Raw genomic sequence first — 72,089 nt, forward strand, 5'->3', positions numbered from 1 at the left:
CCAAAATCACAGTGATGTGAAATTGATTAACTTAAAATTTGATACAATAATATTATGATGATGCGTTGGTAAGAAGGCGACAACGCATGCGGGTTTGACGTCCTCTCTAAGTTTAGAGTTAAAATTCTGTGCGCACTTTATAATATTATCGTCCCGGGCTAAACGCCATTTCTATAAACGATTCTTCAGCGTGGAGGTCGTGTATACTATATACAGACAAGGAGCAATTACATTACAACCGAAATCGAAAAAATTATAAATTATGAAATAATAACGAGAGAGAAAAATAAAAAATATTATTACGATAAATCGTCTACGTCGGTGGATAATGACATTATATTATTATGTTGGGCTGCAGCGCGGGGGACACCCTACGATAATAATGTATATTATGACCGCGACGGCAGACGTCTGCTGGCAGACGGGTAGAAAATCGTTATGAACTCACCCCGCGGAGATAATGGGCACCGTTTAAGTGTGTTTTTTTTATTTAGTCGTTATTATTATTATTTTCGATAACGGACTCGGAGACGGAAATTAGACGTCGACCATTATAATATTACAGGTATATGTACCAGCTATAGCCGCCCTCGGAATTATTATGCAGTCCTTAAACAGCCCGAAAATTACTTACTTCGCCGGATGACGTCATTATGCGTGGAGACAGACATTAACCAGAACAACGGAATTATATTATAATTACCTATATAGTGTTATCGTTGACTTCTTCTATCGTTTTTTTCCACCGTTCATTACTGCTCCGACGACCGGTGGTCGAAAAATGTAAGTATAATATTTGTTATTATATTATGACATATGAACCGAATAGTAATTACTTATAGAGGTACCTATCTGATAATAAGAGAAACCAAAATATCGGTCAATATTATTTAACTATTATATAATATTATATGTCTACTACACAAGTCCACAATTATATTTCGATAGGTATGAAAATATCCAATAAAAATTCACGTACTAAATTAAGATATTACAAAGACAAATATATTACCATTTTTCTTTTTATCGCATCTTCAAGTAATTATTTCAATAAAAAAAATCAATACGACATTTATAGAAACGATATAATATAATGTTTATGTTTTATCCGAGTTTATGCAAATAGAGTTAATGAATTATTAATAGGTTATGTAAAAGTAAGAGGCAACGATAATATACATACATAGTTATAAATGTTTTCAATGATTTCATTGATTTTAAAACGAAGCTCAAATTAGATACCAAATTGATCTAACACAGTCGTGTAAAAAAAAATAAAACATTTTTTAAAAACATTTCGACCAAAAGACATCAGTTTTTGACGTTACAGGTCGACCTTACTACACATAGAGAATTTTATTTTATCATATTGATTCTGAATGGATCAGCGTGGTTTTCAAACTATTATAAAGAAAACACTTTCAAGAGCTCGCGGCGCTCCGGTTGAAAACCACTTGTATAACATTGATAACATTGATTCGTATCCTATCAATTATACAAAATACAGAGCGTATAGGTACTCGACAAATTTAAAACTCTTGAAATTTAAAAAAAAAAAATGCTCACTGAGCCTCCTGATAATTTATTTGCACCGCTCCCTGCCGTCATACGATTTTGATTGCAATCATGTCTTATGGACAGTATAATATGCGATGGCGTAATAATAAAATAGCTGGTTCGAATCATCGAGGGGATATTATAATACGTCATACTATACCTATACTCGTACAACGACATTATCATTCAAGACTGGTTAGCTGATATTATCGTTCGGTCGTTTTGATTGCGAAAAATATTTTCCATTGAAATACGCACACTCCGATGGAGCAGCCGAGCAGCCCCCCCAAGACCCCGGAGCCGATAAAACGACAATAAAATATTATCGTATTTTCAAACGACGATAATATAATATAACGGCGAAAACCCGCAGGGAAAGGTGGTGGACTTCGGATACAGTAGTGCATGATATAATATAATAATAATATTAGTGGTATATACGAGCTGGTTTAAAAAATATATATTATGCGCATAACATTATAATGATATTGAACACCGTTGCACATTATATTATTATTATTATTACTAGGTATTGAAATATCGTAAAAACATAAAAGATTACACGCACGTTTGTGTCTCTGAAAACATCATAATATATACATATACATATACGTATACATATACGTATACATATACATATACATATACATATACATATACGATTATTATTTTGTACGACATATTATAAAATACGGTGTCGGGTGTATTACGGGCATTGACGATATTATAATAATATTATGAACTTACCTCCATCATATATGTTATACATATACCTATACCTATATACCGTCCGGGTAGGTGTCACTTTATTTGTTATAAGCCATTGTCATTGTTATAACAGTTAATAATACATGCGCCGCTGCGTGTCGTTGTCACGATAATATATTGATATGCCCATTCTTTTGTTCGCGAAATAATAATTACGTTTATAATATAAACTAACCGTGAATAATTTTACAATATCGTGTTCGGTTAAAACGCGTTGTTGTCCCGCGAACGCGACATTATTATTATTTATTACAATATAAAAAATGTTTGTTTACGCGGACACTGCAAACTGTATAAAAAACGAGATTTGATAGTATCGATAAATAAGATGCAATTAGCGACTGGTTAATTTCGAAACCGTTATGGAGACGCATAATCGAGAGTACCTATATTATGTATACCTAGCTGAATATGACGACGTCCGATATATTGCCGAATTCCGTCGTTCAAAGGAATTTTTACAGTTTTGTCTGGTGTGGTGTGCGCGGGAAAAAAATTACTACCTATAATACTATAGTCAAACAAATTATAGTAAATATAACTATTTAATATGTAAAATAACTAAAATTATTTACTTATTATTACTATATAAATATAGTTATTAGTCATGGTTAGGTTTACTATATTTTATTGTTAATGTAGTTTTCAATGTTTGAATTAACTAAAAAATATAGTTAAAATACCATATTTCAGTTCGAATAACTATAATATTTTAGTAAATCTGATTAATCTTATAACTATCCCTATAGCAATTATAATGTACATTCAATCCTACTATTTTTATAGTACAAACAACTGTTTTGTTTTTTCCGTGTACAATATTATAATACCTAAATAACTATGGCCAAAGGCGCAGGGCAAGTTAATGAAAATAATCAACTCAAGTTAAGTTAAATGCACACAAGACGATAAGTTAGAAGTTAACAGTTATACATTTGATGTAATATTTTGCAAACAAACCATAATGTTTCATTGCATTACACACAAGTACATTGATAAACTGTCTGCACACCTTCTTTAAGCTGATTGCTCAAATTCAAGGTATTAAGTTCTTAATAGTTAAAGTATAAATACTAATTACTAATATACTGTATACATAATTAGAATAATATTAAAGATAAAATAACAAATACAATGAAAGTTTAATCAAATACAATATAAACTGGTAATTCATATTATTATAACCGTTCTTATTGTTGAACATTTAAAATAGTTATAACTAGAGGACTGATTTATATTTGTTTCCAGTTGTCTACAAAGCGAAATTATTGCGCGATTTAGGCGACTTTAATCAAATGGTTTTTTTACGAAGAGGTATAGGTACATAGTACATTCGCATTTATATTTTTTTTCATAGTCGATGAGTTAAAAGTCAATATGGAATTTTTTAATATTAACCTAACTCGGTTAAAAAAAAATCGACGTCATTCAATTAACTAGTTAATGCCCCCACCTTTGACCATGGCCGTACGATGGCTAGTCGAAATCGCGTATGAAATCTAATATACACCGTCGTGTTATATATTATTCCCTGCTGGCGGATAAACGAGAAATGTGCAAAAAATTGATTACAATTGGAGATTAATACGAAGACTCGTCGGACCCTAAAAAAAAAAAAAACAAAACCACAACCGACAAACGTGGGCACGCCTCTGGTGCAGTTTTGAGGCAAATGTAATTTTAATTGCATTGAGAAAAACGAGCCACTCGGAGAGGACTATTATAATAATATACTCGCGCGAGCTTATTAGACTATATATTATAATATGCATCGTAGAGTGTCCGTACACACACACAGTATAATAATGCGATAATAATATAATATATTATTGTACTAATAGGACATCGAAATCCGGCTCTTATTGTAAATGGACATGCATTGTACATTTATTTTTGTTTGCACGTAGAACAATCGATACAATGGTTTGCGTACCTATATACATATACCGATATAACTGGTTTCAGAGTGATTATTGTGCTAAATTACGCGCGCACTCGCGTTTATTATATAAATAATCGTGTAAGTCCAATGTGCATACATAATATTAAATATTGTATGGCTGCAGCAGAGGTCTATTGTGACATCGAATCCATAACCTAACCCGCAGGAGCTGCGCTTACAGATCAACGAAGAGTATACCTGTAAAGAGGTTTTTTTTTAAATTTTAAATTTTTTTCATCGCCAAACGCCATTTATTCGTCTCACAGCAGTTATTACACTGCGGAGGGCGATTATTTCAAAGAAGTAAACAATTTTTTTCTCAGAAATTTTTTTAAATACCTACGTTCATTGGAAATGTTATTTTTTAAATTTTAAATCGTTATAAATGACGATATTGAATTTTTGAAAAAAAAAATGTTTTCTATTTCTCATCGCCATTACTCTGTACTTGATATTGACGTGATTTCCGATGAGTTAATAATTATTATAAATATGAAAAATCTTTAAAATGTAAAGTCACAAACACACAATATCGGCAGAGCGAATGATTGCAGAAAGTGCACTTTTCTGCCGCGTACGAGGTTGTTCATAAAAAAAGATCGAGTAATTCGTTGCGTTGTCAGTGATTTAACTTATATAAGTTTTTTAAGTTTTCCTGACGTCACGTCACTCGAACTTTATGATGCGTACCTACGTGGCTACGTATAATAATTATAGTCAATAATAAAACAATATAATTCAGATATATATATCATATGCATTTACAGCTGTTTACAATAATATGTTTGTCCATATGAATTTAAGTATATTAACAATATATTACAGGGGTATGTGGCCAAACTTTTTTTTATTGAGATCTACAACTGAAGGTATATTTTTCCTATTAGAATCGACTCTAATGTAAAAAAAAGTATTCTATATAAATAATAAAGTAAAAGTGTAAAGTTATCTAAAATAATGAGTGTCTCACATTAAATTTCTATATAATTTAAAAATGTATTAACATTATTGTAATGTTGATGTAGAAGCGTGTCGTTGCATAGCACGGCCTGTTAGTTATCATCTCAGTAATTGTCGCTAACTGCTAAACGAAAACGCTTCTCCAAATAACCATCAGAAAGTATAGCTCGGTACCTATTCAGCTATAGTAACTTTCATGTGAGAAAATGCCATTTCACACTAACTGGTGAATTAGAAATATGTATTTAACAAGTGTATCTACTAAATGAAAAACGTATGACGATAATTAATGAGGTGGGATCGACTTAGAAACCGTCCAAGATCGACCAGTCGACGGCTATCGACCGTTTGGCCACCACTGCTGAGTGTAAGAAGTGATGTTGTTTAACGCATTTACGCGGCAATACAATATCATAACACGACCATCTAGTTTACGGAAGACTTAGGGTCAGTGTAGCAAATAGGGGGAGGGGGGGTTGGCGGAGCTTAGCCTCCCCCAAAAAACCACCCAAAGCCCCATAAAATTATTATAACAATTCAATATATATTATGATTTTTAAAAACAATTTCTCGGGACTTTAGCCCCCCTAAACCGTTTTCCTATTTGCGTGACGATAAACGTAATTGTGCATAACGCGTTGGTCCGAATGAAATCTATGATTTTCTCGTATATTATAATATACGTTCAATATATTATAAACGTTGACTTTCCCTCGGCCGTATGGTCATATTTTCTGGTGCGCGCGTGTGTTGACGAACTAGTTTATTTATTTTATCAACACGATTCGGACGAAATCGCAATAATATAATTACGAATCGCACACATGGTGTAGATAGGCGTAATCATATAATAATAATAATAATAAATTTACCGTGAAAGTATTCCGCGACTTTAGAGAAATTCAAAAATTAAACTGCGAAACATGATCTTGTAGTATATTATCATAATGTACTTATAATGTACACTTATGTCCAGCCACTCGCGCGTTTTTAATATCTACATTGATATAATGTTATTATTATTAACCGTAATACAATACTGTACAACAATGCACACGCCTACTACAACTGCAGTATACGATTTTCGTGCGAATTAAAAACGAAGTTTTTCGAAACCTCACTGCGATAACGTTTTTTTAATTTACTCACCGAATCAAAAGTACCTATATGTATACAAATGGGAAAAAAATACAAAAATCTACGGACGAAGAAAACGTTTCACGATATTCGTCACCTTTCGCGCGCTCATATCGTATGCGATCGCGGCGAGACCCATAATGGGTCGGTTGAAGAGATTTTTACGATTCCAGTTTTTTGTAAGTGGAATAAAAAATATTACTTCTCCCGGCGTACGAGTATTGTGGCCACAGCGAAATCGGACATGTAATAAAACACGACCGCGGCGATTTCCTTTTGGCGAACATAAGACACTAATAATTTTCAAACGAAACAAAAAACTTGATGTTTTTATGTATGCATCGATGGTCTATAATAGGTAAGTATAGGTGATATATTATTAACGAAAACCACATTCTCGCGGAAAAAGTAAAAATTAACTATAAACTTTTGTGGGAGTACACGCAGTTCGTTATAATATGTATATGCAATGACGTTTTATCATCGTATTGACCGCAGTTGCGTTCCGCAGAAAAACATTTATGGGGTCGGGAGATATTATAAATTACAAATTGAAAGACGCGTTATAAATTATAATTATATTATACAGCTACACAAAAAAAGATTTCGTATAATATTACAGTAGGGGGGGGGCAAGCCCGGATTAAGATAATTTTGGGCCTGGGGCCAAACAATTTTAGGGGCCCATATCCATAATCAAAATTTTGGTGACCCACAAATAAAAATATTTCAGAAAAAAAAATATATTCATCAATTTATTTCTTATTTTTTTTTTAAATACAAAAATAAAAATTTTATTAAAAATATTTTTTTCTAGATTTTTGGGCAGCAAACTCTTTAATTATATCATCGGTATTAATTACCTCCAAAACATCACTCTCTGAACACAAAACCATAAAACTATTTAAATTTTCTTGAGAAGAGCTTGTTCTATACTTGTTTTTTATTCGAGCTAATTTGGAGAATGCTCTTTCAGCCGAACAATTTGCAATAGGTATGGTTAGATATATTTTAATTGCAGTATACAAATTAGGAAAAGAAAGTAATAGATTTTTTTCATTGAAATGCTTCCAAATATCTAGCAGATAATCTTGTGTGTCATCATATGAAGGTTTACTGATAGACCAATATTTTTTGAATTGTATAATTTCATTTTGTATAGTATTATCAACATCTTTTTTATACAATAAAATAAAATTTTCAAGACTTTTATTAACTTCTTCTTCTTCATCAGTATCTTGTGGTAAAACAACATGTAATTTTGTGATGAACAAAAAATTGTTTTTTAGAAAACTATAAGCTTCAATTCGTTTTTCTAATTGTGAACAAAAACTATCTATAATAACATAATAAGTCTCTACTCTAAACTTGTCATGACCACTTAAAGATACCTGATTACAACCAGAGTCATTTGGAAATTTCTTTTTTTTTATTCTCTCTTGTTCATCGGAGTATTTCTCTTTTATTTTAGGACTAAGTTGATTTATTTTATTTTCATATAATGTACTGCACTTCCTCAAATTTGATACATAATGCTTTAATGATATAAGTAAATTAAGAGCTTTTAAAGGATCACAATTTATTGTTTGCAACTGTATTGAGGTCTTGTTGGATCTTTCTAAAATGTCATTCCATAAAAGTGCCATGTATCCAGTTTCTTTTTTTAAAATTTTTTTTAATAATGGTCTAGCATTTCTTTTAGTATCTTCATTTTCTTTACTATTAGGACTTATTATAGTTTCTAATACTTCAATAATTTTAGTGTAATTATTTATTAATGCTTTACAAGACTCTGTATGACATGACCATCTAGTATCACTTAAAGATTTTAATACTAGTAATCGATTACTATCACTTTTTTCTATAGATGTAGTTAATATATTCCATCTGTGAGTAGCACTACTGAAAAAATTATACAGTGACTGAAGAAACCCAAAAAAATTTACTGCTTCTAAGCAACAATTCACACTGTGAACTCCGACTAGGTTAAGTGAATGAGCAGTGCAAGGTACATAAATAGCTAAATCACACTTTTTTTTTACATATGCTTGTAGTCCTTCATAAGTTCCACTCATATTAGGAGCATTATCATATGACTGACCGCGACAATTTAAAATATCAAGTTTAGAATTTTTAAGAAAATCTTCTAACAATTTAAAGATTGACTCACCTTTGTGACTATCAATAGGTTTAAGCTCTAATAATCTCTCTTGTACATTATGTGATGTACAATATCTTAATACTATTGCCATTTGATCTACCTTAGATAAATCCGGAGTTGAGTCCAAAATTAATGAAAAATATTTACTTTCTCTGATTTCATTTTCAATATAATTAATAACACGTCTCTTTATCAGAGTTATTAATTCGTTCAAAATTGTTGTAGATAGGTATGATGGATGACCTCTCCCTTTATTACCGTGCAATTCAATATGGGTTTTCAAAAATGGATCAAACTCAGAAATTAGTTCAAGAAGTCCTAAGTAATTTCCATTATTTTTTACTCCAAATACTTCATTGTCTCCTCTAAATGGTAAACCACGTGAAGATAAATATTTAATAACTGCTACAACGCGTTTTAAAACATCAATCCAATATTGAGTTTCAGTAGATATTTGCTTACAGATTTGTTGATTTACGGAATTTAATGAGTTTTCTCGAAGTAGCCATGTAGTATTTGCTTCTCTGTGATACATGCTGTTTTCATGGTATGATATTTTTTCAAATTTTTTCCATTGATCAAACCCATTTTTTACAAAAGAGTTTTCACGATTCTTTGAAAAAAGCTTACACATAAAACAAAATACTGAACCCTGACTTGGAGAATACAAAAGCCACAGCCGATCACATATTTGTCCATTAGGTAAAGTTCTTTCAAACATTGCAGGCGTTAAATGTCTTTTATGATCTAAAAATCAAATAAATTAACTTAATTATTAAACATCAATGATATATAAACATAAATAAATTATAATAAGAATGTTTTATTAAAAAAAATTCTTTATTGAAAATTATTAAAAAAATTTAACAAGTAATAACAATAAAAATAAATAATGATTAAGTACTATATTTACCACTAATGCGTGCAGATTGAGTATACGATTTTTGTTTATTTTGAAAAAATGATGGCCCTTTTTTAATACAATAATCCACAAAATCATCATTTATTTTACTTGGCCAAAAATATGGATCTTTAACGGTTAATTCATCAAAGCTGTTATCATCAATATCTGCATGATGTATTGTACCAATATTCGTAGTATCCTTAACAGCTTTAATAATAACAAATATTGAAAATAAAACATTAACCACCAAATATTGTGAAAAAAATTAATTTTTATACTTACAAGTAGAATTAGTATTTTCAAGACCATTATTACTTTGATTTTGTTTGGCCGGTGATAAACCTACAAATAAATAATTTAAAATTTAAACTATAGATACCTATAATTAATTTATATTTGATAGGTACTTACAATGAGTATTGTTTAAGTGATCAGTCTGAACAGTTTCTTTTAAGTCAACATGCAAATTAATTTTATCTTTTAAATTACTGGAAACATTTTTGGCATTATCATCTAAAAAAAATTAATATTTAAATTTAAAATGTATTATATTATTTATATTATAGTCCAGTCTTGTTAAGTATTTGAGTAAATGTATTTAAATATTTTTATTGTATTTAGAATACTTTTTAAATACTTCTCGAATAAAGTATTTGGAAAGTATTTTAAATACGGTCTTGGATGTGTTTGTATTTAAGAATCAAATACTTTTATTTAAATACTTTACCTATTTTAAACTGTATTATACTAATTACTTATTAATATATTATTTTATATACTTACATGACATACATGCAATACTAATAGCATTAACTTCTTCTGGTATATTATAATGATTATTTATATCAATAGTGTCATCAAGTATACCATCCACAATACCATCCACAGTACCATCCACAATACCTAACATAATTATTGAAAATGTTTATTATATTGATATATTATATTTAATTATTTAAATACATTTATTTTTTAACTTAAGTGTTTGAACAATGAACATAACATGGGTTATATAATATGATAAATTATAAATATTATTGTTTGAATGCGTTCATTATTCTAGTTAAAATTCAAAGGTACTTACAATTGATATTAGTTTCATTGTTTATATTTTCCTTTGAGATACTATGATCTATTTCTATAACATTTGAAACTAGTTTATCGTCACTTTCATTAGTTAAAGAAAAAAATCCAGTTATTTTATTGCACTTAACAGCAGATGTCATTAAAAGATCTTCTTTCTTCTTTTTTCTCTTCTGAGCACCGCTTAAATATTTTTTACAGCCACTCATATTCGACTTTTACTTCAAATTTCAATAATATAAGTTATAAGTTGTATTTGTAAAACAAAACACTAACACTAACCACTGTTAAACGTTAAACGTTATTATGACTTCGACTGAAGACTATACAAGAGACAAGACTTGTTTCAGTATTGTTATCGTAGAAAAATAACATAAATAGAATTCGTCTGGTTAATAAATAATAATTATTGAGGAATATGTTTTATCATCAAAAACAGTTTGATAACTAAATCTATTATTAGTAATGATGTTTCAACCGTCGTAAATCGTAATCGACGGTATTCACTGTAGTACAGACTGTACTCGTGATTCCTATAATTCCATTGCATTATCATTATCATCCTGCTAAAAATAGACGATAGTCGATAGCATAATAATAACATAGGTGATATCCATATTCCATATCCATTATCAATATAGTATTTAGCCCACCACAGAGTACTCTATGTATAGGCGTATAGCTTATAGGAAACGTTAATGTATAATAATAATAATGATATAAGTTTATATTATTATTTATTATCATTGCAAATCTTTGTATTTTATCGCATTTAATATATTATATTTTACATGTTTCTTTTGAGTTTTGATTTACGAAATATACTATTATTACTATATCCAAATATTTCTGATTTAATAAAAAAAGTACTATTCGCCAAGGGCCCACTTTTGTTTAATATCCGTGGGCCCAGGGCCATGGCCCCTCCTGGCCCCCCCCTTAATCCGGGCTTGGGGGGGGGAGGAGGTTGAACTGTGTGTTTGATAATATAGGTAATCAATTCTTTGTACTGTAATCATGTTGTATTCTTAGTTTAACAGTTATAGGATGCAGCCTGGATGTTACTTAGACTTATTGTTCATCCAAACGTCCACGTGCAACGTTATTAGGACGATACCGAATGGCGCCAATGCCTATATTTCTGGTAAGACATGCGGTCAAAGTCAACAATTCAATAAATGTTCCAAATGTTTAATATTATGTTGAATATAAAATATAATCTAAGTTTGATGATCGAAAAAATCATATTTTTATATTATTATTCCTTTAATAATGCATACGTATAGTCTAATTCCGATTATTGTAATTTGTAATTAATCTTTCCTTTAATCGTCCGACTAACGCCATTTACGGTAAAAAAAAAAGCGAAGTTTGTATCTCCACAGGATAAAAAAATAAGAGTCGAGTATTTTAAAATATTGTCTTTAAGCTAAAAAGTATACGTCTTCTAAAAATCAGAGTTTGAATAATACATTGTTCAAGGATAAAACTGGGGGGGGGAGATGATTATGCTTGGTGAATCACTCTGTATATACTTTTAAAGTTTTACATGCAGTCGTGCCGCAGGGGCGGACTGACTAGAGTGGCCGACGAGCGATCCCCGCCTGGGCCTGACGAAAATTTGGGCTGCTTGAATAAATTTGTCCCGATAACTTATATAAATATTTTATTATTAGCCGAAAATTGGGCCGAAATTCCGGTTTCCCCGGGGCTAATTTTATTCCCAGTCCACCCCTGGAAGTGCGTTCATATATTATACGCACATTACCGCCGCAGTATTATATTGTTATTAATATTATTTTTTTTTAAATAATTTTATGATGTACCCACATAACATAATAATATATAGTCGATTATTCCGAGCAATATCTACTCTTTATTATACCTGGGGCATACTGCGGAATTGTGCAATGATATTGCGCACTATATTATTATATAATGTCATACTTTTCGACAAAATTGAATTTATATTTGATCGACTCAATGGCAGATATAATAGTAAATTAGCCATTTTTTATTTAAACAAACAGCGTTATGTAGACCGTCGTTAAAAAAAAAATAATATGCTTTTTGACATTGGCCCTATTTGCGCCAATGATATTATTATATTGTTATCTACTTAACATTATAATATATGTATACCTATATACTTAGGTAATAGGTACTAATATAATACTAAAATTTATTTAAATGTCTTGTACGCCCAATTTTTTTTTATTTCGCCGGTTTATATTTCGAATCGATGTTTTTAAATGGTTCGATTAAAAAGTCGAACCCGTCCACAAGTATTATAAATGCGCACATATACGTCCTATATATAGGTTGGTTCGTTGCGTTTTTAAATCGCTTTATTATGGCGCTTATTTAATATTTTACTGCGCATTTTCCACGCGTATTTATACATAATACATTTATACATTTGCGGATATATAAAGCTACTACTATATAATATAAATTAAAATATATTATAATTTTGTTTTTTTTATTCGATTTAGTCCTCTGTGTGTTAAAGAGGGCACGTGGATATACACACGCATTTACTGTCCAATTAATTCGGGTAATAGACGAGCAGTCAAAACGACTGACATAATAATATTTTGATGACGTGCCTACATATTATTATATTGATATTTACTTACAATATTCGAGCTCAGGTTTTGGAAATGGGAACGGAATCGTTCGTAGTATCGGAACATATTAATATTATTTATTTATACTATCGTATTTTTATAATGATATATGGACGACTAACCGGTAAACGTAGGTTTGGGCAGAAAAAGGCTTCACATTTTATGTTTTTTTTTGGGAGGTCAGGGGGTTAGGTTATTTTTATGAAAATGTCTTTCTATTTTACGGTACATATTTTTATCGTTTATCGGATTAGGTTTTTTTTTTTTGGGGGGGGGGGGGTGCACACCTCTTCATCAAAGTTATATTATTTCAAACGCTTTATTGTTTTTTTTTTTTCTATTGTCGGCGTGGATATTGCGATACTATAATTAAGCCGATGCCACCCTGAAATGTGTCCATGGCATATATCATGTACATATTTAGATATATTTACACATATCTTTGTCTTCCAAAATATTTAAATATTTTATAGAATAATATGTCCGACAAGTACATAAGTGCATTATATTATATTTATATAATAATATGAGCACGCGTATCATCGACGTTTGAATATACGGCGAACGAAGCTTATTATAATCATGCTTAATGTTATTAACAATCGTATATTGTTATCGAAAATTCTATGTTCCGACCGGATGCGTATACTAATTTATGTAAATTATTTCGGTTATTTAAATCAGTAAAGGTACACAGCTTCAGTTTGAGGACTATTTTAATAGTTTATAACAATTTCGTCGATAGAGCCTACAAAATAAACTGCAGAAATTGAGCTCGATCCCAGAAACATAATATTATATTGGAAAACCTCAGAGTCCTCGAGTTTATACGGAAAATTATGAACACAAAAGTCTTATAAAACAAAACCTTTTGACAAAGAAACATAATTGCGTGGCTTTTTTTTTTTTAGGTATAGTTTAAAAATAATGATTAATAATGCATTTTCATTTTTTAAATATTTTCATAATATAATATGTTTAATTGTTATGTCTATTTTGGTTCAAACCATAAAAGTTTTAAAATATAATACATTTAATATTAATAATTATATATATGCGGGCAATACATAAATATATAAATAGGGGGACGGAGTGGCCGAGCGGACTAAGGCGTCGGCTGCGACGCAGTCGACCCGAGGGGTTTTACTAAAATTACAACTCATTTGCGCACATTTTTACTACTCGTTTGCGCACAGATTATTTCTAGTGTAACCACTGGTTTGCGCACACATTTCCCTTCCCACTTTTACAGACTTAGGACTGTCAGTGAATATTTTAACTTCACTGGTGTGGTTAAAAATGTATTTTTGGTGTGTTGTGTTAAAGAATATGTACAATTAATTTTTATTTTAGCGGTCATCTATTTATGTTTAAAAGCGGTTGCCCATTTGTTCCAAGTAATTCAATTGATCAATTTCATTATTTGAATATTTTGTCCACAAATTGTTCATGTACTCAATTTTTTGTAATATTTCTTTCCGGCGATAGTTATTAATATTCATTTTTATTGAATTCAGTTTAAGATCAGTTTCTGATTGAATGTTTAAAATAACATCTATTACTTGGTATACGTGTGGATGAGGGTTATAGAATTGATTATTAAAATGCCTATGGAATGCTTCAGCTCCGTTCGTTGTTCTGGGTAAATCATCTGGTTTTCCTGCCCACAGGGATGTATTGAAATTTGAATTAGGTGATATATATGATGAAAAAACATAATCAGAGAAGTATAATCCATCAGGTGGAGCAATAGCTATTAAATTTGAAAATGCTATTTCTATTTCATCGGGTGGCAAGTACGGCAAACCAAAAAAATATTTAAGCCATTTACCTACATCTGAATTATTATTTTTATATTCCCGTAATAATTTACTACTTTTTTGTATTCGACGAAACCAAGATTGAGCTAAATGAAATGTGCAGCATACAATTTTACACTGTGGAAAGACATTTAAAATTGAGTTATGAGCTGATTTTTCAAAATCAACATGAAATTCTTTAATAATAAGTTGCCGATCGAGAATGTGAGTACAAAGATTTTGAAGTGTTTCCCACATAGTTGTGTATGTTGACGTATGTTTATCTTCTAAAAAACAAAATACTACTGGTACGTAAAAATAATTTTGATAAATATGAATGGTATACAGCTGTGTAAATAATTTTGGGCAATAAGAAAATGTTCCATCTCCAAATACATGTGGAGCATCACATAAAGCACTCAAATTTGTTGAGCATGTAAACAATACTACACTATTATCATCACTGAAATACATAAATTGTTCATCTTTAAATTTAACTTGGAATTCTTTCAGCTGTAATACAGCCTCGTTAACAGTCTTTGGGAGTTTTGGGAAATGTTTTTTTCTAGTTGCATACATTGAATTTCGTAACAAATGCATGTCACCATGATTTAAATTATAATCTGATTTTAATAATAATTCTCGTCTAATAATTTTACTTGGTTGTGTATGCATTTCTTCAACGGCTTTTCTTTTAACAGAACTACGGATAATATCTTTATGTACTGCGTTCTCAGAATATTCACTGTGATTATGTTCGTTTTTATGATTAATAATACTTGTACACTGAGGATTTAATGTAGCAATTGCCTTACATTTTTTATTGGTACATCGAAATGAAAAATTCCCACATTTTAATTTTCTGTACTTCGAAAACTTAAAATTGTTAATAGAAACACACATTTTACCGCGACGCGTATAGTATATATTTGTTATTTCGTAATCCATATTTCTGTAAGCGCTATACGAGAGAATTGTCGAAACTAAAACTAAAAATTTGTGTTTGCGATTTCAAAACGATAGTACCAGTTTATTGATGGGTCATAAATACTGATAAAGTTTATCGAAGTAATATTGCCGATTACAGACCATTATCTGCGTCTAAAAACCAATTATACTTAATATCACTGTTGGCACGTGTGTTGTGTAAAGCTGTGTTGTAGGTATATAATAATATTATGTACAAAATATAATCATGGCTTAGTACGTGTTTGACCTCCGTCCCAAGCACACGTGTGTTCCGTATTTCTTAGCTCCCGATAGCAATATCAGTATATACATGCACACAAAAATCAACAGCGAAAAAGGTATGTAATCTTATCTTACTCGTAATTGCAACGCAAAATTACACCGGCCGCCGGTACATAGCGGCCAATTAAACCGATAAAATGTCTACGGATATTTTATCTAATATGCACAACCAAAAACTATCTCAACTGTCATCACCACCAAAAATAAACAACACAAAAACCTTTGCCGAAACAACAGCCAACACAACGTTTCCTAAGAAAGATCAAGCCATTATATTAAATACGATAAACGAAATACCACAAATAGAATATGTTAAAGCATTTAGCAAAATAACACCGCCTAAAAACATCATCTTTGCGTCCCGTATTTCGAACAACAGATTTTGTATACATTTTAGAGACAAAATAACTGTTGACGAACTGACACAAAACTATTCGTATATAACCGTTAATGAAAATCAAATACCATTTCGTCGTCTAGTAAACCCTGCCAAGAGATTTATAATTTCTAACGCACACCCGATAATACCTCATGAAGTAATTACCGAACACTTATTACTAGAAAACATCAAGACATTATCTCCAATAACCTTCCTTAAAGCTGGTTTTCAAGATGAGCTCGCTCACATCAGTAGTTTTAGGAGACAGGTATATATTCACCCCGACGACACAGCAAATGTACCCGGATCGATAATAATCAAATATGACAATACAGACTTCAGAATTTTTCTAACGGACGACACTCTTACTTGCTACGCATGTAAACAAAGCGGCCACACATCTAATCACTGCAAAAAAGAACCAAATACCATGACCAACAATATTTATATTACACAAAAACCAACAATAGATGATGCCCCCACCACGTCCTCATATCCCACACATGATGACGACATAACAGAAGTAAATACTATTGCCATACCTAAAAACAGTCAAAACTCAAATATATTAAGCCAAACAACGACCAATACAAATTTACCCAATAAACAAATCAAAAGATCTCTACCAACATCAAGTTGTCCTACATCTCCAACAATTTCTGAACAATCAAACACACAGCCAAACATTGAGAAACCTAATCAGACCAAAAACCTTGAACATAAGTTATTAGAATCAAAAAAAAACAAGAAAACACCTCAAGATCAAATTAAAAAATTAAAAAAAAGCAATTCGCTTGAAAATATTGCTACAAATGATGAGGACCACCTAAAATCTGCACAAGACCTATTTTCCGAAAACGAAGAAATCAATATCTCTTTTTACCAATTCAAATACATAATTGAAAATTTCTCCAATAAATCAATTAACATACATTCTCTCTGTGAAGAAGCAAAAGTTGACATACCTTCAATGTTAAAAACCATCGAAATAGTCAGACCTAAGATAAACGACCGAGCAACAAAAACCAAACTCACCAAATTAGCAAATCTACTATTCCAAGCAACTCCACAAGAGTTATACTCGTAAAGCCCATATACAAATAAATTAATCAAATTCTCAAATTCTAATGAATGTAAATCAAAAAGAAAACAACCTCACACATAACACAAAACTAATACAATGGAACCTTAATGGCTTTCAAAAAAAAATAAATGAATTAAAAATACTAATAGCCGAGCATTCGCCCGATTTCATATGCTTACAAGAAACCAATTTTACTGACCAAACCCACAAAACTTTAAGGAACTATATATGCTACACTAAAAACAGAACTAATGGTTTAAGAGCCAGCGGTGGTGTAGCAATCTATGTCAAGTCATTCTTTCCTAGCAAGCAAATAAAAGTAAAAACCCATCTCGAAGCTATTGCCATTTCTATACATCTCAATGAAATAAATTTAAATGTATGCAACTTGTATTTACCCAACCAAACTAAAATCGAATTTTCCGACATCGAAAACATAATTAAACAACTCCCCAAGCCATTTATGATATTAGGCGACTTTAATGCACATTGTACCATGTGGGGATCAGAAAAAACAGACCATAGAGGCAAGATAATTGAAAAAATACTAGAAAACGAAAACATTGTAATTCTAAATGACACATCCCCCACCCACATTAACCTAGCCAATGGAACCTTATCATCTATCGACCTAACAATGTGCACATCCTCCTTAGCCCAAAGACTCAAGTGGAAAGTGCTGCCTGATATCTATAGCAGTGACCATTTACCTATACTCACAAACTTCATGCACAGGATAGGGGATACTAATACGAATAAAAACCGTAGATGGAATCTAAAAACACCTAACTGGACATTATTCAGTGATATTATAGAGGAAGAAATTACCAAAATACAATATAATGACCAATCCAATATAGAAAACGCAGTCAAAATATTAACTAACATAATCACCTCAGCAGCAGAAATATCAATCGGTAGCTGTATAAACCATAACCAAAAACCCAAAGTTCCTTGGTGGAATGATGAGATTAAAAGAGCTATAATCAATAAAAAGAACGCCTTAAACACGTACAAAAAAAATAAAACCTTAGAAAATTTCATACAACTCAAAAAACTGCGTGCCCAAGCCAAATTTTTAATTAAAAAAAGCAAAAAAAAAACTCATGGAAAGAATTCACAACCAGCATAAACTCCAAAACTAACTCATCCAAGATATGGAACAAAATCCATTCATTGAAAGGTATAAACCGAAACCAAGAAATTCATATAACTGACGAACAAGGAACAACATCAGCTCCAGAAGATGTCGCCGAAAAAATCGGCGCTTACTTCCAAGACAATTTTAGCAACAAAATCTACACACAAGAATTTATTAACGGAATAAAAATACCATTCGAAAACTCACAAATAATCTCAATGATAAACCCGAACAATAGCGACCAAATTGTCTTGAACTCCAGTATAACACTCAATGAAATGGAAACTGCACTAAATAAATGCCAGAGCAAAAGCCCTGGCCCAGACAGTATCCCTTATTGTTTTATTATAAACCTCGGCATAACAGCAAAAAAATTTCTATTGAATATATATAACAATATATGGCACACAGGAGTTATACCTAAAGAATGGAAAAAGGGAATAATAATTCCTATTCTTAAACCAGGGAAAAACAAACATTCCACTGAAGGATACAGACCTATCACACTCCTAAACACAATGACAAAAATTATGGAAAAAATTATAAACTTAAGATTAACATGGTTCTTAGAAAAAAACCAAATACTTTCTAAAGAGCAAAGTGGATTTCGCCACACTAGATCAACAATGGACAACTTAATTACAATAAAAACTGAAATAGAAAATGCATTCGAACATAAACAAATACTCGGAATGATCAGTTTGGATATAACAAAGGCTTACGATTCTGTATGGAGACATAGAATACTAGCTCTACTAAGCAAAATCTTAACAAACGGCAATATGTTCATGTATATTACAAACTACCTAAAAGAAAGACAATTTCAGGTCAAAGTATCACATACCCTATCAAAGACGTTCTACCAAGAAAACGGCATCCCACAAGGATCATCACTGGCAGTCACACTCTTTCTCTTGGCCATTAATGATATTGTCGAAACAATCAAAGTTCCTGTAAAAGCTAATTTATTCGCCGATGACTTTAACATTTTTTGCAGAAGCAAAAACCTAAAAACCGTCCAAGAATTACTCCAAATAAGTGCTAACAGCTTATCAGATTGGTCAAAAAAAACTGGCTTCTCATTCTCTAACCTCAAATCCAAAAGTATTATATTTACAAAACAAAAAAAAATAAAAGATCTCAATATAATACTAGACAACTTAGTTATACCTCACCATAATAAAATTAAAATTCTAGGAATAACATTCGATTCCAAACTCAATTGGATACCTCATCTAAAAAATATTCGTGACTCGTTATCTCAAAAACTCAACATAATCAAAATAATTGCCCACACATCATGGGGTGGTGACAGCGCATCTCTTTTAATGATCTATAAAGCGTTAATTCGATCTAAAACAGATTATGGATCAATACTGTTAAAAAATGCCAAAACCAACCACTTAAACATGGTTCAAACTAAACTAAATACTGCTATAAGACTTTCAATAGGGGGATTCAAATCCAGCCCAATTGAGAGTATTAGAAACATTGCTAATGAAATCCCACCTAACCTTAGAAGAGAAAAACTACTGCTATTATATTGTGCCAGAACCAAAAGAAATATCAACAATCCAGCCATCAAAGTAATAAATGCACACATACAGCAAGCCGAAAAAGAAAATATAAAAATAAACAATATTTTAGAAAGAAAACCGTACATTTTTCCCCCTTGGAACACAACATTCAATGTTAACCTTACTTTAACTCAATTCAAAAAAGAAAACACAATGCCATCCATATATAAAAACATGCTCAACAACATATTGCAAGAACACCCAAACAGTGTACACATATACACTGATGCATCCAAAACAAATGACGGTGTTGGTCTCGCTATGATAATAAACAATCAAACAATAGCATACAAACTTCCACCTCAAGCATCAATATTCACAGCAGAAGCGATGGCAATATACAAAGCTGTAAAATATTTCCACACTGAATATTCAAACCACCAAACAAAATGTATAATACTTAGCGACTCACTCAGCAATTTAATTGCCATCACAAATACTCGAAACCAAACAGATATCACTAAGCTAATACAAGAAGAAACTTTTCTTGCAGAAAATAAAAATATATACATCCAGTTTGTATGGATTCCGGGCCACATCGGCATTCCAGGAAATGAAATGGCTGACCAAGAAGCCCATAATGCAATCACCTCCAAATTAACTGCAACCATAAAGTCCATCACATTTGCAGATGCAAAAAACGAAATTAAACTACACACAAACAATAAATGGCATTCCTACTGGCGAAAACTCAACACCAAACTCAATAAAATAAAAAACAATATAAATCTATGGATAAATCTTGAACTCAGTAGAAAAGAAGAAACCATAATAAACCGTCTCCGAATTGGTCACACACACCTAACTCACAGCTATTTGATGACCAAAGACGATCCTCCACTATGCGACGCGTGCAATGTACTTTTAACGGTCAACCACGTCATCACAGAATGTCAAAAATACAACATGTATCGAAATCAATACCACATATCAGAACAAATTTGTCAAGCACTAGGACCAAACCCACAAGACGTTAAAAACTTAATTTTATTCTTAAAAAAAACAGAATTGTACAATTTAATTTAATGTAACCATGTAAATGCTAAAATACTAACAATGTAATCTAAAATTCATGTACTAATGGCCTAGTTGTCGATGTATATTTCAGATCAATAAAAAAAAAAAAAAAAAATAATCATGGCTATACCATATTATTGTATATAATATGTTGTGCGCAATCGAGTGGTTCCTTCTACAATATGTTGTGCGCAAACGAGTTACAGGTTTTAGCAGGGAAATTTTAAAATGTGCGCAAACTAGTTGTAGCCCGACCCGAGTTCGATTCCTAGGCCATGGGCGGCATTTTTCTTCGGACAAGTCACGGTGTCCGGAGAACAAGTGTCGCCATCCCCCACCCGGGTATGGCAGATACCTACGGGTGCCCAATCAAAAATTCTGCCAAACTAAACACATACGTGTTCCTCCTCCTACCGAATTAATAACTTACAGTAAAAACTAAAAAAATAGCTAATGGCCTCAGCTGCCGGGCTCAAGATCAATAAAAAAAAAATATATATATATATATATAAATAATAACAATTTTTTTTTTTTAATTTTATTGGTCTAAAGCAATGGCAACTATGGCCATTATTATAGCATAATACAGTTCATTATACACAATATAGTATAATAATATTTTCTTTTTTTGATATGACACGCCATTGGAATTGGTTTATTTGGTAGCGGTGTCGTATGCTATCTACGCACTGAATACTAGTTTCGTATGCTATCTACAAATACCTTATCGGGTACCTTAGCGGTGTCGTATGCTATCTACAAATATTTATCTACACTCTACAAAGTACAAAGTCCCACGGGTTTTTAACGATTAGTTGTGTCTGTGAATTATTCGCGTGTGTTTGTCATTTGTGTTGCGTTCAAAATGTCTTCAATTGGTGATTTATATAGACATATTATTTATACTGATGATACTTGTGTAAATTTTTTAAAACAAAAAGGTGTCTTAACTAAACAAGAATTTTGAGAAAAAATCAATAATATTAGCAATGAAGTGTGGTGGCGTTCTCAAGGAATGTTATAAAAATAGCCGCAAACGAGATTCCGATGGGCAATTTGTGAAAACAAAATACTTACGTTGCCAAACACCGTGAATCATAAAATTAATTTCATTGATCCACAAACAGGAGCTGAAACTCAAACTATGGAATGTTATTGGCGACATATAAAGGTGAAATATGGTATAAAATCGCATGGTGCCACTAATTTGCTGGAAAGGCGGTTTAAAGAAGAATGGTGGCGCTCCATAAACACAACAAATACGTTCGAAACATTTTTTATTGATGTGAAAAATACTTTTCAACTTTAATTAAGAACATTCATTGACAATCTTCATATACGTAAATAGCAATGTGTAGATAACATTCAGTGTGTAGATAGCATACGACACCGCTACCGTTTATTTTTCTATTTTTGCTTTGTGTTATCAGTCGTTAATGTTATCACTGAAGTATCATCTGTTTATATCAAAAAGATTGAATTCGTCCACTTTATTTGGTGATCATTTTTTGGTAGGTACATTCAAACGATACTATACGAATCCCTCTCCTGCACAGACCTGCAGTAGTTTATCGTTTTGGACACATCCCACACCACCGCAGAAAATATTTATCTAATCACGCCGGTGAATCTAATAAATATTAATAATATAGCAGTCGCCGTGACGTGATAATAATAATATAATGTAGAGACCTCGAAACGAAACTTCGAGATCAAGACTATACACAGTTCAGCGGTTGTGTAAATTGACCACCCTCAGAATATTATGCTTCGTGGATGTTTTAAATCTCACAGTCCTTTTGAGCCGATAAAGAGACTGTACGAGTAGATCTTTGCTGAAATCACGTCTCCTTGGAAACCGCGGCTTCTCGAGGATAATATTATATTATCATAAGTTCACGAGTTCCAATATACCATATAATAATAATATTTATTCGTTTTCCAACTAATAGTCTTACAAAGTATTACGATAATATTAAAATAACAGAAGATGGTCACATATTATATACTATCAGACTATAAATTATATTAAATATGTTGATATCTGGCCATAAATATTTTTAACTTTAAATCGTCGGGTACCGTAATATTGCTTTTCACATAACGTTTGTTACAACTGTCGTAGACTTATATTTATAATTGTCTGATATTTTTTTATTTTACTTTTTTCTCACTCTATTCGCGCGTTTAACAACGACCTTTCAAATATACGTGGACGCATCGCTATAACACAATATGTGTGTACTTACGTATTATATGATTTCAGTTATGAAAAATTCGTTACCAAGTTCGTTACGAGTTGTATACTACTATCATAATAATACGAACGGGAGGTACCTCTATAACGCGGCGGTGGGTCAACAATTTCAGTCGGACGACCCGATGACGGGTTCGACCGGCCGCAAGACCAATTTCTCTAAAACATGACAGCTCGGATAGCATATAATATTATATTTTAGTATATAGGTTTGTCGTGTAGTAATAAGCGCTATGTTACATAATATTATCGTCTGGAAGCAATAATTATTATTATCACATTGTACAATACCTCTTCCGTTCGCGCCCGCGCGCAATATACCTTAATGCGTCATAATATAATAGGTATACGACGACGGCGACTATATTGTACGCGGGTGGACATATTTTGTTCGTCATTAATTATTATCCACCGACGTGATGATAAGCAGTGTAGTATGGAGAAAAAAAAAATCATAATGCATATACGCGTGATTTATGATGCCAATGGTGGAAATCGTCTGTTTCCACTCGGTCGATATAGTATAATAGTTGGTAGATATATAGGTAGGCTGCAGATAGGTAGGTAGGCGGTATATATTATATAGTTATAACTTGTTGTTAGTTAATAGTTATTAGTGATTTTATGGTTTCATAACTGGGAAAATCGTTTGGACGCACCCAACTCGCGTCCATCTCGGTGGTAGAAGCGGCCAATAGAGTGAAATGACTATAATCGACGAAAAATGTAATAAGTTATTAATATAATAATAAGTTATTAGGGCTCGGATGTTTATGAAATTGCATATTTTTTTCTATTTGTCCATTTTAATGCTGACATGGATACAAATTTAATTCATGTTCTACTGAATCAAATAATACTATTTTTATTTTGCATATTTTTGCATATTTAATGGTTTTGTATTTTAATTGCATATTTTGGGATTTTAAAAATAAAAATGCTTATTTCAGTACATTTTTTAAAAAAACAATTTGAATTACACAATTAATTCTACAATTTGTATATATAAGTTTTATAGGTGGTAAGTACAATCTACCCCGCATTGACGTGAAATATAAATATTTATTATCGACTATTTTCGGTCTAATAACTTTGGTACAAATTTCAAAAATACATTCCGGTGAAGTTGATACTATGGAAGGAATAGAAAAAGATTTGAAGGCTGAGGATCTTGCATTCTTCAAATATGCTCTTATAACATCAGTTGATGTAGAACAAAGTTTTTCACGCTACAAAAATGTACTTACTGATAACAGACGCAGTTACAATCAAATTATAAAAACCATAATAGCAAAGTGTAAAGCTAATAATGTAATAATTAATAAATAATAAATAATAATGTAAATTAAAGTAAATAAAACGCTATGTGAGTTTAAAAAATGTATTTTAAATTGTAGTAAAAAAAATAATAAATAAAAATAACTACTAGGTAATAAAAATATTATATTTTTGTTTTATGAATTATAACAAATTTTTTTGTGCATATTTTGGTGTTTTTATTGGCTATAAATGCATAATTTATCATTTTTAGCACATATTGTGATTGCATATTTCGTACATTTGTAGTGCATAAATGCATTCATATTACAGTAGTTTTAAGTGCATAAACATCCGAGCCCTAGTAATAACGTTCGTCTAAACATAATATTGTAATGAACGGATATAACATGATATCGTGAACGAAGAGTTTTTTGACGACCGTCACTAACACATTATTTTCTCACGTTGAATTTGTAGACAAAATGTTTAAATTTCGATTAAATTTTTTAATTAATTTATTAAAATCTGTCAAACGTCTCTATATAGCTGTTTTGCACTGTTCTAAATCGATTATTTCGCCACGGGTTATATAATTATTATTTTTAAAAAAACATTCCTCGAGAAATCGTGGTTTTCGTATTTTATTTTTACATGAAATTATGAGTACGGCCTAAAGGGCGACTATATATACCTACCTATAATATTATGATAAATATATAAAAATAAAAATACAAATAAACCATCGATAGTGTTTTACAGTTGATTTCCATATAATTACGTAAAAACAAAAATTGTAATCTACTTTCACGCAAAACGAATTTCAAAAATAAATTATACAATTCGCGGGTTTCACGAAACTTTCATAAAGCGAATGAAATTCAAAGAGTATACATAACTACATAAGTGTACATTATATATCTAAAATAGGTATAATATTAATATGGTATAATTCACAATATTGTACATTTTAAAAGTAAAATAAAACCACATCAATACATCATATTATATCAATGTAACAGGTGGGTATTTAAAAGAGTTGATGATTGGGTTGAACATGTTTACAAGTTGTGACCAACACAGACGGCAAAATGATATTATAATATTAATATAATTATTATAATCGCATGAAAGTGAGAACTATTATTTTCGTTTTTTACTTTCGCGTTTTTAAAAATATTTACCCAAATGAAAAATGACCATGCTATAATAGTGCGACTTTTGACGGGTTTTACAAGACACGCACATTAATAAATTGTCAGCGCACTTATATACATACAGGGTGATTCACCAAACATAGTGCATTATGCAGTCATTTAAAATCTGATTTTTGGAATTTTTAAATATAGTTATCTACCTACTTTAATAAAGACCATGTATTCAAATTCTTGACATTTTTTGTACTACTTAAGAAGTGTCCCGTGAAGATCCAAATTTCTGTTTTTCAAAATAAGAGCCCCTCTTTTAAATTATAAATTCTTTACCGAGTAATTTCTCTGAACAATTTGACGTATCAGAATCAAAATTCGTAGGAGTAGTTTTGGGTTATTTAACTTAGTGTTCTAAGGATAAAATGTCCATGGTAATAAGATGGGGCCATGGTGATATTAAAATGTTAGTCATTTATCTATAAACATTAACAATTTGTAAAAGTGGCCCAAGTACCTTTAGTAAATACAATTTCCAATATTACGTTTATTTTATATTTTTGTAAAACCATTTTTAAGGACTGTTGTCCTCAGCACAAACATTTTAATAACTTATAAGGGCCTTATTCAATGTCAATGGTTATAGGAATAAATATATTGCTTATGAGTTATGACTCAAATGAGAACCATATAAACAAGACTTTGGCTTAAGAAAAGAGAAAGTATTAGGTAATTAAATTAAAGTTGGTAGGTTGACCTACCTTAAGGGTTTAAGCATTGCTTTTAGTTATTATCACAATTTTTTAATTTTTTAAATTATCAATTAGCTTAAGCAATACTAATAATTCTTAAGCATCGACTATGAATACGGCCCTAAGCAACTATACTCTTACAAATTTTGAATTAGGTACGTTAACATTTTCAAAAGAATTCTCCACTAAATAATTTACAGTAAAAAAACAGGGGGGGGGGGGGGGTCTCGTTTGAAAAAAACACAAGTTTGTATCGCTACGGGACACACTTTGTTCAAGAATTTGTAAAAATTGTCTTTGAATATATTATTTAAAAATTTCTAAAATCAGAATTTGAATAAATTCATTATTAAAGTGGAAAAAATGGGGGTGAGCATGCTCGGTGAATCACTCTGTATATAATACATTTTATGGTCGTCGCTGTGCTACCCGCTGTCCGTCATTACACATAATAATAATAATAATAATAATAATAATGATAATTGTAATACGACTTCGGACCCCCCTCGAACTTTTGGTGTGGTCCGTGAAAACGCGTTTTTTAAGCGTTAACATTTCGAAACTAAACACAGGTACATAATATATCAGGTACCATCAGGTACGTCGTCGTCGTACGTGCGTTTAATACGAGGCAGACGCGAAGAGAAATAATAACTGCTGGTAAGTGCGGTAACCGGTGCTTAACCCAATAATATTTCGTGTCCCGTGGCCGTCCGTGTTATAGAATATCATAATATTATAATTGCATGATGATTTTTTTTTTTGTTTTTACATTTTTACCGCGACGAGACGAGTAAATCGAAACGCTCAAGACCATATACAACCATTATGGACGGTAGGTACCACGACGATAGGAATAAACGATTTGAATGACTCATTCGCCGTGCGCTTTTGCTGCAGTCCCTGACTCGGGACACGATGTACCACAATATTATTATACGGCGTGTGCAGCGAGACATCGATAATGCATAGTATAATAACACACCAAATAATGGACAACATCCCGTCGTAATAACATTATTATTATTACACATCGTCGAATAGCGAAAATAGCGAAAATATTAATTATTGTTATACCTATATTGTTATTATCGCAACGATTGGCTCATCTCCGCCCCCGCACTCCTGCAACGGCCCGGTAAATCCGCTACGCGACCACTGTCTCTATAACATTATGATAGGTACTTCCATAATAATAAACTATTATCATTATCGAAAACGAGTCTTCTCCACACCGGACTATAATTGTTATTATTTATAATAATAGTTTATTTATAGTTGTGCAACCGATTAAATCGATCGTGTGCAATAATAACATTCGCCTCGTATATTATAACGCATGATATTATTACAGTTATAACTATAGGTTTACGTGCATATTGGTAGAGACACCTTAACGTAACCCATACACTTTTTTTATTTTTATTATTTAATATCGGTAAAGATTACTAGGCCTCGCGGAGTTAAACTCGTGTGGAGGCCTAGGAGTTATCTTATATACAACACATTTACATTTATCCTTTTCTCCTTAAATAGCTACTCAAATACACAGTAAAAAAGAAAAAAAAATAACAGTATTATAAGTTTGAACAGCTAATATAAAAAAAAAAACAAATTGTATGTGAAAAAAAAAAAGCAAACAATGATAGTGTAAAAAACAAATTAATCCTGAAACTTCAATATTGTAGCATCGTATTCATGGTGAAGCCAATGAGTAATGTATTTTTTGAAAAAAGAAAGAGACATAATATTAGCCACTTCTTTGGGCATTATATTATGTATATGTGTCCCAACAAAATCATACACTTTACGACATCCAGCTTTTTTTGGACATTTTAGCGAGTAGTTATTAGTAGCATATTATCTAGTGTTGACTTTGTGATTTACAGGGGATTTAACAGGTTATGTTTTTTTAGGAACATGGTACAGGTTTTTATAAATAGCTTATTTATATTAAGTACATTAAATTCTTCATATAATTGTTTTGTAGGATATCTTCATTTTTTGTTACAAGCAACTCCAAAAATAGTATTTTGGCATTTTTGAAGTCGTAATAGCACATTATCATAGGCGCTACCCCAACCAATTATGCCATATGCGATTAAAGGTTCAAAGAGAGTTAAGTATATAAGTTTTATGTCTTTACAATCTAGTATTTCACGTGGAGATATTAATACAGTTATAACTATAGGTTTACGTGCATATTGGTAGGGACACCTCAACCTAACCCATACACTCAATCACGGTGTATACATAATATTATATCATATGGATATTAATACTTATTTATATTGTATTGGCCGGTACCGTTCGCCTCGATAGTGTGTGTAAATCGTCGTAGACCACAACGAGTTGATATAATTGCGAAAAACCTTTACGGCCGCGTACACACTTGTAACATTTTCTGTAACGCCGTAACACCGTTCCCCCAGTTGTCGGTAAATTTGGCCGCATCAAAGGATGTTACGCGTAAATGTTACAAGTGTGTACGCGGCTTAAAGGTCGCAACACGAACATCGCAGCGGTGTATCATAACATTGTATTATCATGTATAATGTGTACGGTAAAATATATTTTATGGGTATACGCAGAGCAGTTTATACATTGTATCTCTATACCAATTTAAATCGATCGGCCATCGAGGTCGTGTTCAAATTTTTTTTTTACGTTTTAATTAGATTTTTTTTTTGTTTTTCGTTCAATTGAATTCGAATTGATTTCCTTAATTTTCGTCATGAATGCGCGACCTTATTATAATATTATCCTATGTGGCTATAAATTGCGACCGCGAAAACGCGCTTTGTTAAACTTTATTCGAAAACTGGATATTATTGTAATAATAATAACAATAATAATATAACTATCGCTATATAAATTATATGGAAAAAAAAAGATCGTCGTACCCGATAATTAATCACATTCGCGGCTATTGCATGTGTACATTAAAATATGCAGTGCAGATCGTATATATATATATAGGTACCTTATACGACGTGTAATAATAGTTATCAAAATATCAATACCGATCGATACTGCGGCAGTATAATATTATTTTAATCGATTAAAAAAATAAATGAAATTAGAAATGGCGTTTGTCGAGAGGCGATTGTACTATGCTCGATCAGCGTGCTGTACACCTATATTATAATACGAAGCAATAACCGAGCCATGCATGTACCTATACTGCAAGGCTGGGCAAGTTAATGATTTTTTTTAACTCAGTTAAGTTAAGTTAATATGCACCAATAACAAAAAGTTAAAAGTTAAGAGTTAATTTAACTCTAGGTTAACTCAGTTAAGTTAAAAGTTAATACACACTTTTTGTTAACTTTTTATTAAGTTAAAAAAAAATTAATTTGTTTATACAACGCTAGCCTACTTAATTTTTTTCCAACCCAAAACTAAATTGAAGGATTACTTCATACAGTATTTCCATATAAGTTAGATTCGAATGATATACATTTTTAACTTTAAACAATTTACGATACATATTTTTTGACATGAAAATGAAATAGACTGGAACAGTGAAATATTATAAAATTAAAAACAAAATAAATTAACTTAACTTACTTCTTAAAATGAAAAATTAACTCGTTAATTTCACGTTAATTAAGAAAGAAATTTAGTAAGTTAACAGTTAAGTTAATGAAAAGTCAAAAGTAACTAGTTAAGTTAAAAATTTAAAAGAAAATTAAAGTTAAGGTTAAAAAAAATTAACTTTTTAACTTAACTTTAACTTTTTAACAACCTGTGCTATACTGTAAATGTATATTTAACGTGGATAAATCGAACTCGAATGAATAATTATTTCGTACGCGTTCCCAACCGGTCCTAAATTCCGAAAGTCTCCCCTTACATTTCCGAGACGATTTTACGGAATGTCGGGACGTCAAACCTAGCTGCTCCCCTCGAGGTACCCGAGAAAAAAAATGATTTTGAACTCGCACGGTTGCGACGAATCAACGGATCTACCGTCCTAATGATAATTACTAATTATATTATATCGTCGGCCTAATTCGCAAAGGTCGTGTCCCAATCCAGTAGCGTACGTAGGATTTTAGTCCGGTTAGGGCTTTACTTGAGTAAATAACTTACATTATTTTTTCTATATAAACGGTTTTTGTATAACAAATTATAATTTGTCTCAAATTTAGTCAACATTTACAATGTTTAACCGGGTTATCTGTATAGAGCCTCTTTTGACCGTAATAAACGTGGTAATAATCGATGGACGATGATACACCATCGATTATGGCAGACGTTTAGCAATGTTCTAAATCAGCCGAAAAACAAACTATGATTTTCGACGTCTTTGTCATAATATTCAACAATTTATTTTATATCTATTAAAAACGATCGAAAATTGATCTGTGTATATCAAAAGGGTGATAAATAAGGTTGTTTTATAGGGGAGGGGGGGGGTCAGAATCCTAGAACCCTACCCCTGCGTACGCCACTGTCTCCATCACTTATTACAATATTGTAATTATGTATATAGAGATACGACTTTTTCTATGTCTCAAAATCATACATCGGAGATACGACGATTTCTAAATATTATATCAATTTCGTGGAAGATATACGATTATAAATTTGGAGCTAAGACTTCACAAATAATCCTAAAAAATCGTAAAAAATGGAGTTGCGACCTTTTAGATTTAGGCCGACGATATTATTACACACAGTGGATACATACATATAATATAACACGAATTTCATGCAAACATCCCACACTTGTGGTGTCAGGGTGAGTGACCTGTTTATAATGACGAAGTAAAATCGCTTTTCGTGTTCGGCGACAGAACAGTATAAATAATGTAATAGTTACTATACATAAAATAATAATAATAATAATGCATAAATTTGAATTTATCGATTCGATCGTGTTGTCGCGTTACAGTTATTATATACACATATAGTCCTACTGTGCATTCTTTTAGCGTTTGACATTCTTTTATGATCACGCATAATTGCACCTACATAATAATAATAATAGGCCTAACATAGTGTATCGTATTTGTGTTGACCTTTACGTCTGTTGGTTTGAGTAATAAAATGTTATGGTCGGTTCGCCGCGATGAACATAATACCATAACGAGGGTAAAAAACATTAAAATTTATCAGATTTTCGTTATTTTAAATCGTCCGAGAGCGTTAACTGTTGTCAAGAGAAACAAACCACATTATGTATACCTAAGCGTATAATATACAAGCTGCAAGTACAATTTATTGTTTCAAAACCACGCGTTCTCCATCACCGTAGTTCTTGCGCCACAGCAATGACGACGACGACGACGACGACGATGATGATGATGATGATAATTATAATAATAATAATAATAATAATAATAATAATAATAATAATAATAATAATAATAACAATAACAATATTACGATAATTTGTCGCGTGCCCATATATGTATCCCCGCTATACATGCATAATATATAACTGCATATTATGCATACATCATCATGACCGTTGCTCTCTCTGCGGTTTGTATATGTATAATATAATATGCCTACATACACTATACATACCTGTATTATATAGGTATATATTATATTACAATATATTTATACGAAAACACGAAAAAAAAAACATTTATCACACGTACCATGATATTATACATTATAGGTATAATACGACTGTTTGAGCGGTTGTCGTTGCACACGCAGAGCGAATAGATAGGCATCTCGTCCAGCGCGATATTTTGTATCCGACTCGCCGGACAACAGGTTTAGGTAAAAAATAATAATAATAATAATAATGATAATTGTCGGACGACCGTCGAAATTATAATTTTATCGCATACAACACACGTAACTCGATGTCTCCGGTGTAGGCCGTTGGCTCGTTATAATAATATTAAATTAATGTATAGCGAGCCAGCCAGCCAAATAATACTGCTGTAGGACTCGGTTCGCGCCAACGCGTCCTTATTCGCCGCCCGCCAGTGTCGGACTTTATTACATAAAAATTAACGAGATGACTGGCCGGTGTCCGATAATCACGTGACCATACGGAAAAATCGTACCCGCAATGCCCATATAAAATAGCTTTTAATAAGCCAATATTATGTAAACACACCGATTCTGTACGTGTAGTATTGTAGGTTATATACCCAGGTATACTTGCCACCGAAGGAGTCATTGAAATATAGACACATTTTACACCGTCCTCGCCGCAGCGGTGGTCTTGCGCGAACGCACAAGCCACTGTGAAAAAAAAAATACCCATGCAGATTTTAGATACGAATTTAGAAAATTATAAGACTATAACTGCGACACGAATTGCTATAAATATATATGTATATATATATATATGGGTAGGTACAGTGTTGATTATGCGGACAGGCGCGAAAGTAATAATATATTTTTACGACCGAGTGGAAAAAAAATATCGGCGCGTAGGTAGATATTATATATGTGTATATAAATTGAACGATATGTAAATATTCAATTAAACGAACGGAAAATTGTCAGTCTCGCATCCGACGAAGACGCAAATCCTAAATACAGTATACCTAAATGTATATGGCTGTCGAATTTGTAGAGTGGCGTGATCGCCCGTTTATTTACGGTGATAAATATTCAATGGGTAGGTAGAGTTTATGCCAGAGCAGCACCTAATAACGTCAAACGAGCTGCGATCAACAAGTGTGCCATAAAATGTCGTATTTCTAACCTAACCGTTATAATATGGAAGATCGTGTGGGGTAAGTCGTCGTTATATTGTCACAATATTCTGACACTGTTAATTTTTATTATTTTTCCTTAACTATTTTATCTGATTGCGGAATTCAATTAGTTCTAGAGAACAACTTCTAAGTTACGTTTATAAGAAGTAAATAAAATAAACATTTTTAATAGGAACGAATACGAAAAGTCCTTACTTCGCCGAGTCAATAAAATTATGCTCCGACGTGGAGTAAATTATGACATATGATGTACAGGGCGCGTTTCATCATAATAAGAATTTTTATTTTTATTTGTCATTTATAGTATAATTCTGAGTAAATATCAAATAAAAAAGTAATCGAATTGCAACAATCAAGAATATAATCGATCGACAAAATGTGAAATATTATGACTATTTTGTCTAAAACTGACAACGGAGAAGATTATACCCCCGCGGGACTGGGACGAATACGTTTTTGAAAATGTTGAAGAAAGTAAGAATAATAAGCAGTAGGTACCAGGTACCTGGTACCTATTCAGACCCTATTTAATAATTACGATAAAATAACATTAATAATTTAATTTCGTTCCGAATATGGTCAGTTTCCGGAGAGATGTATACAGGGTAAAAAAAAATTAAAAAATATAACTCGTTCAAGTATAATGTATAATGCCGGGGACAGGGGAATATTGTACGTCGAGTATAATATAAGAACACGCGAGTTCTCATCATTTTTGTAAAGTATACAATTTAAACGTCCTTGTGTAAGTTATAAATAATAATATATAGGTATATATGTGCGCCGAACACATAATATAAATTTTTATAATAATTATTGTATAGGAGCACTATAATATAATATTATTGTTGTACGGGCTGCATGCACTACACATGTCTAAGACGACTTTTTATTCATTCGTCTGTTATGGAACTCGTCAATTAAGTGTTATAAAAATGGAGGGTTAGGTACACATTATGGTAAAAAATAAATAATAATAATAATGATAATAATAAACAAGAACTATAACGAAAAATGTACACTTTATTAAATATATTATTATCGCTGCAGGTCACATATGGCAACCATTATAATTTACAATACATATTATAATGTAATAATATAATATGATAACTAAAATAATACAATAGAATAACATTGAACATTTTTTTCGAACAAGACGACTTTGTAAAAGTATAAATATATAGTTAGGTACATATTATAATACTATAAGTTTATACTTAGTCGGGTGGTGCTGCTAAGTGCCTGCCCAAAAATGTTAAATTCTGCTACTTATACTATATTATATATCCTATTTGCTCATTGTACACAATGTTGTATAGATTGTAAATTACTTAAATGAATAAATAAATAAAAAAAAAAAAAAAGTTTATACTTATTAGTAATTTAAAATAATAATAACAGCTTTAAAGACGTGTACTGTTGCATATTATGCGATGTTGGACGACTAAACCATATTTTGCCCAATTACACTTTCAATTTTGTATTATATTTAAACACGTAGCGATCGTTTAAAAAATACAGCAATCTATATCGAATATCGATATATAAGTACACGCCATTGTAAATGTTTTACAAAAATATTTAAGGGCTATTTTAAACTGGCAAAATATTATACAATGTATATTATAATGGCACTCAAAAATATTTATTATTAATACCATCGCAACAATTACAAATCACGCGAAGCCCGCGTTTAAGTCTTTCAAACATTCTCACGCGGTTGGCGCATACACAATACATCAGCTCAATGTTATATTGTTATATATTATAATAGAATTTACTATATGACAATAAATTTCGCATAGTTAATTTCAACGGTTTCATCGAGTTGTTCGGAAAATTACAACAGTCAGGTAAAGAACGAATTAAAGGAAGAGTATGACATATTTTTACGATTGTATATGTTGTATATAATATTATTGTATAATCGTACATTTAATGCGTAAATCGAATTGACGTATACTCGGGGGACTCGGGGCGCCGAAAAAAATATCGCGACAGTAAGACCACTATTTAAATGTAGAATTTTTTATTATAGAGACGAGGAAAAGCGAAACCGTTTATTATACGCATATATATATGTGCGTATATTACTATTCACTATGATATTATATTATAATATTATACAGTTCGACATTATAATATTATCGGTATATATATAGCCGATGGTATATACACATTACACATATTATATTAATATAAAACGTATTCGTCCGTCAGAAAAAAATTCTTCTCGTTTTATTACGTACGGGTTTTATAGTTTAATTACACGATATTATATTATATAGGTAAATCCGTATACACTACGGGAATAATAACGAGTTTTCCGGCGAATCGCGATCTACCTCATCGTTTATACTATAGCTGGACACTAGGCACCTCAATTTCTCATACAATAATGTACCACAAAAGTCGAGTCACAAAAATGAAATTTCACAGGAGAGACAAAACCAAAATATTTGTTGCAATGGACTTACAATATTGTATAAATATTATTTTGTATTACTTTTCTCGTGTAAACGCTGGACATATACGTTTCTATAATATACTCCTATCATAGTTTAGGACTTAAGTTAGTATACTTCTTGGTATCTATGCATTTATCGTATATAAGACTTGCGTTATTTAATACCCTTAAAAAGATCACAAAAAGCATATTATTCTGATTATAATATAACCAACTCGACGTTTCAAAAAATGAATTTGCGTCGGTTGACTTCTGTGTTACAGATTATATATTATGTATTGATTATATGTAGGCACCAGCCATTTATTATGTATACCTATATATGCCGCAGCATTCGAACGCGACGAAGATTTTCGATACTATGACATTATACCATATTTTATATAGACGCGATATAACGTGTGCCCGAAACATATTATATATGCTGCAGAGGTATATTATAGGTACATCTATATACACATACCGACGTTTAAACTTAATCGAATTCCACACGTGGTTTTCACGGTCTAGGCGGATATTATATCACACACGCGCACACACACGATATCCTGAAATGTAACTACCCCTGGCGTATACGTGTGCTCTTTTCCATTTGCCCCCCATCCCCCCCCCCTCTCTCGGCCCCTCGCCCGTCGACTTTGACGCGTACCCGACCTATACACACGGCGAGAGTTGTTAAACGATACGTTTTTCGGAGATTTCTGGTCGCGTGTTCGGAGACGTATATACGTGCGCGTACCCGACAATTAACGTGTACCACCGTAAACAAAACAAAAACGGAGGAAAAAAAAATCGAAGAAAAACCAATTTCGACATGCAACCGGCACGTTTCGTGGGAGTTTCGGTCCGAGCAACTGGTTTTTGGTGTCTCTATTTATGTTACAAAATATTATATCTTTTTACCGAAACGTATATGCGCCGCGTATGGAGGCTATAGCTGCTGCAGTACATGTATATAAAAAAATAATATCTAACTAGTAATTTATAAAGTATAATAATAATTATGTGTACATAATATATTGTAGGCATTATTCGAGATTATATTGTTATTATCATGTGGGGTACTCTCGGGAAGGCGGCCACGGTCGTATAATGACAAAAATATTATAATAACGTTTCGTATTTTCTAAACGGTCGCAGCTACCCTCTGCCAACTGTTTCGCGGCATGTACAAACAATGATATTTATTATAATATTATAATATGCGACGTAGGTCGGCTGACGGCGAATAATAATAATAACAATAATAATATGAAGGAGAAAAAATAAAACAAATTATAACACTGCTGCAACTATTAAAACGTTTAACGCGTCATTTACTTTTCTTTTCTTTTCTTTCCTTTTTTTTACGCATACTTAATCTCTATAAACACTGCATATATGCACGACGAAAGACTACCCGTGAGAAAAACCTTACTGGAATTATAATGTCGTATTTACTTCTGAGGTTACTGCTGCAGCGACGTTTCTGTATAATATGTTATACATTATATTTAACGTCTGAATGCAATCAAACAAATTACGTAATATTATATATATATATATGTACCTAACTATGTATACTATGTATATATATATATGTAACTACCCATATGCATATATAATGATTTAAATTGTATACGTATATACAAAGGTGGGAAAATATTAGAGAAAATAATCAACTGAGTTAGGTTAAGAGAACACGATAACGATAAGTTAGAAGTTAACAAATCACAAATTTATAACTCGATAGGTTGAAATTACTAATATCGAAAAAAATATTGACTTGACTCATGTGATGTGGATCACGCATAAAAAGTGAATGCGTTTTTTCTAATTTCCTATATTGTAATAAAAATTTTGATAAACTTTTATCGTAATGTACACTGTCCAGTGTTTAAGTCTATTTTACTTTAGATGATTAAAGGTATAAAATATACACATAATTACACATCGATTATTGTTAATTTAACAAACTTTAATATTCTTTTATATACAATAGCAATTTAAGGTCAAATAATATTATGCCTGTCTAATCCATTAAAATATATCTATACACAAAATTATTTTATCAAGAAAATAACAAAAATGCGTTTGTATTATTTGGTATTGGATAACTTTTATTTTTATTTTAATACTAGCTGTTCCCTGAAATTTTTAAAATTATTTAACTTGATGGATTGTTTTAAATCAATTGAGAAATCCAGGTCATTCGACTGTCAATTAAACTAGTTAAGTCGATTAGAAAACTAACTAATTAGTCACGGTTAAAAGTTTTAAAAAATTAACTTTTTAACTAGGCAGTTAAATCCCCGCACCTCTGCATATTTTAATATTATAATGACCATAAAACGAATCAAATTATCGTTATCTTGCAATTTATTGTAATGTTTAAATAAAAACTAGAACAATATATACTAGGTAAGCAATATATTTTGAGAAGCCCGTCCGACTCTTATCGTGGAATTAAATGTTCGATGTTTGCGTATTTCGATGATGCGTATTACGTACATTGCTTTTTGCTGTGATCTGCAGACTGTCCACAAACGAAATCGATAGGCTGATGACGACGAACATTATTGACGCGATTATGTGTCACTGCAGGAAATGTCGGAAACGCGACAGAAATATTTTACGATTATCACACACTCTCATCATAATTACGCGTACATACAGAATTTTTTTTTTTCGGTATTTGTTATTATATTTTAAAATGTGTCTACGTATTAAACACGCCATTACAAATCTGATAAGATATACATAATATTAAATGCACATCCGTCTATACATGCAATAATGTCAGTTCAAATCAACATGGGTGGCATCTCATAATAATCATGTAACTCCGACGAATGCGCTTTTATTGCTTATTTTTTTTTTTCGTGATGACTGATATGAGTATGACAAGTATACTATTATAAAATTATGAAATGTAATTTAAAAACAAAAAAAAGGTATTTAAATACTTATTGACAAATATGTTTTCGAAAAATATTTGAAGTTGATCACTGAACGAATCACAATATAGGTAATTCTGACCTAGTGCGGTAACTGAACTTTTTTAAAACAAGTTTTCCCTATATTACCTAACTTTGAGGTTTTTATCACTTGCACAAGTAACCATTAGCTCAAAATGTACTAACCTACTCAAATTAATGTTTTACATCGACTTACACATATTATTTTATAAATATTTTTTTTATATTTGGTAAAAGATTTCAACTACAAAGGTGTGTAGCCTTCGTCGTAATATTTTTTAATATATCATATTATATGCGGCTGAAAACCTCGCATTTCGTATATAATTTTGGTGGTGTTTTCGACCATCGATTCGTTTTCAAAACACACAATATAATACGTGAACAATGTCACACAATGTCGGAATGTTTGGTACGGTAATACCACGTCCTAACGATTTTGTCGACTACCGTACAAAACACTCGCCGGAAGTTCGAGTTCATGTCGTATGCTGCGCCGGTTACGAGTGCTTTTTTTTACAGCATTTAAATCGGTATATTGTAATGAATACATAGGTGGCACACACTCAATCGCGTTTTGTTTGTACGCAAAGTTTACACATCCTATAGGTATACCTCTGTACGTACTATGGTTGAGGGAATCGAGCCCAACGACCTTTTGTCGTGTGAATTTCGAACGGAAAAAAATGATTTCCCCAAACGCGTAAATGTATCATATGCACCTATATATTATATATTATATATATATATATATAATATGAGGACATTTATTATTTTTTTCCATACCAATAACGCCGGTACCTATAGAATATTGTGTGGAAAACCCGTGAGAAAAACTAGGCCAACCGAGGAGGTATGTATAAAAATATATATGTGTGAAAAATAACGTCGCGATGCAGTCGAAACGAACATAATAGTATATATAGTCATAATAATAATGATAATAACAATGACAATGACAATAGTAATGATAAAAACTTATAAAGGACATGAGGTACGCGACGGTATGCGATGGACGAAATCACGTCTGCTGCCGCGGCCGGGGACACGCCATAAAAGGTGGGGGAAGGGGGTACAAGTCTTTGCGGGGGGAAAAGCGGATAATTTTTTTTTTTTTTAATAATTTTCATCCGTCTCGTCGTCGTCGTCGTCGTCTCCTGTAGGTACCTATCTATATAATATTATATTATGTATTATTATTATTATTAACGTTATTATGGGTATGGGCAGGTTACTTTCGTATCCGATTCAATAGGGTCCGCGACGGCGGCGAGCACGTGCCGATATGGCGCATTTGGTACAATAATAACGACAATAAGTATATATATATACAATAATGACATCGGACTGAGGAAAAAAGAATGGACGGGAAAAAAAAAAGTGAAAAAATTGACGCATAAATCGGACCGTATCGCGTTCGAATATACATCGCTCGCGCGTGTGTGTGTCGTCCGATATGATATTATTATTGTTGTCCAGTTCGGTCTTCTCTCGTCGGCCTCGAGCCACATAATAAATAATAATAATAATAACAATAACGCGTAAGTCGATTTTGTCGCGAGCTCGGCCGGCACGCTCCACGCAGCAGCTCCTTCTCCTCCTCCTCCGACGACGACGACAACGGTTTATTCTGTCCATCTCACTCTTTCCTTTTCGTCGGACCTCACGTACACGCGTCCAATTATAATTTATCGACACACACACACACACACGCATAGAACACTGCGACGACGGAGAGAGACGGAGGAGAGATTAATAATAAAGAGCCGAGAGAGAGAGAGAGAGAGACAAACGACTCGAACGGCTTAAATTATTTTCCTCGTCCAAATGACTCTTTTTTTCTCTTCTCCGTTTTCTCTCACTACTTATCGTCCGACGACCACCGTTCTCCCATTATCTTTGTCCCGTAGAGATTTTGACACGCCGAGACGGGTCACGTGCTCGTGCGCTGTTGTAGCGCAGCCCCAGAAGTATATAATAATATAATATTGTTACAATACACAGTGGCGGGCATTAAGTAGCTGTGATTGATCGACCGCGGTTGTTCAGGTTAAAATCGTCAATTATCCATCATGGTTCTATAACGTGGTACATGCACGGTACATCTCTTAAGTCGGGTACACGACGACGAGCGGGTACGACGGAGGCCTAAACGATTTTTATCACACTAATTACACACATTAATATTAATCACAGCGCCCTCTCAGGTTATATTATTGTTATTACGTGTGTTACCCGTGCGTGCTATTGGTCGCCGTGTCTTTGGTCCAGCACTCTTTTTTATATTTACGTACCTACGACCTGCCATTGAACACAATGTTATATAATTCCTCGGGTTCGTCAAACCCAAAAGCGCTCTGCAGTGATACCATAATATTATTATATTGTGTTATAAAACAGACTGCCGCTGCTGTCGAGTCGGGACGCCCCGAACCTCATACCTGACCGTTTTTCTTCACCCTTGAATTTATACAAGTTAAATTTGAATTGTATACGTGACTCGAAAAATACGCAAGTAGAATTTATTTATATTGCCCATTGAGACTCGACCGAGGCGACTCTTTAATACTATACGATATACGCTGTTATCATAAAATATGTCATATCGCTCTGTATACATTTTGTTTTGGACTAAAAACCAAGAAAATGAACTAGACAACTAGTTAACCGTGATTTGAAATATTATAATATGACTACCTACTCGAAAATTCAATTTGTATTGCCCGCGATTAAATTTTGTTAAGTATATAGGTACCTAAGTGTGCAAAGTCAAAGTCAAGTCGACGATTTACAAAATCCGCGATCTGTTCGTCGTCATTTTAATAGATTTAAGTAGATCGATCGAGAAAGCCCCTGCCTATATATTATATATTATAATAGTAATACAGCAAAGTCCCCCCTTAACGGACGACACCTCTGCATAGCGGACGGTCATCCAAATGGCTGACGGTTTTTTGGGAACAAACTGTGTGAACCGAACACTCTGCGAATATCTGACACCTCCAAATAGTAGTGGACACGATTTCAGTGACCGAGAGTGTCCGGTATTTAGAGGTTTCAATGCGTACCTTTACCTAATATTACGGTACAACGCGTTCTCGAGAAATACGAACTTCAGCTGACAAACTGCCCGCCGACATTATGCCAATAAAATTGCTCCTTCTATAAGTACGACCTCATCAATATAATTATATTAGCCAGACAAACAATAAACACAATAACCAGTTATGGACACCTCGCGCATTGTCGTATACGTTTCATTTACACGGGCGAGTATAATATAATATTTACATAATTAATTCTCGCCGTTTTGTTTTTTTATTTTTTGGCATCATCACCGGAAACCGTTCGATTAGCATTGCATCGGGAAACGGTCGTTTGTTTTCTCTTTCCCGTAATTTATTATATGCCATTTCTGCATATATTTTACTTGTTTTTACGTTTGGGTTGCTAATTTCATTGAATCGCTCATGACACTCCGAGTTTTTTTATTTCACTAATTTTATTAATGAAACGTCTAAAACCGTACACGCGTCTATTAATTTTTTTTTCTCCACAAAACGTGTTTCGTGTTTCGTGGTAAAATGTTTATACAATATTATGCGACATACTTTTATTACATTACGACGGTGTATACCACGCGTCTAAGCGACTATGGTTCCAACGTTTGACTGCTTGGGGAGTCTCGGAATCCCAAAAAATCTGCCAAGTTCCCCCCCCCCCTCATCGAGTACGTGTCTATATTATAATTATCGATATCATTTTTTCCTACGATTTTTGAATTAAACTCCGTAAGAATGGCATACGTGTTTCGGTGGAACTATAGCAGTGTTCGGACTTATCTAGATTAATATCTAGATAATTATTTGTTCATTATTTGTTTATCTTAAATAGGTAATTTTTTTACTAATATAAATGAATTCATCTAGATACATTTTTTATTGATAAAAATCGCGAAATTTTACAAACGCATTTCAAATATTTATACAGATTCTCATACCAAGTCTATGGTTTATAAATAATGTAATTATTTTTATTTATATCATTATTATTATTATGTTCCTAGTGCCCAACTAAAATATACCTAAATTTAAAACCCATTTAAAAAAAATTGTATCTTTTTTTTATCTAGATAAAAAACTACTTATCTAATCCAAACACTGGAAACTAGTGTACATTTACGATTTACGACGGGTGGAGCCGTTGAAGTAAACCGTAAACAATGATACATCTATTTACAATATTGTACAAGGTGATTTTTTAAGCATGATCACCAAGTTTTTATGTTTATATTCAAATTCTGCTTTTTGGAATTTCGGAGTGTAGTTAAGGACGATATTTTTGCATGATTAAAATTTTCACAATATTTAAGAAGTATGGCAAATGGCGAACCATGTTTTAAAGTAAATTGTGAATCCGATGGTTTTTTTGAAAATGTAAACATATTGTAATCGTAATTTGATGGACTCTGAGTGACTGAGTCATTCTATACTTTAAATACTAAGGATAATGGTCTATTAAAAGGATATTATTTACTTATGTTTTGAAAATTAATGGGTTCAATATTGGTTCATAAGCATTTAGTATTAACTAAGTATAGTAATTTTATTATTAACAAAAATATTTTATATGGCATACTTAATCATAATTTATAGGTAATTAATTATAATTACCAAGCTCTATTTACAAAATAGAATACCTCAGAAACTTTTCGGTTACAATACGTCGACATTTTCAAAAGAATCATCCGATTCTTCACGATTTGCTTTGAAACATGTTTACGGGTTATCATTTGAGTGACCACTGTTGTCACGGCACTCCTTAAATATTACGAAAAATCAGAATTCGAATGCACATCGTGCAACATTATATTTAAACGTATAAACGGGTTAAAGGTGCTTAAAAAATCATTCTGCAGTGTATACAGTGTACGGTATGTTAATAAATTGTACGGGGATTTTTTTCCCTAGATTCGTTTATTACGAGTCTCGAATCGTCGTCGTCGTCGGCGCCGGTTCGCATATCACGAGGACAATAATAATATAATCCCAAGCGAGTGCGGGAGGTGCGGTCGAAAATTTGCTTGCCCGCCGCGTCTTCGGGCGCGTCTCCGGAATATAATTTGTCACGCGTACGCCTATATAGGTATGGGACATAATAAAGCGCATAAAAAAAAAATGTATACATATATAATAATACAATATATTATAAATATAAATGAGGAGGTGTACCTGCGCGATACGGCGAAATGATAATATGTACGCTATAATATATTGGCCCCGATCCAATATAATATAATATGTTATATACGATTGTGTGTGCAACGTGCGATTTCAAACGTTGAGGAATAAAAAGAAAAAATTGTTTTGAAAAAAATTCGTCGTACGCGCGGCCAGGTATAAGTTTGGCATACTACTCGTGTGTAGGTATAATAATATAACGTACAGACCGGCCGCGAACGCCGTCACGTCGAAATCATACTTACCTATTATTAGTGTTATTGTTATTCCGCCGTGTGTGCTTTATATATATTACACTTATGTACGTTGTACCTGTACAAGTGTATATATATATTTATAATACAAGTGTGTGTGTGTGTGTGTGTGTCACCATTTCTCCATTGTTTACACGACATAATATGTGGCTAATATATTATATAGTATATAGACGACCGGATTTCGTCGATATCGCAACTTTGTTTCCACTCTCCGCGGCGCTCTCTTACAGATAATGATAAAATATAATAGGTTTTTCTGTTAGTATTATATGTTATATTATATTGATTCATTCGAATCGAGTTATTGTCCTATACTGCTATAATTATTATCATCGTCACGAGTGACATTCTAGAAAACAGGTGTCCTAAAAAAAAAAATACAGTTTAGTAGAAAAACTTGTCAGAGTGACGACTATAATACGTCATAGTTAAAAACAAACCAACCAAATTATATTATGAGAAAACATTTTTCGTGCACTTATACCTACGTCATAATTTAAATCGTATAACTCTAATTACAATATACAAGTATATACTGTACTGTACATACGTATTTTTGAACAGCAGTCTATCAAGTATTGTTACCTACTACAATATTATAATAAATAAATAAAATAATTTATCGTAAAATGCAAAATCACCCCTTTCTTTTTAAATAATTATTCACCAAATTCTATGGCGCGCGAAATGTCGGTTTATATGTTAATATGTAATTTTATTTATTTAGGGAGAGGTGGAAATCGTCTAATGACGCATACAGTGGTGAAGATTAGCAGATCTAAAAACATGAATGGAACAGATTGACGTGTAGGACGAGAGAGGTTTAGGAGAAGGACTTGGGATAAAAGAGTTGCGGAATGTATAGGATTTACCGTTCAGGAGGTTATTTAGGAATTAATATTGTCATGAGTTCGCGTGTATTTTACAATACAAAAGTCTTTGGACTAAACATTGTAAAGAGGTATTTGCGGGTAACGCCTATATAACAAGTTATACCAAATAATAATTCGAATGCATAGAAGATGTACGACGTATTTCGTTTGACGGACGTTTTCCCGTCTGGAAATTGTGCTGAGAAATCTCTTTCGCCCTTTAATAGAAATTGACGACTGCTCCCACAAAATATATTATAATAAAAACATAAGGACATAGATTGTGAATTTCGCGATTACAACGTTAAGAATAGGTACGACGTCAACTTATCAAGAGTTACTACAATATTGAAATTGATCTAGGAGTAGAATTTAATACCAAACTTTAATTTGAAGAACGTGTTATAAACTATATTAGTAATTAAGTTTCTGCAAAATTTGAATTTTTAAAACGTCCAACAATTTAGAGATAATAATCTGCATTAACGACTTTATGTAAATTGTTAGTTAGTTATCATTTTTATTATGCACTACTTATTATTTGGCATTCATATTTCTTAACACTTATTCTAAATAAACTCCCAAATAACTTCATAAGATTTTTATGTTTTCAATTTCATATTTATAGAGCTACTCATTCTCTCTACGACGTCACAATAAATTTCTTTAGTAATCGTTAGAAGAGCGATTTATATATATAGCTAAAATTAATATTTTTATTATTAAAATACATAATAATATATGATTGATTGTTCTGAATTATTACAAAATATTAACTTAAAATAAATCCAAAAAAACAGTCAAATTACGAATCATTTTTATTTAATATGTAGGTACCAGAACAAATTATATAATATATATATATGTTAAATTTACCTCCAAATGTTTTGATGTCTGCGGGATATTCAGTGAAAAATCTCGATTGTTTTAATAAATACTTATCAGCGTTTAGGCCGCATGTCTTAAGAACTATTTCATAATTATTATATTTCACTTTTGTTTTTTCCTATATTTTCCTAAATTTACCGTATTACTATCTACCTATAGTATTATAGTAACCTATATTGAGCCATACAAAATATAGGCCTCTCCGCTCAGAATCGTTTATCATTGAATTTAAATTGAACACATCCGTCGCAGTAGACTATTGAATTACGAGTTTCCAAATGTTGTGTAAAAAGTAAAAGATTAAATTGTCTCGGTGTGGAGTTGGTACGAGGGATGAGTCGTGGTTGAACGTTTTTTATAGTTGTCCTGCGGACACCATCGCATGCTTCACATGATATAATATGGTAGGTATAAGTCCTTACCACCATAGGGTTCGAGTGGTTAGGTTAGGTCAGTCAGGTGTTTCCTATTGGTATGGACGATTTAAAATAATTTCTACGTTTCGGTACGAATCGAATACATATTATATTATTATTACTATCACAGTCTGCACAACTTTCACACTATAGTTGGATATTATTATCGCGCTGTATACTATACATATATAACGTACGTACGTAAGCGTACGCTTTATCCCGAAAAACGGTCTGCAGGCCAGACAGGGTAGGGTGTAGGTATACTGCTATTATTGTTCGTAGTTTTTCTTATTGTTGTCATCGCCGTATTATTTCGCACCCAATTATTCGACTTGCTCGACCAAGTCCGCCGGCGGAGTTTTCGTGACGAGCAGTTTAAACCGACGAGCCTATATTGTAATATTATCATGTCCACGTCACAGTTTTACCACCGGGTCCAAACCGTTTACACGGTGTTATATATTTATTATGTAACATCGAATATTATGGTGTTCTATTATCTTTACCAAACGAATTTCAGTCTTATTCCGGTATCGGACTATGTATAGTGTTTGACCCATAAAAAAATCACAATAATTCCCAAAACAAAACCCATCGCAAACGAGATAACCGAATGATATCGTATTATTGCTTTAGCGAACTGTGTGATATGATGATAATACAATGATCATAGGTAATGTATACGTGCACATATTATAAACGTGCGTGGTGCTTAAAGTATCTTTTTAGACGTTAATGGAGAGACAGTGTCGATAGCGCACGTTTTGTAAACCGGCTCCGGGTCGATATCATCGTCAGAACTCTTTTTTTTTACAATAATTAATGTAACGATGTATATAATATTATAATATGTATATCTTTATTATTAATTTTTATGGTTTGAGTACGTACGTTTATAATATGTCGTTACTCGTTTTTGTGCGTTGCGGTTTTACACTATTATCGTTAAATTTTATTTTTACCTTGTGCTGTGTATAATATATACCTTTATAATATTGTGTGTGGTGTATGCTGTTGCAAAGCCATCACATTACGGCGCAGACGGTGCAATAAACCTGTAAAAGCATCATATTATAATGGCAAACCCATATGTGTGTACCTATATACAGAAATAATATATTATGCGTATATAATATAATACCTACTCGTTTATACGGACGACTTGTTGCCGAACGTACACGGAAAATATAAACGAAATAAATAAATACCTAAACCGTAACCATATACCTATTTCGGTATTTACGAAAAACAATATTTGCGCGCGAAAATAATATAAAAATTTTCACGGAAAACACTATAAAACACGAGTGCCGTACACAACAATAGATCATATTTTTTCATTTATTTATTTATTTTTTTTTATTTGTCTTGAAATCGTACAATTTCTGCTTCGACTACTATGGTCTAATAGCATAACATTATAAACATAAATACATTACATTTATATTGGATAACAGAGAAAAGGGGAAAAAAAAAGATACAAAAAAAGAAGTTTTAAATTTTGATACATTTTGTACATTGAACATGTGGGCTGGAGTAGCTTAAGTAATTTAGTTGTTTTAAAGAATTCAAATACATCATATTATACCTACCTATCAGCTGATAATAATTACGACGGGCGTGCTCGATTTTTGTGCACTTAAAAAATAACATTGTACGCTGCTGAAGTGACACAGACGTTCTTAATGTTGGGTGTGCCTGACGAGCGTTAAACTCTCTTAGCCCGCCACAGTAAAAAAAAAATAATAATATGATAACAGCGGCCGAAGTGATAATGTGTTCTAGACAATAGCCAAATTGGTATAAGACGTATCGTATGGCGATGAGGCGACCTCGGTGTATTTCAATCCAAAACCAACGTCCAGACGGGTTTCTGACTTCGCGGTAAACGGATGTGTTTCTATTATTTATGCGAACACTGTCGCGTGCCTGCAGTATTATTATGCAGTTGCATCTATTATAACGAAATAACGTTTCGGTCGAAAAGCCTATCCGTTATCGTCCCCCAAAACTTCGTAGTTTATTTCAATACGGAGACGAAATAGCCACACAATTAATAACCACCCGAGGACCGGGTCCCCGAGCTTTCGCCGATCGCATAAAGCTCGATTTTCTCACGAAAACCCTCACTCATCTCGAAACCGTCGTCCACTGCAGCTGCAGACTTATACTCGCGTTAATTTCAAATTAATTCGATTAAGTGAGCGTCACGACTCTGAGATTTTCCCCTATCGGAAGTCATCTGAACTATTATTATCAATGCAGATGGTAATTATTGCCGTATGACACTGTTTGAAGAACTCGTCGCATCATCAATACAAGCATTACCTTAGAAGATGTGCAGACAATCGATGTATAATATAATGTAATGGATTAACTGTGCAAAGATAAAATATATAATCGAATTGGCAATTAGTGTGCATATAATATTACTATATTAGTATCGTTTAACCGACGATCATTTTTCTGAATCGGTGGTAAAAATATTGTATCGTGATTTTATTCACGTGCATTATTCAAAAATTCGTATTCGTCAGTTGCATCCATCTATACACGTGATGTGGCACTACCAATCATATACGCGCGTACAGTTTGCGCGATGTGAGTTCTGTTTCACTGACCGTTTACCACCTCATTACAAGCGCACTCACACTCCGAAATAGCTATATTATCACATAGGTAATACGCGTGTGCGTCTGTGCGGTGTGATGATGTATCGCGCTGCATCACGACGCGTATAAAATGAAGGAACAACATTTTTTTTAAAATTATACACATAAAAGGACAGGCAGGTCGAGAAAAATCTCGCGTTTCGTCACGTGTTATAGTATATTATAATATAATGTTATAGCCGACGACACGACGCGGACCCTCCGCTAGATCTTAAGTGTTTTTCCAGTTTTCTGGCGGCGACGGTTTTCGGGCAGACGACGTACGCGACGAGCCGTTTTCGAGGTTGTAGAGGGGTTCGGGTTGGGAGGGGGGGAGAGGGGGGAGACGAGTGCGAACGCGTAATGTGTAACACGATCTCGGGCTTCAAGGTCCGCCAGATGACGCCGGCAGATAATGGTGTTGTTAAAACCGTAAAATACAAGAACAAAACGTATACACGTAATATACACACATTTAACACGTATATATATATATTGAAATGGTTTAAATAATATTAAGTAGCGCGTGGTGGTCAAGACAAAAGGAATATCGTACCTACGCGCTGCGACGACAATGCGCATGCGCGCGTTTCCGCGGTAGAACATGTTTTTTAAGCGACGGAATCGTGATGATCCGACTTGACCGTCTTCCACGATACGCTTCGTATTCTCCTCTTATGATGGTCGTAATGGTTGTATATAGTCAACACTGCCCGCAGTTACCACTTACCATACGATCGTCGAACCTAAACCGGGTTCACACTTCACGTCTTCACTCGTCGTGTGTCTTGCGGCTTTTATCGTATATTCGTATTGGCCTTGGTATAAGTATAATGGTATATCATTCACTATACAACCATGAGCCCATATACATGCAGCAAGACATTTCCAGAGTTAAACTTTTGGGCACGACACGACGGATGACATATTATAGCTGCGTGAAATCGGCTTTGATCTGTGGCGCGTTAATATTGTGCGTGATTTAGAGACACGTACAATGTATGCATTTCCCCAGCCCCGGAAATTTCAAATTTTGCAAATTTTTCTACGTCAGTGTTCAACGCGTGATTCGGGAAATGGGCTGCGATGGTGAAATGTACGACGATTTATAGAGACGCACCGTGTATAGCAGTGCGCGAACGGACTGCACTGAATTCGGAGACGAAGTAATTTTGTTGGAACGTAAGATAATTTAATATATTATATCGTACTAAAAGGCACGCGAAACGCACTCGTACAGAAATATGCGTGGGACTGTTGGAGGCGAGTTTCAATGACTCATAATAATATCATGAAAACTATATTGGAATGTCTCATGGTAGGTTCAGGGGGAGTCAAATGCCCCCCTACCTATTTACAGCCATCGGTGTGCTTTATATTTAATTTTTTGGTATTATACAATATACGGCAGGCGCGTTTACGTGGGGTTTTCGGGGGTCAAACCTCCCCCCGCCACCTCTGAAATTGAATAATATACTAAAACATTGTTTAACTATATTTTTATATTGCATAACTCTTATCTTGTAATTCACGTCGCTCGTTAGGTTGTATGATACATCATAAGCTCACCGAGGAATTTTTCCCGTGCGGGTGTACGTGCTCGGTAAAATATTGTTAATTAATATTGCCGATGTGTCGCACAACCTAATATACGATCAACGGACGAGCTGGAAGGCGATGTAGCGTGTACGAGTGCATATCGCTGGTGTAACGATAATATATTATTATCATGTTAGGTATATCATTTTTGAACGCATATAGCAATACTAAGTTTGAAATTCGAATCGGTTCTCGTAATAATAGTTGACAAACCCCTACGCGACATACCTACACGGGTACAGTCGAAATCTCTCGCGGACTGGCATTATTGTTCTCGATCGACACACAATAATAACAACAATCGTACATAATGATAATGTGTGCACCTGTTGCGAATTCAGTATGTAACGTCGAAACGTTTCCGGAAGATGTTCTAATAAAAGACACATACCTACTAGAAACATTAATTCCTTCGTGATTTCTGTACGGGCCTTTCGTTTGCGTAAATCACCATCGTTCCAATGCGAACACTGTGAAATGCACTGTAATATGAGCAAATTTACAAAACTGTTCGACTACACGCTGGGATTTCGGCCTAAATAGTATAAAATAGTCGACTGACTATGCAATTAAACGAAAAAAAATTCACGCTCCCAACTCGTGATAAAAATCAGTAATACCGATTAAACTAATATTATACAGGGTGATTCATCGAACATTTTATCCTTTAATGATGAATTCATTCAAATTACGATTTCTGACATTTTTAAATAATATTGTTACTATCATACTCTGACAAATTTTTCAAATCCTTGAATTTTTTGCACTATTAAAGGAGTGTATACTTGGGCGATATAAACTTCTGTTTCTTAAATCAGAAATCCTCTCTTTTTACTGTAATAATTATTAGTGGATAGTTTTTTTTTTTTTGAAAATTTCGATGACGTACCCATCTAATTCTAAATTCAAACGAGTAGTTTCTTAGTAACTAGCCTGCTTGCGGCGAATCACCGTGTAAATAGGAAAAAGCTTCATTGTCAGATTAATATTTTGTGCGCGTCACAAATACTCACAATACAATAATTATTATTACAGAATACGCGGATAATATGATATTATAACGATGAATGGCGAACACTATTGTCGGCACGCTGCACAAAGGCCAACGTCGCAATGTACAACAATGTTTGTGACGCATAAAATTCGAACTACTCCGTACACGTCTTATAATTATTGGCCATTATGCATGTTATGTATTTCGTTTTGTTCGCTCGTCGAAATCGTTTAAATATATTTTCAATATTAACAATCTCAAGACGGTGTACTTTTGCTTTAGCGCGATATTCCTTTTATCATTATAATAACACGCGACTGTTGAACGAAGTGGAATGGACAAAACTGGTTTGCATAAATTAGAAGTTGACACTTTAATTAAAATCACACTCGATATTATAAAGATCGATTTCACTCAACCGTCCAACTAGGCTCGCTAATGACGAGTGGGGAGAGGGAGATGGGCAAATGCCCCCCCCCCCCATTACCCCTCCACCCCAACCAAATGACGCCGCCGCCTAGTGTCAAACACGATTTCCCGCGCCGGGAGGTATTTTCTTTTTTTTTTCCGATCGATCGGCGGTAACGATATAATGGCGTTATAACATACTGACACCAGTCCCATTATTATTCACTTACCTGTGTGTTTATGGGTACAAACGCGAATTCACGCGTACGCGCAGCACACAGAATATTATGTCGTTTCCGCGCGCGCAAACTGCTGCTGCAGAATCGTGTGACGCGAAATCGCGACGTCCGCACAAAACAACAAACAATAATAATCTATTACAATATATACATATATATACATAATATTATATGTTTTATTGAAATTCGGAATATAAAAGCAATTAGAGCGCGCATTGTGCTCGGGCACGCCGGAACTGGACTTCCTGCGGCGTTGCCCGGTATCCACGGGTGTGTAACGAGCTTCCTGTTGCATATTATTATATTATATTCCGTACTTATATACATATATTGTACACACACACACACGCATAACGTATATATATATATATATATAGGATGTACGCGTAATAACGTAATGTAGAAAAATGGCGGCAAGCGCCCCCCCCCCCCCCCCCACACAAACACACACACACTCTTCCCCTCAGTTTTGTCACCCCGGGGTCAATATAATATAATATGTATACATAATATTGTGTTATTCACTAGTTAAGGGGCGAGGGCGGGGGGAGGTAACCCGACCTGCAGAAACGGTTCCGCGCTGGTCCGACATTTGCGTCGTTGTCGATGGACCGCTGCAAACGCCTAACCGATTTCGTAATTTAATGTAATATAATTATTGTTTTGTACGTTACAAATATAATATTGTTATCACGCGATAAAATATTTAATTCGGCGTTGTTACATTTCGTGTCTCGTTATACCGCTCGAGTTTTCGGTTAAACTGCAAACGGGGCGAGGGACGCGGTTGCCCAAATATACACGTGCCCCCCCCCCCCCCCCACCAATCAAATTCTCGAAAACGTTTGTACACAAGTCGTATGAATATGTCGAAAACAGTGGAAGGGGTCAGCGATATAATACGCGCGCGTCTCCAGCGCACTATAATGAAAAATGTATTTTAACTATCCACATTCGATGGTCACTGGTTAGGATTTCGTGGTTGTCCCAATGCGTGCCGTCGTAAAAACGATTAGTTTACGGCCCAGTGTAAGGCGTCCAGTTCGTTTGGCATTACCCTGCAGGGCACACCACGAAGAAGCAAACTGAATATTGTGCACCCCAATCGTTATTTTTGATTTGTATCGGAATGCGATTTACCGGTCTCCCGACCGTATATCATATATCTGTCCTATTCCGCGTGCATATATAATATAATGTTCGGCGATCACCCTGTACATACGAACCGTATACTTGGGCGTATTACCTAATCGTATTACCTAATCTATATACGAAAATGTAGCGTGTAACACGGGGCATGTGTCACGGTAGTCAGAGTGTCATTGAGTTAAAACGTAATATATTATACTAACCCGCCAAAATTCGATTTTATGGGATGGATCGTGTTATATCGATATTATAATATTATGTTGTGGCCCATCTGGATGGGAAAAGGTTTTCGTTTCGAAAATCGTGAGGTCCTCCTCATCCCGACTTATCGGACAGCCCGAGATGGGTATCGTTATTGTCACACATAATATAACATATTATATAGTATACCACTACGACCGTAGGTGATTCCATTATATCAGCAATCTCGTTTTTCGAAAAAAAAAAAAATAAACACCAAGAAAACCCATAACATAATAATATATTCAAATTACAGAGTCGGAGCATGTCCACGTTATAAATTTAAATTTTCAAACGTGTTGACGCGTTTGGCTGGAAGATCTCAAGGTTGTAACGGCGTGTGGTATACAATAATATTATATGCGTATAAAAACATGTACCTACATTTTTTTTTTCCTCGTGGAAACTGTGACAGCCACACGTCTAGAAAATCTTTGATCTTTTTATATTATAGAGTCCCGTCCTATTTCGACGCTCCCCGTCGCATGATATGTCTGTATAATATAAAAAGCCGATAAAAGCGTATGTTATAATATTATATTAATTTAATATTGTAATATTTACGTACCGGACGAAACGAGATAACGGCGCGCTTTAGGTATATCGTATTGTCGTAACACAAGCCGCATAATAACAAATATAAAAAATGTGTTTGGCGTTAAAGTTCACACATTTCCAAAACTGTCGGATGGAAAAAAAAAAAAAAAACATTTGTCGCATAAGCCACACGAACAGACTCGGTTTTATCAGCGCTTATGTATAATATGATTTGTTCGAGTGCAAAGTGTTGTAGGATATTATAATACGAAAACTCTCACACACATCACACGCGTTTTATCATATAATGGCGTGCGCATAATGCGCGTTTGGAAACCATTAGGTACGACATAATAATATTATTTATTTCAGAATCCTATCCGTTTGGAGATTAAGAGAGACGTATAATATTGCTCGTATACACACTTCAATGTATACATAATATATATATATCTATATTGTACGAGGACTTGGGACGTTGCAGTACACGACGGAAGAGTGAGGCCCGTCGTTTGGCAACGATGGAGATTTTCGTTTTTTTTTTTAATCACTATCAGAGCTATTACTTACTTCACACGCACACTTGCCGCAGCGTCGACCACTTTCGTCACGATTTAATATTAAACTTGTACGGACTTCCTCACTTTGACTATACAGGTATACTATTCCGTAATCATCAGTGGTCACACCATATCGACGTATACCACGCTGCAGTCTTCTCGCACACGCCACACACACTATATTATTGTATATTTATTTTTTCATAAACTCATAAAATAGCAGCAGGAATATCGATTATACGCGCGGTGAGGTCGTATTTTGTTAATGCGATTAATGCATTATTAATACCACGGGGACGACCTTGTCCGTGCGCAATACGCGTCTTTATTTTCGTTCGAATATATTATATTATAATATCCAAGTGAAAAAGCGCTCACTCTTCGGATTTTAACTCGAAAAAAAGTTGTGCTCCGCTATTATACTGCAGCTATGACGCATAATCAGCGGTCGCGCTCCAAACTCGCTCAATTTATTTATTTGCGGACATGCTCCAACAAATTAATAACAAGATTAATCACAATACATATTATAATAGTAACAGTAATTATAATAATAGTTATGATGTACATGGCCTATAATATTATTGTGGGAGACGGAGTGGCCGAGCGGACTGAGGCGTCGGTTGTGACGCAAACCGGCGCTGGTTCAAACCTCGGTTCACGGGCGGCATTTTTCTTCGGGCAAGTCACGGTGTCACAGTCGTCAGTGTGCCCCCCCCCCCGGGCATGGCAGATATACCCACGGGTGCCCACTAGAAAATCTGCCAAAACTACACACGCGTGTTACACCTACAGTTCCCTCCCCTACAAAAAAACAACAAACAGCTAATGGCCATAGATGCCGGGCTTCACAATCAATAAAAAATACATAAATATTATTATGTTAATTTTCTGATTTGAAGAAGAAGAGAGTTCGGATAAAAGAAAGACTATACACGTAGGTAATAGAACGATACCAGAATAGAATGAGATGACATTTTAATACAGACAAAAATTTTCTAAACTTTAATAATATAATAATATAATTTAAGGCTTAGCAAAATAACTTTAGAAAATAAATACATTTATATATTATACTTCACAAAGTCCCTCTACTGTTAAGCATAATGTATGCCAATAATTTTCAGACCAATGCTATGTAATTATTACAGGTCAATGACCTCAGAAGTTGAAACCTTATTAACCTAGTAAAAAAAAAAAAAAAAAACAATATATTTTGACAATAGTACTATCGACGTAATTTTATTATATTTAATTATTATAGAGAGATGTATAATTACTCGTACTTATATAGGTACATAACATATTTTATAAGCTGTACACAATGTTATGATAGTATATAATTCGATCGCCGGTTTGGCCACGGTTAAGTCGGTGGATTTTCGTTTTTTTTTTTTTTCAATCACTATTACCTCACACTTGCCGCAGTGTCGACCCCCCCCCCCCCCCCCCCCGACATTCGTCACGATTTAATATTTTTTATAAACTCGCACAGACTTCCTCTCCTATCGACTATATAACATATGATAATAGTATTACACTATTCCATATCGTCCGCGGCGGTCACACCACATTATAATCGACACGCTGCACTCTGTTCGCACGCGCTCATTTATAAACTTATAAGACAGCCTCGGGTTTATTGATTACCTAAATATATTAAACGCTCGGTAATAATTATTAATGCGTTTATTTACAGATATCTGCGCAGCTATTATACGCTCGCGAGATAGGCAACATATAAGCTGTGCAAACGGCGGCGGCGGCGGCGGCGGCGTATAATATAATATTATAAGTACGAAGCGATTTTCCAACCGTCGTTTAGAAAGTGTTTGTCGGAGTTCATTAAGGACTCGGACAAATCGTTTGGGTCGATTGCGAAATACACATCGGTTATTAGATTGATATTGCGATTAAACGAGCGGCGCGTTAAGTCACTGCCTGTATTATATACATTAGCGAAATGCAATTACTTTTGTTTGTACAGCACGACATAATTAATAGCAATCGGTTCCTATCGAATTACTATACAAAAACCTATACACATAGAACTACTACTTACACCAGTGCGCCACCCATACGTAAACATTTAATAACGCCATGACACATAATATATCGTATTAAACCGTATACGATTGGACGCGAGTTATTATAACATTCGCCGATCTCGTTTATCGTATATATATAGGTATTGTAGTTATGTATCCGAACGACATACCACATTGGTCCCTACGACGAAACCACATAACACTGCAATTTATTTACCCATCACGTCGTAATTTATAAGGCGCGACAGCTGGACTATTTAACAAATTTCCATTTACGAACGTTGCCATATCTGCCAAATAGTCCCGTTACACACTATATGTTTTCGCAAACATTAAACGGTACGCGTTTCGTGTACCCGAGCGAAGAGAGAAAAACACGTATTTCTAACGTACCTGCACATAATATTATATTATGGGTAGGTCGAAGGCGGACATTAAATATTGACGAGGCTAACTTTTTAGTCTCGTCGAGTGGTGTGCAGTACACGGCGGCGGGCAAACAATAATTTGAAGAAAAAAAACCGTTTTACAACGTTTTGAAATAAAAACGGTATCTGTAAATCCAATCGCGATAGTGGAAAAATTCTTGTGCGCGGCAAACGCAACTGAAATATTAATAACGTCCGAACAGTGAGCAGAGACTACATTTTCATTCCAGAAACTAGGAATGAATTATTGCGTATTCGTATCTAATATGTTTGTTTCCGAAATAATGTATAGTCTTGAAAGAATAATAGTATATTATAATAACATTATATTGTGCGCACAATAGGACCGGAGAGAAAATAAACGACTCGGTCTTACCGTCGCGGCGGCGTATATATTATACTATTTTATTATATTATATCATTGTAGCTTCGCACAAATGTTACATTTTTTAACGCGACCGAACGTTTTGTTATCGCACACAAGACGTATATAATAGGTAAAATATGTAATATATTAACGCTATTTTTCTCGAATCGTATTCTCGAATGTTATTCTTATGGTACTATTGTAACAGTGCTGCAGCAGCAGTTACATTATAATGTTACGAGTGACGTGGAAGAACGGAGGAAAAAAAAAACAAAAATAATTCGAAACCCGTTTTTAATTTTTTTTTTTTTCTTATGTATATAATATATTCGCCTCAGATAATAAAAAAAATCAGAAAAAATAAAAAAATTCCCGTTTTCGAATCCCTTTCCCAGGGGCTTAAGCGCACAATGGAGTTATTCACGTATATCGCGTATACATATATATATTGTGTTTGTGTTTGTTTGTGTGTGTGTGTTTGTGTGCGTGCGTGTGTGTGTGTGTGTGTGTGTGTGTGTGTGTGTGTGTGTGTGTGCGTGTGCGTGTGTGTGAGTGTCGTCGTGTCGTAACTCATACGCGCGGTCGACATAATAATTTATATAAAATATATAATAGTATAATGCGCGGTCGAAAAAGAAAACCAGAAAGATTTTTTTTACTAGATCCCGAATCCGTGGTATATATAGGTATACGTGGTATGCACGCGTATTTTTGTGGGTGACGAGTGCGTCGATTATGCGCACAGTGTTAGAGAATAATAATATATTAATGTACAATATTATAATATAGCACAATATTATATACGTCATATTATAGACGACCACGGACCGCGTATGTGTGTTCAACTAAATCGCCAAACGTCTTGTCACGGAAAAAACAAAACAGTTGTTTGTACTATAAAAATAGTAGGATTGACTGTACACTATAACTGCTATAGGGATAGAGCTGTAAGATCAATCAGATTTACTAAAATATTATAGTCAAGTCATTATGGTTATTCGAACTGAAATATGCTATTTTAACTTTATTTTTTTAGTTAATTCAAACATTAAAAACTGCATTAACTATAAAATATAGTAAAGCTAACCATGACTAATAACTATATTTACTTAATATTAATAAGTAAATCATTTTAGTAATTTTTTTTCCGTATTTTTACGTATATATTGTCAGAACTCTGCTTCACTTCTCAGTGTTCGCTAAGTGGGTCGGTCGAATTGCACAACCAAACCTAAATTAATCAATAGTCGAACTGCACTCGGGTTCAACAAAAGTGTTCAAAAAGTAAAATTATTAAAACATTTTGAAAACACTAATGTTTCCCTTCCTGCATAAAATGTAAAAATTGGCATATTTTTTTTTATACTTTTTAGTTTTACATGTATATTATTATATTTTAAAGAAATAATTTTTTGGAAAAATTATAAGAAACGGAATTATGACATAGATAATATTCCATGTAAAACTGTAGACACGCAATCTAAAAATGCAGATCTCGCACTGTATAATAAGATCACTATAATTATTATACATCCGTTGTCCGTGGGGACACCTTAAACGTGTACAATACGCGACTTCCCGATATTCTTTGAACATACATTTTCAAGTGCAAAGGCTCGCGTCGTTCACTAGTCGAATTTCAAGTCGAAAAACATAGTAAGTTGTCCACCGGAATCGCGTAAGTACTGCGGCTCCGAAGTAAACCCGTTTCGCTCCGTACTGTCGCAAATTCGCATTTTTTTTTTCCATCATTCCTCTTTGACTGATAATACGCCTTTTGACACGCATAATAATATTATAATATTATATCGAAGTATCCAATCTAAAAATGCATATAATATATCTGTATAATATTCCAAGTAAAACTGTAGACACGTACAAAAACATGTTTAACAATTTGTGAAAAGTGCAATGAATAGATCGCAATCTAAAAATGCAGATCTCGCACTGTATAATAAGATCACTTTAATTATTATACATCCGTTGTCCGTGGGGACACCTTAAACGTGTACAATACGCGACTTCCCGATATTCTTTGAACATACATTTTCAAGTGCAAAGGCTCGTGTCGTTCACTAGTCGAGTTTCAAGTCGAAAAATATAGTAAGTTGTCCACCGGAATCGCGTAAGTACTGCGGCTCCGAAGTAAACCCGTTTCGCTCCGTACTCTCGCAAACTCCCTCTACGCACATTTTTTTTCCATCATTGGCTCTTTGACTGATAATACGCCTTTTTATACGCATAATATATCATGTTATATCGAAGTAAAATTGATTACCCGCGCATTACTTTTTTTCAAATAGACATCGCTTTGGCCTCTGCAGCCACTATAAATGTCTCTCCATCCCACAAAGTTTTATCAATCGCTGGACAGACCGCCGTTTTGCGTTATTGGAAAAAGCGATCATCGTTTTCTCGGTCGTCCCGTTCAATCAGAGTTTTCGTATTATAGGACTGCGATACACTGCACGCGCGGAACTGCAGTATACTCTTCCGGAAGACGTGATTATAGGAGGTATAAGGTACGTCTTTAAAAAACAAATTTTAAAAAAACCGCACACACAAATACACTCGTCATAAACGATTGGCTGTAATATTATTATTTCTATACAACATACAAACAGTACCTATGTATATAATAATATTATTATAATACCTATCGGTCGCAGTCAAACGTCTCATAAAAACAAGGTCACGGCGGCGGCCTCGTGACTCGGCAGTCGCGGCGCGCCGTGAACTATGACTTTGGGAACAAACTTTCACACACGAACATTATACCTACATATTATTATTACCGTTTTACCGGCCAGTGAGACTTTTACACGCGTATAGACGTATATAAATAAACAAGCGTTTTTATGATAATATTATAATATATTATTATTGTGCAGCGATCATCATTCGATCGCGGGGAAAATGAATAATAATAATAATCTAAAAAACAAACAACAATAAAATAAGAAAAAAAAACCGATACATCCGGACGAGCCCGCGAGTATTGTTTATGGCCGCGGTTGCTGCAAAAATATATACGAAACACGAATATAACCTGCAAACGCAGACCGCATCATCTGCCGATCGACATAGCTGCTGAAGAGGACCTGCAGACCGTCCCCACGAGTACGTTTTGGTGGTACATAGGTGTGGTGTTTTATTGTATATGTATAGTAGACATTTTATATTATATTTTCAGGTACGCACCACACCGGGCCGGTGCAGGTGATTCGATCGACATATAATGTATAGACGAGACTATATGTGTACGGCGTGCACGATCCGCCTCTTTCCGGTCCCGTTTTCCGAGTGTTTTATTTATATTTTTTTTCTCCGTTTAAAAAGCCATCTCGGGTTTCCGCACGCCCACGACATCCGCACACACGCAGCGGCGCCCCGATCGGCGGGGAGACGTCGTTTTCCGCACCCTTCTTGCCACCGCTGCTCCTGTTTTTGATTTGGGTACACCGAGGTACCCACGGTATGGTGTTTTTTTCAAAAGCCCCCGAGGTCGCGATTGTCTGCAGAGAACACGATATTATCAATTATTATCCGTATGGTTCGCAGCAATAGTGCACATGTGCAGGGTACAAAACCGATGTAAACAGAACGGTTGTAGGTATACGTATTCACTCCGTACAACAATAATTAGCGCACTTAATCGTGTTTATTTATTTATTGCACTGCACAGGAGGTACAAGGCCATCCGCAGGTACAATAATACATAATAATATATTGTATAATAAAATGTACGATTAATACTAATAGCTTCTCGTTAATGTTACCAATTACAAATCTCGTTAAAATGTATTTATATACATATAGCGTATCTCGTACTGTGACAGAATAAAAGTGGGTCAGTCGCATTCCTCGGGGACCCGACAAATAGGATTATATAATTATATCCGTCGGAAGTTGGGCGGATGTGTGCGTTATTGCCTAACGAAGCGGGAGAGTCTGCGAAGTACAAATTTTTACAAGGTTAAGGAGCGAGGATGACCTATGACTGCATATTGTGCTCGTCCGATGACAGCAAAGGAGCGTAGTTTGATTTGAGCAAACATACAGAGGGTGTGGATGATGCTCAATTTCTAATATACGTAGGAATTCCACTAATTGTCCATTGCAGTGTTAGAAGACAGAGGACGATCGAAGATAATATACGATAACGAGAGCTTGTCACTGGTAGATACAGTGGCGTACACAAGGGGAGGGGAGGAGTTTAGATGTCGATTTGTTTCTGTGTATAAACGGTTGCCATTGGTTGCAAATCATAATAGTAATAATAGAAATTAGTATTTATTTTTTTTTTGTATACCAATGGTTACCATTGGTTACTCGGATAGATCAAGTACAAGCATGCATCGAATCGTCGTGTTTACATGGCTTCGATTAAAAAAAATATACAAAATAAAACTGAATATAACTGTATATCTTAAATGTACGTTCGTAGCTTATTCAGGTACTCGCAAAAATGCCCGAACACCTGAACACCTCCAAAAAGCGGACGTTTTCTCGGGGACCAACTATACAGACTGCTCTCTACAATCAGAACCCCCTCTGAATAGCAATAGCAGACATTTCCGGGCTCCGAACGACCGACGAAATTTCAGCGACCGAGAGTGTCCGATATTCAGAGGTTTCACTCTACATAATATCATAATAATATGTACACAATATAATGGGCAGTCTGCAGTACGCGCACGACGTGAGCATACATAACATTACAGCTGAACTTATTATATTATACCTTGGTACGTATTCTGTTCAGGTGAACGTCTTAAGGTAACGGTCTAATATAATATTGTTGTATGGTACGATTCGTCGAGGATGCGTTCGGCGAACAATGGCGTGTGTGCCGGGGAAATCGTCGTCGGACAGCTTAATGACCGGCAATTTCGGTGGGCACTGGACGCGTCAAGAGTGGCGCGCGCACGAGATGTCGTGTTGAACCATGGTCCGGGGTACCACAGATACCATAATAGCCGTATGCCTATAGCTTCATAGCCAGCTATGTGTAGGCATAAAAGACGTGTGAGAGTATATTATAGTATCACGAAGTACCCCCATCGTGTCGTCGAGAAAAATGTATTTATTTTTTCTCATAATCCATCGCCCCCGTTTTTTTTTTTTTTAAATATATCGTTACCGCTGATTTATAATTATTTCAGTACGATCGATATTATATAATATGGACAGGGCGCGATCGACGAAGAACAATAATAATTACAATCACCAGCTATTAACATTATTATTATTAAAATAATAAACGACGTGCTGGCGGCTGGCCGTCGATGGGAGCTGCGGGGAGGAAGATAAATGTCGATCGATCGACCGTTTCCTCTGGCCGTCTGTCATGGGAACGAGAGCACGTTAAATGCCGGCGGCGGCGGCGGCCAAGACGGATAGAGAAGTCATAATCGACCGTGTTCAATGACGCGTGCTGGTGGCGGGGGTGTTTCTGGTATTATACATATATAATATTATTATTTTATTATTTAACGTCGACGCGAGTACACTCCTACGACTGCAGGTACCTATAATATACCTAGTCAAAATGTGCGACTTTCGAAAACGGTTCTGGAAATCGGAAAAAAAAAAAAAAAACAATTCAGTCACACGATTTGTCAGCACACGATTATTGTATTATTATATTGTGACTATACTTACGTCCGAGCGGGTGCGCGGGCTCCCGTAACGAATGGGTACAAATCGAATTTATACGCCCCCCCCCCCCCCCCAACCAAGAGCCCTTTCGGAAAACTCGTTTTCCTCCGCGTAAGTTATGCGTGTGGCGCGCGTGTCCGCGACGATCGATCACTATCGTTATCGGTACGTCGTTTTTCTCGTTTGTTTTTATCGTCGTCACTTCGCGGAGGATCCATCACCGAGACCGTCGCCGATCGCGTGCGTGTCAAAAACGAATGATTTCTCGTCGCATTGGACAGATTATGCTTTGGCGGGGAGGGGCGGGATCCTTCCTTGGTATGCCGATGTCGTGCAGGTGATGCCGACCGTTCAAACTTAGGCGGCGGACTTCATACAAGTTATATACGACTTGTGTATCCATCGCGTGATCTGTATTTCAGGATGTAGGAAGGCAAAGGCAATTTACCTATTGCGTACAGGTAATTAAAATGCTGAATAATATGTATTTTGTATATATTTTGAGCATTTTTAGAAAAATTGTACTATTTATCCGATTATATGTATAGTTGTAATGTATTCCATTGTGTAATTCCGTCTTAAGCTAGTCGACATTTTTTCGTTAATTTGTTTATCCCTTCGACTGTAGTGAAACCCCCAAGTCTTAAGACAATGTAAATAATAGTTATGCTAATTATAATTTAAAACGTAAAAATCATTCGTAGTTATACATCAAACCATATATCTTTACTTCGTTTTTTTTCGTTTGGACATATTATTATCTAAGTAGTACCATCATTTCCATCTGGTCGACTCAAAATAATCATCGTAATCATTCTATTACGTTTGGCGCCAAGCCCCGACTTTCGATAGTGCATCTAAGACTGCTTATCCCCCCCCCCCCGCCTATTTCCACCTATACGGCTGTAAAACAACGTTATACGACTGACGAAAGCTAAAAATACACAAGTGTAACCTAACCGAACCGAAATACACCTATAAGGCACGTGGTCATGTCGCGCGCTCAAGTCTTCCGCGACTACATACGAGACGACCTGTTGACGCACACACTGTAATATTATAAATCAGAAAACATCTGTGCTCGCATACCTACGAGTTTGGTGCTGCGGTGATAAGTCGACACGATTCGGTAGTAGTACCCTCGCACTCATCACTATATATATATATACAGTGAAATAATATATTACGACGAGTCGGTTGACAGGACTATACGGGTCGTCATTCGCCGGATATCTTAGACTCTCCGGTATTATACCGTGGTGAGTGTTATTCCGATATTATTATTGTATCACGTGCACATCGTAACGTGTGTGGAGACCTCGCGGCAGTGCGCATTCGTCTTCCGAAATTTGTTGCGCTGAGGTGCAGACGCACTAAACTGCGCTGTCGGAGCGATCGCGCGGACGAGACTGATCACCACGCATAGTATTTTAACGGATGACACGCGCGCCGCACAAACGCGTTATCGGACTCGTAGTTTTTCTGTGCGCATTTAAGTCCGACGGCAGGCAGTGAACGAAATATATGTTTCGAACGCACATCATACTATTACTGTACGAAACATCGACGCACACGAGTATTTCGGACGCGCGTGATATCCGAAAACGATTAATTATACGCGGAGTGTTAAGTCACGCCGCCGCGGACTTCTTCGTCCGGGTGTTCGTATATCATATTATAATACGTACTTAGTGTATACATACGGAACACGTATGCGAACCACCCATTTTGTATATGACAACTGCGTACAGGTACCTAAATACGCGTATTATTGTAATATTTATCACGTCCATCATGTCTGGCCGGCCGTCGATGATGATGATGATGAGAACATACGTGTAATTAATTATCTAAACGCTCGAACGATTTACACGGACGAATTGATTATGTTGTGCACACGCGCATGCGCGTGTTACCTCATATCACAGAATTACATAATGTTGTGATGCGTGTGAGTGCAGATCGACCGAGTGCATATAGTACTGCTGCAAGTCCAGAGGATGTCTCGCGAGACGCCGGCAAACGAAACTTCGGAAGACCTCTGTACATAGGTACATGACCTACGCCTAATATTATGCAGCACTGTGCACGGAAATGTCCGATGGGGGAGAGGTTATTAAAAAGATATGAAGGGTGTTTCACCTAGAGCTCTTACCAGCTTTTTTTTTATTCAATGCGGTTATTTAAATTCCGACCTTTTGAACTTTTAAATTTACCTATTTGACTTTGTGTACTTATACACAACAAGTCCATGACAGTGGGTTTGGAAGATATGGGGACTACGGTGATTTGAACGTTTTAGCTATTAATATTAATCCGCATCAACGTTTATATGGTAAAAGAATGCCTAATACATTCTTGATCCGATATCACATCTTTTTATATTTTTGTAAAACCACTTTTATGGAGTATTATACTTATAGTATAAACATTTCAATGACCGAAAATCTAATTATTTGAATTTTCAATTAGGCGGTTACTAATCTAGATACCTGCATAAACATTTTTAAAAAACGTATCCACTAAAACATTTAAAACTAAAAAGGCAGGTTATCATTTGAAAAACATTAGTTTGTATTGCCTCAAGACGCTTCTTACAAGTTGTACAAAATATATCTCAATAAATTGAAAATATTGAGTATATTAATTAAAAATTCTAAAGTTCAAAATTTGAATAAATTATTTATCAATAGAGGAAAATAGTAGTAGGTACGTATGTTTGTTTGTGGTTGATCACCCTGTATATTTTTTACGAAAAAATTATCACGTTTTCGAACAGTGAAATCAAATTCCAAGGGGAGGGGGAAGGTTTGAACACCCAAACCCCTCGCCGTTTGTGTACGCCACTTTATATAATATGTATATGTTTAAAATGCAGCTGTCTGATGGCAAACGTTCTTATGCACAAGCGTGACGATTGTTCTGATATCGTTATGACGACCTTATCGGACGACTGTGAAATTATTTGTACAAGTCTTTTGACTATATGACAGTATGACAAACGTCACCACAGCATGCAGGGTGATAAACACACTCGGCGAACACGTGTCAACCCAAAACCGAAATATTCTACTTGATGAGCCATCTTCTAAACATCCAACTCCAAAACATGGGTTATTTCAAGTTCTTCTTAAAATAACGGCTGAAATTTAAAACTAAATTTATATTATAATATTATGCCGACAAATTTTTCCACTCAATCATATATTATGATGTTCATAATTTGTTGTTGAAACACTCTGTATAATAATAACTGAATGCGAATAACGAATTGAATATTATTCGCACGTCGCGTTTTTTATTCACCGTTGCGATTTGTAAATAAACAGCGGAAATGGCTATAGGAGGGGTGGGGGTCCGTCTGTGTCTCGAAGTCACAATATCACCACTCTTCTCCACACCCGAGTGAAACAGAAATAACCGCCAAATGCAGTTATCGACTCACTATGAAATGACTCAACTTTTGTTATTATCAATATTCAATTTTTTTTTTAAATATATTTTTAAAATTGACAATAATCATATAGCGATTGAATTGAACTGTATAGTTTTGTATTTGAATAAAAGTTATTACATAGTTTTTTCACCTGCGTTTTACGTCTGTAAGTTCCTTCTGTTCGATCACATATTATAGGTATTCGAATTCGGGTTGTCGAATGTCGTCACGATGCATCGAAAAAGTTTAAAATCAAATACACTCTGTATGCGCAGTGACCCAGACACCCCTACACTTCAGGGGGCGGGGGTCGTCCCGCATTTGAGATCACCGTCCTCTTTTTTAAATAGTCCCGCATTCAGGAAAACGGAAAATATTAATAATTCGTTTCCATTTAAACTGTATGACTGTATTATAGAAAAAAAATCATTTATTTATCTGTGATCCGAACGGTTAGATTATATTATGATTATATCATAAATACGTACATGTATATTATGTACATTATATTATTTAAAATTTAAAACTCAAATGTTATTTTACTATTGAATATGAGTATGATGTGTTTTATATAATACAAATTGATAAAATTAATCAGCGCACAGTGGTAAGCGTTTTAAATTCGTATCCAATATAATCTAACCTAACCCGCAATAGGTCGGTAATTTAAAAATATGTATTAGAAAAATAGAAAGTGTTTGTTCGGCGGACAACAAAAATTATGGTCACGCCGCTATACTCGACAATGCCTGTTTACGACGTACAAGGGACTATAATAATAGGTATATAGGTATAATACACTATCGTAAAGTGTCTATTTCGGCGGTGTTCAGCTGCAGCGGTCTCATACGAGTTGAAATCGCACTGTTCGGACGACTATAATATACGTATGTAGAGGTACACAATCACATATTATAATACGTATTTTAATGTTATGTACAACGACGCAGGTAAAAACGCAGATTTCACGAAGATTATAAACCGATTGATACATCGTCGTGTGTGCACAATAATAATAATAATAATAACGTAAAACGCGTTTTACTCGTGTACATAATATCGTATTGTGTGTGTGTTATTATTATTATTATTATTAACGTCCGCAGAGGGGAAAATAAAATATAAACGTAGTCCGTCCCGCTGCAGTAACAGTCGTCGGCGAACATTCCGTTTATTATCATAATATTGTGTACCTATACACAGGCACACACGCCGCACCGTTGCAGCAGCGGTACGTTATACGACCGCAAAACACACAATATTATAATAATATATACGAAACGCAAACACGAACGTTCCGAGCATAAATCTCTGCGTATTATAGGCCTATACACAACGATAATAATATTATAAAAAATAAGCGCGTACACACGATGGCAGGACGTGGCTGGCGATAGCAAGAGGACGGCGGCGGAGACGTGCGCCGGGGTCGTAGCGGGACACGTCGTACAGTAAAGTCGTGGGGGGAACGGCCGTTCTCGACCGAAATCCCAACCTCCCCTTTTCGGCCGAACCCGGAGGTTGCAGATATTGTCTACTTTCTGCTGTAAATGTCGAAAACTATTGGAAAAAAAAATATATTATATAAGTCGTATAAAATGTATAATATGGATATGGGTGTATATTATTATAGTGCATTAATAATAAAAATATATATTTTTTGACAATATTGTTATTTCATCGATATGCAGTTATTAGAAGAGTGCTCGTGTTTTGTTCATAGTTAGAGGTGCCTACTTTATTTTACGCATTAAAAATATAAGTTGGGTACTATATAAATTTATTTATTTTTTTTTTTTTGAACATAAATACATCACAGCTACTAGGCCATTAGTTAATAGGTTTGTGTTTGTGCATCCAATTAATATTAATTAAATAATCAATGACAACGATTATATTGGCGATTGAAAGTGATAAGATGAAACGGGGACGCTGTGCATCATTTTTATGTTATTTTACTAGTTCGCCGTTACAGATCCACCCAGTGGCGGCGCGAAATTTTGTGGAGGCTTTTAAGCATATTATGTATTTTAAATATTTTTACCACAGTGCCCTTCATTGAACCAAAATTAGCAGCAGGGGCCATTAATAATTATAATATTTGCTATGATATTTGTGTATTGATGGTAGCAATTGCTTAAAATAATCCTATATCCCGCCGCCACTGGATCCACCCCCTACCGGTCTGATAATTGATAAGCTTTCAGTCGCCAATAGGTTTTAGTACATTTTTAAATATTGTATAAAATAAAGTAATTATCACATTTTTTGGTATACGAGGGCAGGACTGGCGTATGCTCTCCGCGTAATAAATGCGTATACGACATATGATTATGATAATATTGTCGGGGGACAAAACAATAAATTAAGTAAACCGAACGATCGACAACTTTTCGTTGATTTGCATTCAAATTGCAGTGTTACCGGAAAAAGAGGCTGAAAATTCTGACAATATTTTATAGGTACATATAGGGACGCGGTTATTGGACTATTGCGAGAACCGTAGTGGGTATAGTACCCATGTGTACCGAAACCGGAACCTAAACATCGCAGTTGTTCCCCTGAGAACCAAACTGAAACCGAACCCGGAAAAAAATCATAAAGAGTCCCTGGATTATTATATATTTTATCATAATAGTATATTATAATATAATAATCATATTATAATGACATAATATGATAATAACGGGTGTTCCGCCCGTTTTATTATTCGTCCCCGTCGCGAGTTTTTTTACGTCGTCGTCGAATACATACGATTAGACCGCGAGAAAAATATGAGTTTATATATATATATATATATATACTTTAACACGTACCTATGTATATAAGCACGCGAGTACGCGACGAGCACAAATGCATATATATATATATTATATATATGTGTGTGTGTGTGTGTGTGTAGATACGCGACGAGGGAGGCGGACAACTACTATAATATATACTTGCGCGACGATGGTGAAAAGAAAAAAGTAGAAAGAAAGAAAGAAGGAAAAACCGATTGTCAGCCCAAGTCTTCATTAGGTCGTTTGCGGAGAGAAATCCGATCCCCTAATGTATAAAACGTATATGCGATTTTAATTTCGAAAAAACCGACCGCCTGTTGCACCTGCTGGGTTATGTCAACTGCATAATACGCGCCGAGCAGGAGCAAAACGACTCTCTCGTAATCTCCGCACTCCGCCCCCGCAGACGACTTTTTGTACATTTTCTATATATATATATATATATATATATAAAATACATAAACGAGTATAAAATATATATATATATATCGTCCTCGCGCGATATGAGCATTGGACGGGAAAAATATCGTTTATGATTGTTTTTTTTTATCATTATTATTTATATACGTTTTTTTTTCCAGTTTTTTTCTCAGTCGACTTGGATGCATTATACTATTTCCCCTACCCCTCCACCAACCCTTCGAAGCTATCGGATTCCCACTGCTCTCGAGTTATGATTATATAAGAGGTGTACTGCACATCGTAGGTACTCCCCGGTCGCAGCATCGAGGAGCGTTATATGTATAGATAGGTAGGTCGTACGTAGGTAGGTACTTGTTGTATTGTTTTACTCAGCGGGTTATGGTGCAATATTATTATTGTATTAATTTCGGACATTATTATTATTACGATACGATTGTCTGTGCGGAATCCACTCGAAATCTTCTATAATATGCGTCTATACAATAGTATATAGCAGTCTTTCTCAAAATGGGCGATAGCGCCCCCTTGTGGCCGTTGGCAGCCTCTAGGGGGGGGGGGTGGTTTAAGACCAGATGCAAATTAAGGGGCGTCAAAGAGGACTAAATGGGCGATAGGAGATTAAAAAAATGAGAATAATTATGTTCTTCTTATAATTCAAATTAAAATGTACATATCTATTACATGTCCACATGATTCCCCTTACATCTGTTTTCAAGTAGATTCAAGCCTGACATTAACGAACTCGTTGAAGAGCATCAGGTCCATCCTTCCAATTATAGGTAGGTTTTAATTTAACTTTAATAAAAATACTTTTAAATATGATTCAGATCAGTGGTGAATGTATGAACTTGAGTAAATATAATTTTAAATATGGTCAAGTATGCGTTTTGATTATATTCGTATTGTTGTCATTCATATGAGTTTGATCTCGTATATAATAAGATGTGGCGTAGGTGTTTAAATATAATAATTACAATCACTAAGTAGGTACTGTTTTTAAAACGCACTGCAGACGGTAAGCCAAGACAAATTTGGGGGGCTTTAGACAATTATTGATTCCGAAAGTGGGCGGTGGATTAAAAAAAATTTGAGAACCTGTGATATATAATATAGGTATAGGTACCTAGTTCGTATACGGTTATAATAATAATATAATATATTACACAAACGATTTAAGCACGCCCCCAAACGCGAAACGGTCGGACGATATACGATTAACGCTGGATGATTATGAGTTTTCGTGGTTTTTTTTTATCATCCGGTAAATACCGGCATACCGACGTACTTGTGTACACACAACTCAGGTACTGGTATACACGAATATATACGCCGGGGACATGACAGTGCGGTATGGTAATGCAATTAAACACCGCGACTGCAATGTTACTGTAACAATAACGATGACCGGCCCCGGCGGTACCTATATATAGACAAAATGTATAACTCGCGCACGACCAATTATTAATAATATATACGGCGGGGAATTTATTAATGTTAATTTATAACATAAACGTTACACGCGCTGAACAGTAAATACACACGAGTATATATATATATATATATATGCATAATAACACGCAGGTTAGGTTATGATATATTGTATAATATTATGTAATACATCATACTATATATAAGCATACATCCGGTGCAGCCAGTGCAGCAGGCATGGCCGCGGTCTAGTCGACGGATTTTTAAAAAAAATTATACCTCCTCCCCTTCGTCGTAATTATGTAGGCATAATATGTACCAAAATACAGCCGCGGCGTATTCGGCGAATCCTAACACCCACCGACCGATCCGGTCAAAAAATTTTCTGCAGTATTTATTCACGAAAAAGTTCTGAAAAAAAATTATACATATTATATAGTGCGCCCACTGAAACGCTGTGTCTGTAGTCTAAACATTATATATTACGCGCAGGATATGTTCTGTCTCGACGAAAAATTGAAGTGATTTCACATGTA

At 34.2% G+C, this 72,089-nt stretch overlaps 1 protein-coding gene across 1 annotated transcript; it reads right to left on the reverse strand.

Moving 5' to 3' along the window:
* Positions 1–7,013: 7,013 nt before the first annotated feature.
* LOC132952844 (zinc finger MYM-type protein 1-like) lies at positions 7,014–10,908 on the reverse strand. Its single transcript, XM_061025304.1, has 6 exons — positions 10,514–10,908; positions 10,213–10,332; positions 9,841–9,942; positions 9,712–9,771; positions 9,439–9,636; positions 7,014–9,272 (listed from the first exon to the last, which is right to left on the reverse strand). Exons 1-6 carry the CDS (start codon positions 10,719–10,721, stop codon positions 7,162–7,164), a joined length of 2,799 nt encoding a protein of 932 aa, XP_060881287.1. The 5' UTR covers positions 10,722–10,908; the 3' UTR covers positions 7,014–7,161.
* Between the last annotated feature and the right edge of the window lie 61,181 nt (positions 10,909–72,089).

The sequence above is a fragment of the Metopolophium dirhodum genome, chromosome 9 (assembly GCF_019925205.1).
Source record: "Metopolophium dirhodum isolate CAU chromosome 9, ASM1992520v1, whole genome shotgun sequence".
Taxonomy (NCBI): domain Eukaryota; kingdom Metazoa; phylum Arthropoda; class Insecta; order Hemiptera; family Aphididae; genus Metopolophium; species Metopolophium dirhodum.

Coding starts and splice junctions, on each gene's coding strand:
- LOC132952844 (XM_061025304.1), bottom strand. CDS start 10,721: ATGAGTGGCTGTAAAAAATATTTAAGCGGTGCTCAGAAGAGAAAAAAG. Junction 9,943..10,212: donor TAGTATTGCATGTATGTCAT/GTAAGTATATAA, acceptor AATTTTTTTTAG/ATGATAATGCCAAAAATGTT. Junction 9,273..9,438: donor TCAATCTGCACGCATTAGTG/GTAAATATAGTA, acceptor TTTGATTTTTAG/ATCATAAAAGACATTTAACG.